At 45.8% G+C, this 56,374-nt stretch overlaps 1 protein-coding gene across 2 annotated transcripts; it reads right to left on the reverse strand.

Moving 5' to 3' along the window:
* Nucleotides 1-1,464: 1,464 nt before the first annotated feature.
* On the reverse strand, nucleotides 1,465-33,060 carry LOC123275669 (liver carboxylesterase-like). Of its 2 annotated transcripts, XM_070500739.1 has the most exons (14): nucleotides 32,875-33,060; nucleotides 29,509-29,713; nucleotides 26,677-26,821; nucleotides 20,981-21,114; nucleotides 18,171-18,324; nucleotides 16,426-16,530; nucleotides 14,273-14,377; nucleotides 11,889-11,927; nucleotides 7,992-8,132; nucleotides 6,278-6,358; nucleotides 5,879-6,026; nucleotides 3,163-3,294; nucleotides 2,116-2,188; nucleotides 1,465-1,841 (listed from the first exon to the last, which is right to left on the reverse strand). In XM_070500739.1, the coding sequence occupies exons 1-14, from the start codon at nucleotides 32,927-32,929 to the stop codon at nucleotides 1,661-1,663; spliced, it is 1,698 nt and encodes a 565-aa protein (XP_070356840.1). In that variant the 5' UTR covers nucleotides 32,930-33,060; the 3' UTR covers nucleotides 1,465-1,660. The 2 variants fall into 2 exon arrangements, with proteins under 2 accessions (XP_070356840.1, XP_070356841.1); XM_070500740.1 differs by lacking the exon at nucleotides 29,509-29,713 and having other exon boundaries at nucleotides 32,875-33,052.
* Nucleotides 33,061-56,374: the final 23,314 nt, after the last annotated feature.

Consider the following 56,374-nt stretch of genomic DNA (forward strand, 5'->3'; position numbering starts at 1 on the left):
AGCCATCAGGGAAACGTGACTAAAACCACAGTGAATACCATTACACACCCACCAAAAGGGCTAAAAATAAAAAATAAAGCAACTAAGTACATCACTTATTGGCAAAGAGGCAGAGCGTTCATTGCTGGGAGGAGTTAAACTGGTAAAATCATTTTGTAAACCTGGGCGCAGGCATCCAGGAGTGGTTTCTCTTGTGCTGGCTGAGCCTCAGCCTTAGGCAGACCCTGTGTCCCTGGGTCATGGAGAGGGGGCTTTCTCAGTGGTTCTGCCCCTCCCCAGCAGTAAAAGATCTCTAAGGACCAGGACCCAGGATGGTGTCCTGTTCTTCTCCCAGGGACAGAGTGTTTCTAAATTTTCCTCTTTCCATACCTTCAAGAGGTCATCCCCATGGCTCCAAGGGAGGCAGATTTGCTGCCCTTTTCCTAAAGGTTTAGGGATTTCGTTCCTTAAGGGAGAAGCATCTGAGCAGGGCTTCCTGCCTGCACCCCTGAAGCAGGCTTTCTCTGGTCTTACTACGTGATCCCCATCTTTCTCAGGAGCCCCTGATGGAGGTCCATGGAGAAGAGTCTATGTAAACTGCCCCTGTGGGTCTGTGACTCCAAGGACTTTATACTCTCATACAAGCCCACACTTGCCCTTTAGCACTTGATTAAGAATTTTAGGGTAATTCTACTCACACCAATGGTGACCCCATCTTCCACCTGTAGCAGATGGTGAGTCAGCATCCACACCCCATCTGTGCTCCAAAGTGACTGTCTTCCTGAGACCTCAGGGTAATTGTTCACCTGCAACCTCAGCTCTTTGAATGGTTCAGGAAAAGTCATGATTTTGAGGATATTCCAGTGTTTCCTTGCTGTTAGGGTGGGAGCGTCACTCCCTAGAGCTTTCTACAGGCAGCAGAAGCCAGAAGTCACCCGAGGGATTCTGAAAGAGGCAGTTTTAGGGTAACACTTCAGGGACTCACGCTAAGGCGGTCACTACTTGGACCTTGAGTGGTCCAGGCTACAGAAGGGGCTCAGACAAGTTGTTGGAAGAGACGGCCTCAGCGAGTGGCCTGCGAGGATACTGTGTACGTTGACGAAAGAATTGTAGACCTGTGTAAAGGTCATTAATGGCCACACAAGGTGCCACAGGGTCACCACAGCACCTCCTCCTCTCCCTCACTCAAGGCACATTATCAGCCTATGCCACTTCGGTCTCTACGTTTGGCTCCACATGGAAGAGAGGGACACTGCACTCTGGTAACACACAGCCTGTTGTTGCAAGTTGTTGTGGGAACAGAGACATGGAGCAGATTCAGAGTGTGTGTCAGCAACTCCCAGGGCCCAGCCTGCTGGACTCAGCTTGTCCAGAGGCCAAGCCAGACCCAGCAGAAGCAACTTCCTGTCAATGGAGCCCTCTGTCTTCATCTTTCCCTCTCTAAGGATGACGGTTTAATCTCCTGTCCAAGACACAGACTCTGACTTAGTGTCCAAAAGAATATTTATTCCCAAAATTGAGGCCACAGATACAGAAGTTCCCCCTCTTTGGCTTCTGCCCACTCCCACCAGAGAATTCCCCAGCCTCCACAATAAGAACCTACTTGGATCCAGAAACATCTTCTATAGACTACGGCTGTCCTGGTTCCTCCAGGGCCCCTGAGGCTGGCTGGTCCATCCATTCACAATTCAATGTGTTCTGTCTGGAGTGGCTTCTCCACTGCCTCGGCCAGGAGCTTGGTCCAGAAAGCCACCTCCTTGTCTTTCAGCTTCTGGGCTGCCTGGGTGGGGACGCCAATCTGCAGGTACCCTTCCTTCTGGTCGTACACTGGCCAATGGGGCAGCCCCTCCCCATTGGGGTTCCTGGGAACAGAAGCAAATACAAAGTCCCCAAAGTTACCGTGTGATTCCAACAACCTTCTGAGATTTTCAGGGACCTCTGGTGTCATCTCTGCCAAGAGGCTTGTAAGAGACAGGGAGCTGACCATCCCCTAGGCAGCCTGTCCATTTTTAGAAAGCTCCTATGTCGGAGGTCACAGGGCCAGGACTTTGACCGTCAAATATTAGAAGCTACGCCTTTCTACTAGACATGCCCTACCCCTTCCCAACCCTGCTCCCACTTTGCCGCCAAGCTCACCCATTCCGAGCAAAGTTGGCCCAGAATTTCATCACCATCTTGCTGAGTTTGATCTCTTCTTCTGAGGCACCCTCTGTGGCAAGGAGACAAAAAGCCTTTGCTACTCAAAGTGTGGTTCATGGGGCCCCAGCAGCAGCATCGCTTGAAAGCTTGTTAGAAATTCAGAATCTGAGCCCTTACTCCAGACCCACTCAGTCAGAAGATGCATTTTAAGAAGTTTCTGGGTAATTTACGTGCAAATCAAGGTTGAGAATCACTGATGTAGAACTCAGCAAAGGGCTGTCGTCAATCCATGAGCAGGTTGCCTTCAGGGACACAACGCCCCCCCCCCCCGGCCCCCCCCGTCAGGGTTTGGCAGACTAGAGCAACCCAGCCTTCCAGGCTTGCGCTCCATTGGGTCTTTTCAAATCCCCTTCACCCACTCACATATGCACAGAATCTGAAAAATGATGGAGCTGTAATGGCCCTAGGGAGTCACCCAACCAGGAAATGCCCAGAGGCTCTGGTGTGTTACAAACTGGTCCGAGGGAGGTACAAGTTATCTGTAACTCTTGATAGTTAAGGTATTGAAGACATTGGTGAAAAGTTTTCTTTAAAATATTGCATTCCTAAATATTTGAAATTTAATAAGGCATGAGTTTTAGATAGATAGATAGGTAGATAGTTGGATAGATAGACAGACAGACACGTTAGCCCTGATTCAAGGTCAACACAAATTCTAACTTTACTCTCACTCATTCTGACATGTTTTTCTGAGTCGTGGCATTCTAGCCCTTGAGCAGACGCCAGCAGGTAATCCACCACCTGCCATATTGATGCCCAGGTGTGTATTCTTTAGTGGACATGGAGGAGAGCACATGCATGTACATTCTCCATCATGCATCATAGAGCAAGAGAAAGGTTGAGAACATTTCTAGTTCAACTCTGTTATGGTGAATTCTGGAAACTAAGGCCTGGAGAGAAAGAAGACCTTTCCCAAGTATATCAAACCAAAATTTGAACCCAGATCTTCTAAGTCCAAGTTTGTAGTAACCAAACAGCCATCACCTTTGAAAAGCGGGACCCCGAAGACTGAGTAGACATCATCCCCGTGGTCCCCTATCACGGTCTTGGGTTTCATGTCTGATGAGAAGCTTGGGCGATACTGAAACTCATACATGTAGGTGGGGGCTCCAGCATCTGAGAAGACATGGATTAACGCACAGTTCATTTGACCTGATGCACACCTTGATGGTATCAAGTTCTCCAGGGGTTCTGAACACTCAGGGAATTGGTGGCACCCCTGGATCCTAAGTAGGCAACAACAGCAATATTAATAACAGCTGTCCATTGTGAGTGTCAACTGTGCACTGGACACACGCGACCCTACACAAAACCCCTGGTTATCAGCATAATAGAGACATAATTTTGAAAAGTTCTGTGATTTGCTTAAGAGTGCGTAAATGGTGGCCATGGGGCTGGATGTGATCCATGTATTTGTTGAATGAATGAATAAATGAATGAAGATTGAATGGATGAATGAATGTTGAAACTCTGGGTATATCTGTGCAAAATAACTATTATGGGGGCACCAGGTCAATTCACATTAACCACTTTGCCTACTGATGCATTCCTACTTGAGAACCCTATATACATAGAGTTTACACATAGTCTAAGAGAGACTATGTGTAAAGAGAGACCTAGTAATCAAAAATATGCAAATTGAAAGAGCGTGATGTTCTCTTTTTTTCTTTTTGGTGAGGAGCGGCTTATGAAACTGGCAGCATTATTTGTGTGTTTTAAACTGACTGTCCCAAGTGAGAGAGTTAGGAAACCTGCCTCCTATACACTGCAAACCAGTGTTGCAGTGTATATGGAGAACTTTCAAATGCTCCTACAGTCCAGCCGAGTAATTTCACTTCTAAAATCCAATCCTAAGATAATTCTTAGAGACTTGGATAAAGATTTGTGCACGTAAGGTTGAGCATAATGTTTTTGTAGCACAAAAATATGAGGAGCCACCCTAAATATCCAATAGGACAGGAATACTGAAGTCAATTTTAATCCATGAAATAATGGAGGTTTTCCATGAGTTTTTATGGACAGTTAGGAAATGCCTACAACATAGTGTTCCAGGAACAAAAATATAAATATACAATTAATTTTTAAACTATATATAAGACATGGAAATGTTATTAGAAGAAGATATATCAAAAATTTACAGCTAGAAGGACGACTTATGAGTTATCCCTCATTTCTACTTTATGCGTTCCCATATTTTCAAAACTTTCTACAGCTGTAAGATACTATATTTTATTATATATTAATTTTATATTCAGAAACATTCTTTCTTAACAAAAGGAGTATGAGACAAACACGAAAATGAAAGAATAATATTGATAAAATTTGTGTCCTCCTGGCAAAAGACCCTGAACTCACTGTCATGAGATATCAGATAAAAACACAAGTCCAGTACGGCTGGACCAGCAGACCATGCAGCCAGGGACATCACAAAGCAGACACATAGAAAGATACAAGAACAAGTTTATGAAAGAACAGATTTGACCCTCATGGTCCACTTGCTGAAGAGATTCATCAGGACCCAGGGGAGGAGGAAGCAGTAACTAACACCCGTATGGTACTGTCCTGAGTGCTTGGGTACATAGTAGTTCAGCTATAGCTAATTTTTATCAGGCTTATAACATCCCAAACTTAAAACCCTCCCAGCAAGGTTAGAGGGAGAGGTCTAGACCAGAGAACCATTTCCTGGATAGCAGACTAGGTGAAGAGGGGCTCCTAGAAGAGGAAAGGTCCTGTGAGGACCTCAGAAAGCCACCCAGAAGGGACACCTCCTGTCTAGGTGACCTCATCCACCCTGATCCCACACCCCTTGGGTCAAAGTGAAAGGTCCTCTGGTAGCCCTAGCACACAGTGGGATGGACAAGGGCCAGCTGGAGATGTTGACATTCTCCAGTTCACCTGTCTTCTCACCACCCACTGTTCACTCCTCTTGACTTTCTTGGTCCGGGACAACCCTCTGGATCCTATGCTTAGCTTCAGTGTACCCCAAGCTCCACTGGTTAGCAAACTAGTTGACAGCTAGCTCTGACCTTGGAACCCTTCCAAGACATCTTCCCAAGATTTGAATTGTAGCCACCATTTCAGGTGAGGAGTCCCTGTAGCAGATGCTGTCGGTGCCTCACCACATCCCCTACTTCTGGAGATGCCACCCTGACTTCCATCTCCAGCATTGATAGCTATTTGCCGGAGGCCTTTGGACATCAGAGACCACTCTGCCCACATGTGCAGCAGGTCAAAGCACCAACCTGGGAACCAGTTAACCTCGAGAACAGCCTTCAATCAGTGACTCATGAGAGTTCGAGGATAAATGCCCCAGTTTCTTACTGTTTGCACGAGGTAACCCTGAGAATATCTTCTGCAGGTTTCCCAGAGCTCCCCAGCTCCAGTGTCCACAATTGACATTTGCTTGATAGGGAACCATGAATTGCCTTCCTTCCCCTTCCCGTGTCACTTCTCTACTCCTCTACTGGTGGATTCTGGGATTACCTCCCAAGTAAACTACTTGTGTTCAGATCCTTTTCTCAGAGCTTGCTTCTGATAGAACCAAAATAGCACCGTGTCCCACCCCTGGCCATGTGGAATTGATCACTGAGGGCTGACCCTTGGCAGTTTCCACATATCTGTCGATGCTGAGGGGTGAGCAGGACAAACTGAGAAGCTGGGGGGGTCAGTGGCCCTTTGCTGTGCAACCTCTGGGACTCACCTCTGTGGAGACGGGCCACAGTCACAGATGGGACACCAAACATCACATCTCCAATCAAATCCAAAAAGAGGTCTTTCTTTTTGACAGGGTCATCGGTCCCACCCAAATACTTCTCAGTGGCCACAGGAGTCAGTTCCTCAGGAATGTTCTGAAATGGATCAAGAGTGACAGTGACCACCAACCCCTGGCAAATGACACAGCTTCTCTTCTTGCATTAATGGTGAACCTCTCCAGCCCTGCGCAACCACCCCTTACTTCACGAGGCAGGTGGGAAAGGTAGTAAAATGGGGGTAGAACCCTCTGGCAACAGTCTTCCTTCCGCCATTTAATAGTCTGTGATTTGGGGCAAGCCCCTCTTCTTTGGTCTCAGCCAATTCCTGTGATTCCCTAGACTCTTACAACAATGGGGTAGGACTTCCACAAGAGAGACGTGGCTGTCTTCTGGTCCAGCTTGCCTTCAGAGAGCGGGTAACCCATCAACTGTTAAAACAATGGTAAAGCAGTTGTGAATCATTGAGAATTAGCAAGAGGAACCAAGCTGATCAACCAATCAAACCAATGCAGGCTGACGGTCACCTTGTCATGTCTTGATGGGCATGGGTCTTTCATAAGCCGGGCAAATTCAGTACATCAAAACGACTTATTCGACCCAGAAACTCAAGGAGTGCAAAAAGGAGAAAGTAAATGTTAAAAGAAGCTGTCCCAGTCCTTTGCAGTTTGTATGTGTATATATACGTCAGGCTACAGTCCTCACCACGGTCATTGAGACAGAGTGAGAGTGTAGAAGTGGAGGGCTCTAGGCCGAGGACAGAGAGCTCACAAATACCCTCCCTGGCTCAGCTGACAGGGGAAGCCCAGAATCCTGCCGTTATGGCTTTGGTCCTTCAGTGTAACCCCGAAATTGTTCTGATGTGAGAACTGCAGAACTCTGCACGTAATGACTCCATCCAAACCTCTGCTGTAAGGGACTTGATCAAACTCTATCAAGGCTTCTAGCAGCTCAAGGCCCTGTCTTTAGAATGACCCTGTCCCCTTTAAAACTCCTGCCTGAGGAAGCTCCCTGCATCCAGGACAATTTAACCTTTATTGCAGCCACACCTGCTGATAGGTAGATAGGTCCCTGAACCCCCTGTTAGAGCAGCTACTTTAGAAAGCTTGCGATTGCAAATCCTTCCTCTGCCCTTTGAGATGTAAATCTATCACCCAAACAGTTTCCTTAAGGACCTGAGAGCCATCTCTTTGAAATGCAGATTTCAGGGGATGACTCTTGCTCTCTCTAATTCCCTGTGATAGGAGAAAGACCTAAGTACACTGGACACCTTGTTAGAACTTATACCAATGCCCCTTGTTATAAAGAGAGGAGAGCTTGTTTCTCCCCTGGGTAGGCACCAATTAACTAATCCTGGCAGCCTAGGCAAGTGCAAACTCCCACTCCCACCCCGTAGCCTTTCCCTGAGCACATGGACCCTTTAAATAGACTCCAAACTTGAGTTTCAGGGACTTGAACTCAGTTCACACTGGACTCTTTTCCCTACTGTGGTGGTATAAATGAATAAAACCTGTCCTCATCATGTCAACTAGTATGCGCTTTGTTTATCTTTGGCAGAAGGGAAAGCTCTTCCTAGCTTGTAGAAGTCATTTTAACTCAAGAGGAAGCAAGTCCCTCTGAATCTTTGCAGTTGGATGACCAGGAGCGTGTGTGGGGTTTACGGAGAAACCATGAAGGCGCCAGGCCCAAGGGGAGAGGCTGTAGGGCCCCGGCTTCACACTCCTTCACCCCCGAGCTCCTTTCCTTTCCAGGCCTCACTTTTCTCATCTGCCCAGTGATTGTTGCCCAGTGATTGTTTCTACAGGCCTCCCAGCATGGACATTTCAGGATTCTTGGATTGGAACACAATCAGAGAGTGTCTGGGGAGAGGGAACCTCAGGGCCACACACCCAGGTGAGAATGGGGCCCTCCAGAGGTTGCCAAGGAAATGTCAACTTGTGTGAAGGGGACAGCTGTCCTGGACCCCGGAGGGGCTCCACAGGAGGAGGAGATCCTGTGACCTGAGATGGGAGAGGTGATGTGAAGGATAGAGGAGGTGAGTCTAAGACACCAGCACATTCTCACCGTTGGAAGAATCCAGCCAAACTCCTGCTTGTTGATTCCGACGATGTAGGGAACAGTGTTGAACTTCTTTTCAGCCAGAATCTCCTCAGGCATCCTTGGCAGCAGCACTCCATCAACCACAGTGGGCAGGAAGGGATGGCTCTGGGAAGAGGGAGCACAGTGTCTGTGCTTCGTCTCTCAAGGAAACACCTGCCTCCGCATCTCCACCTGTCTGAGCGCAAGGCCAGCACCACAGAGCTGCGTGCTCACGGCAGACACCAGAGAACTCAAGATCCTAACGAAGGAGGCTAAGTCTGTATGACTCCGGAGGGCAGAACTTCGACCAGGGGCTAGAGATGGTAAGGTGATGGGGGCAAGTCAATCACAAATGGGAACATACATGCATATATATCCATATTTACATGTACTTGTGTGTATAGATTGAAATGTTGAGGTGTATGTACACATGCATATTTACATATATTTCAATTTGAAGTGTATGTCTATCTATGGGTATCTCTCTCTCTACAGTCAGTCTTCATTATTCCTGGTAGTTTAGGTCTGTAAGTCACTGTGAACCCTGAATTAGTGAACACTGAGCCGGGTTCTCAGGTTGGTTCTCCCAGGGGAAGTACAGGGTCAGGTTCCTGCGAGCCTCTGGTCACATTTTCACCCACCCTGGTTTACATGTGCTTAAAGACATCTGATGTAATACACACCTATTACCCACGATTAGTTATCGGTAGCTGCTATTGATAACAAAGCACCAGTATAGAAGGGCTCCACATTTCCCAGGCCCTGGGTAATGTGACTGCAGTTTCCTTGGCCTCCAGCATCATCACAGTGCCACATAAGACCGTTTTTATCCATCGTCATCTCATGAAAGCACAAATGCAGCTGTTTTTACACAGCTTCATCACACGCTATGGATGTTACTCTAGCCATTCCAGAGGGGCCTCACGGCAAATTTCCTCCTCCTTTTTCTGGATGGGCTGCAGGGTTGATCCATTAACACTGAACGCACAGCCGGCAGCACTGTGACCCACGCCTGAACGAAGCTCATCAAACACACGGACTTTCTCCCATGTTGGGTACATCATGGCATTATTGTGCTTAGGAACACTAGACAGCCCCTCAGCACTATCCTTGGGACCATTTTAAACAGAGAAACCACCAACAGAAAGCAAAAAGATCTGAAAAATGTGGCACTAATTAGACTGTGAAAAGGGCACTTCTTAATAGTATGATAGATGAAACAAGAAGACATAGTGTTGCCTTGTTGGATCTCCGATGGGAACGTACGTGTCATCACTTGACTCACACTTTCTGCCCCTCTGTGCATGTCCGTGAATGACCACAAAAGTGCCCCGAGTATTGATTTTGGGTAACAAATACATCTCAGTGAATAGGTGAATTCACAAATACAGAATTCACGATCAATGACAACTGACTGTAGCTATGTACCTGTATTTAAACATGAGCTATTCTTGATAAGTGATTTGCTTGAAGGAGGCAGTGAGCTCCCGAACGCTCAAGGTGCTGAAACTGAGACTTGGCTCCCTATCCGAGAGAAGCAGCAGGAGTAAAAGAATCAGGGATGAGCTCATGTTGTGTTGAAAAATGTATTAATATTAGGTTTCACTTTTGATGAAAAATATTTACACGATCACAGATTCAGCAGAGCCTCACTCACATATCACTGTCTAAGAAGCTGGTTCTGGGTACAGTTATGTTTCATAGTTGGTCACAGAAGTTGTTAAGAGCATGGGTATTGGAGCCAGACTATTGGGATTCGAAAGCTGCCTCTGCCACTAACTAGCTGGTAACTTGGGAAAGTGATTTCACCTGTTTGTGCCTCACTTTCCTCATTTGTAAGATGGGTTGTTGTGGGGCTTAAATGGCTGAACCCATGCAAAATGGTCACCACAGTCTCTGGTATTTGGAAAGGGTTGGATAAACATTAGATATTATTCATGAGCAGCGTTGTTACAGATCCCTTGCGTAGACCCCACCCCCTTGTGCCATATTTCCAGCTCCACATACTATGTGTCATATTCTCCCTTGGATGGCAGGTGAAACTGGATAATCCCCAGGCTTTGAGACCCTGTGACTCCCAGGACCTGTGTCTGCTCCACAAGGGCCAATGAAGACCGGCCAGTTCTGGCTGCAGAGGAGAAGTTGTGTCAAGTGATCTGACTCAGCAGGACAAGGGCCCACATCCTAATGCAATATGGCTGACAACAGGAACAAAGGATCAGGATGCCACCACTGATCTCTTCAAAAGGCTGTGCAGTTCAGAAAGGGCTGCTGTGGGAAGCTGCCTAGAGGAGCAACTCCTTCTGGGAGCAAGACACAGGGCAGCCCACATGAGGGAGGTGCCTCCCATCTGCAGTGGGCCTGGGGAATGAAGACTATTCCAAACAATGCGAATGGCATGAGCACAGTGACCGAGGTGTCAGTGTGTAGCACAAATCCAAGGAACCTCAGACCCCGGGAGCCCTGGGCTTGGAGGAAGGCTGTGGGATGTGGACAGAGAGAGAGTATATGGTGCAGCACACTTTCTGCACCATGTCCGGCACAGAGCAGGGGCTCAGATATGCTTTGAAAGATAACTCCATGGAGGTGAGCTGACTTGTCTGGTAAGGAGGGTCAGCCTTTTAAGAAGGGGTGACATGCCCTGACCTGGGTCCACAAGGGTAAGTCGGGCTGCACTGTGGGGCATGGTAGTAGGACGGAGAGTAGAGGTGGAAGATAGGGAAAGTCCAGGAGACACACCATGAGGGCGTGATCCGGGAGGCATCCTGCGGGGCTGACAGACACGAGCAACAGTGGGACTGGCAGTGATCACCGCTGTCCAGTATGGTTGCAGGTGGCTGCCCTGTGTAGGGCTCCTGCATCACCTGGCTCAAGTAAAAAACCCAGTGGCCTGATTCATCCCTTCTCTTCTTCTTTTGCTCCACATCCTGTCCACTAGCACATCCTGTGAGCTGTTACTTCAAAAATACTGAGGTGCCAAGCCCTTCTCACCACCCCCTCTGCAGTGGGCTTGTCCAAGCCGCCATGACCCCTTGCCTGGATTGCTGCAGCCCAGGGTCCCCCAGCTGCTGTCCCTGCATCTGCTCTGCCCCTTCCCCACCTTCCATTTAGCACAGCCATCAACGAGCCCTTTGTAACATCCAAGGTCACTCACTCCCTCACTCCTCTGTTCAGAACCTTCCTAAGCATTTCTTGTGCATCCAGGAGGACGGAGGTGTCCTGAAGACTGAGATTCTTGGCTCCCTCACGGACAGCCCTGAAGATGGTGCAGCCTTCACAGCTAATCAACCCTGCAGCCTCGAGGAGAAGATCTGGGCTCCTCAATGAAGGCTCCAGAGAAACCCCTTACCCAGTTTTCTCCACCTTCCCATAGTGGAAATTTAAATCCAGGCTTCTCGCTGGGGTCATTGTTGGGATCAGGAAATGTAAACCAGAAGAGGGTTAGCTGGGCCAAGGGGAAACAGATTTGATGACTGGGAGCACTGGGCTGGGAGTCAGGGGAGCATGGTCCAGTCTTAGGTACTCTTGGCTGTGTTATCCAGGCAGTCATGGTCCCTCTCTGGGCCTCAGCAATATGAACACAGGCAGTTACTATGAGTCCACAGGGAGAATTCTTTCATTCATATTTAAGTGGAGCTTAAAGGTATGGGTCCTGGGGCTGACCCTGTGGCCTTGTGCTTAAGTTCAGAACGCTCCACTTCAGCAGCTCGGATGCATTTCCCGGGCACAGACCAACAACACCCATGGCAGCCACGCTGCCGCGGTGATTCACATGCAAAGTGGGGGAAGATAGGCAACAGATGCTAGCTCAGCGTGAATCTTCCTAACCAAAAAAAGAAAGAAAAGAAAAGAAGAGAAAAAAAAGAAAACATACGTCCTTACCTCTCTGGGGTCTCCATGGAAATCAAGGGTGAAAAATTTCTGTGAAGACAAAGGCAGAGGATGTAGGTGAGAAGGCTTCCTGGAGAAAAGCTGGACACCCTGGCTGCCCTGGGCATGAGCACAGGGTGCAGGTGTAGGATGGTGGAGGGGCTCTGGAGAGAACGTCTGTGGTGGCGCATGCCCCGCCCTCCATCCATTTCCCATTCTTGTTCCCCCAGGAGACAACACCTTCTTTTTCCTTTTGGGGACCTCACTCTTCCCCACTCTCAGCCCACGAATGCAGGCATCTACATGTGACCTGGGGTGCCCCATCTCCCTGACCAGAGATTAGTCCAGGGATGGGCACCATGCCATGTCAGTTCAATAGTGTTTACCCCAAATATTTTCTGGAATTGTTGGGAAACAACATTTTGAAGCAGATAGGATGCAAGTCTAGAGGGCTATTGGTGTCTTTAACTTCCCTTGGGGCCAGAGAGATTTTTAACAATATCATATGTGAATCTGCATCTAGCGGCACCTGTAGCCCCCTGCTCCTGAACTGTAGTTTAGTTTTCAGGTAGTTACCTAAGAGTCTGTCACAACACATTCCTTCTTCTGTTCAAGACACTTTGAGATGAGTTTTCCCATCTTGCGTTTGAAAGTCCTGACTCATACAAGCTCTTGGAAATTCACCCCACCCTACACTTCACTTGTGTTGTGTGTTCACCAAGATTGCACAGACTGGAATGTCACACTGTAACTAACAGGTTCTGACCAGTATGCAGCAAGTGATCAGTTTAGTCCCTCCTTTATGGGTTGTAGCCATAACAGCCAGGGGTGTGTGGGGGGTGTGTATGTGTGTGTGTGTTTTGAGAAGAGTGGATAATGAGGGAAGCACTACCATATGATCTCAGAAAATCTCAGAAGGATGACATGGGCTCTTAGGTTCTCCGGGTTTTCTCAAAGTCACCAACTCTCCCTGTAAAAACTGGTTCCTCTTGTGTGACATGCAGGAGGCTGAAATGAATTTTCCCCCTTCCAGGCATCAGAAGACAGTCGTGCTTTTATTCTTTGAACCATTGGTCACCTTAGTTGAGCCTGTGAAACCAGGATCAAAGCCCCAAGGCCACAGTGAACTCAAGCTATGAAAATAGAGCAGCATCAAGTGCTAGAGGCCTGTCCTGGGGCTTCGAGTAGTATCCTCAGGAGCCCAGGGTCCAGACAGAGTGTTCAGGGCTTCAAGATCCTCCTAGGTTCACATTCACACCCTCCCCCCACAAAGAGAAGAGTTCCTGTTTGTTCCAGGTACTGTATTCTCTGGGTGTCTGTCCCTGTGATGACACACTGCCATAGCCATCCATCAATCCTCAAATGTCACCTTCTGTTTGAAGCATCCCTGCTGACTATTATAAGTGTTTCTCCTCTCTATACTCCCATCACACTTAGCCCATGAAGCATATGGTGTGTTTCTCCTCGGACAGTTCTTTTTGAACAGGGACTGCATTCGATTCATGTCTGCATCAGCCTCCCTGTTAACCGCCCATACACCTAGCATGAATGAGTGGATGGTGGAAGGATGGACAGATGGATGGATGGCTGGATGGAGTTGGTCAACACATGTAGTATGGGTGAATTGGGTGGACAAATGGATGTGTAGATGATAGCTAGCATATAGGACATGGATGGATCGTTGTCCTTAGAAGGATGAAGGATGGAGTGAATATACAGTTGCTGGATGATGCATGGATGGTTGTTAGTAGATGAATGAAATTTGTAGAAGAATGGATATTAGATTGATGAAAGGATATCGATGAATTGGATTGATTGGTAGATAAATGGATAATAAGATGATGAAAGGATGGATGAATGGATCATGCTTGGTTGAATGGACAAGTGAGTGCATACATAGTTATCCTAGAACACAACTGAGACAGAGTCTCTGAAAATCTAGAAAACTCAGCCACCACTGGGTAATAATTGAGGTAGTTTCTAAATTAGCCAAGACAAGTTGTGACAACCTTCTTGAAAATCTTTGTTCTTAATAATCTCATCCCTAATATTCAGGATGGTAGTTACCTCTGGGAATATGTCATGTTTCAATTTTTAATTTCTTAAACATATATCTGCAAACTAGAATGGAAACACAGTAAGTTATGATAGAGCAAGGGGATTATTACACAATTGTTCATTATGCTATTTTTTTGACTTTGCTAACGTTTCTGATATATCATGCCAAAAAACTCCAGAAATTCGCCATTCACATCCAGAGGCTGACATTGCTCTTGAGATGTGAGAAAGTGCCCCAACTAGATTTTCCGGGGTGAGGGTACAGTTGAAATGGTCAAGCCTGAGGCCAAGTTTACAGGGTGGGGGGCTTGGGCAGCCATGAGAATAGATACACCTACCATCTTCAGTGACGTCTCCAGGAGCTCGTCTTCTGTCTTCTGGCGCAGGCAGTCAACAATGACAGCCGAGCTCGTGGTTTTACACCCAGCTAAGATGGCAATTTGCTGTAGAGATCATGGGCAATAACAGAATTCAAGAGTGATATACCTTTCCTTGTTCAATAAAGAGCTGTTCCATCCCAACCTCAATTTCTAAAGGAAGCAGGGGTTGCAGAAAATACTCTGGACCAGTGGGTGTGGGTCCTCATCCCAGTTATGCCACTTACTCAGCCTCTGTGTCTGATAACTTATCTCTGTTCTAACAGGCACAACGATCTCAGAGCTGAATATCTAAGGAGAGACAGCAGGAGTGAGGCTAAGAGCATCAAGTCCAGAATCACTCTGTCCTGTTTCACATCTTGGCTCATCCACTTACTAGCCATTTGGATTCAGACAAGTAACTTACAAAGTGACCAGAGGAGAAGATGCAGATGGAGAGGAGGCAGGCTCCATGATGGTGGGGCTGTGGAGAGTGTGCACAGCTCCCCAGAGCCTAGTACAGTGTCCGACACAGAATCAGTGCTCAGGATGTATTTGTTGAATAAATAGAAAGATACAGGGGCTGGCCCAGTGGCGTGATGGTTCAGTTCACATGCTCCACTTCAGTGGCCCAGAGTTTGAAGTTTCAGATCCCAGGCACAGACCTACACGCTACTCATCAAGCCATGCTGTGGTGGTGTCTCACATACAAAATAGAGGAAGGTTGCCACGAACGTTAGCTCAGGGCCAATCTTCCACACCAAGAAATAGTACAGGGAGAAGTAGAGGAGAGAGAGAAAGAGTAAGAAAAAGAGTCTTAGATTCCCTTCATTTTGTCAATTTCTAGTGTCGATTTAATAGCAAAATCCAGCCCCATCTCTGCCAACTCTGTTTCCTTGAAATGACTTCTCCCTTCTCAACTTCAGCCTGGTCAAGTGGGCTTCTGTTGTTTATGTACAGAGAATTCTGAAAAGCATCCTCAAAAGTTTTAAAAATTCTTGGTGTCTTCCTTTCCTTTCCTCCTCCTCACCAGCCCCTTTAAGTCTGACTGCTGCCCCTATTGCTCCATGAAACCAGCTCTCACAGCCCTACATAAACGCCCCACATCACCGACTCCAGCAGGCTCTCCTCAGCTGAGCCTCCTGTGGCTCCCTCTTCCTTAGCTTCCTAACAGTCTCCAGATAAAGACAAAGTCCTCACCAGGGTCCTGTGCAGCACGGCCCCCGCAATGTCCCCATCCTCAGCTCACTCCAGGTTCCCTCTGCTCCTTCTGCCCTGGCCACATCAGCCTTTCTCGTTCTCTCTCCCTTTTGATACTTCCTCTTACTGCAGAACGTTTGCACATGCTATTACCTCTTTCTAGAATATGCTTTTCTCACCAAGTAAATTACTGTACCTTCTTCTTATCCCAACTCATTAGCCATTTTTTCAGAAACACTTTCTTGATGACCTCCCCTACTCAAGGGACTAAGTGCGATTTTAGATTCTGTTGTGACATCACATACCTCTGCTTTATTGCTCTTGTCAATGCGGACATTTTATAAGTTTATAATTTGTGTGATTATGTAATCATTAACCTGTCTCCTCCATGAGAACGGAAGTTTCATGAGGTTTCTAGACAGCTGGCTAGATCAAAATTATTTGTTGAGTAAGTGAGTGAATCAATGAATGAATTCTCCAGGAAGCACCCCCAGGCACAGGTCCTCAGGGAGGAGCCACATCAGGCCCACATGCTGCAGGTGGGTTCACCAGAACTCAGACCCTGAGAGGCAAAACACACAGTGACAGTCCACTGCCAGTGGCATGGTGGGACTGGCCCAACACCCCACCTTGGCTCACTTTGGGAAGCGTGGTCTGTGGACAGTGCTCTGAGCTGACAGTCCAGTATCATGAGCTTGAGTCCCAGCTCTGTCCCATCACTCTCTGACCTTAACCAGCTGCTTCCACTCTCTGCCCCAGGTTGCTCAGCTGGATAACTGGGAGGTTGGGTGACGTGTCTCCTTGCCTTTCCCACTCAGCCATTCTCACTTCTGTGATGCTTTGAGGGTGTCAGCTGGATTCCATAGCAGAAAGGCCCCTGAAGACTCCATGAGAGCGGAGCAAAGGGTGCAAGGAAGATCTAGTGTGAGACTCACCTGAGCTTCAGCCTTCGAGTCCTTCTTGACCAGGCAAGTAGTGAGGGCCACGCCACTCTCAGAGATGGCCCGGTGGAAGAGGTTCTTGGCCAGTGGAGATAACACCTGGGAGGGAAGCGGAGAGGAACAACGTTCATGCTTGGGGAGGGGTCTGTAAGAACTGTGTCTATCGACAGCTCTCCCCTGACCCCTTCCCCTCGAACCCTGGCATGCAGTGGACATTACAGCTTCTTACTTGCCCTGGCCTGTTCCCCAGACTGACCCTGGGACCTGGCTTCTCCAGGAAAACCTCCCTCAGCTGGAGGCAGCCAGGAGCACAGAGTGAGGGACAGAACAGGAAATGTGTGGCATGTGTTGATTATAACAATCAAAGTATCCGAATGATGCTTAGCAATTCCTTGCAATACTTTAAGACACAGTACTGATTGTGTATTTGCATTGCTCAGAACATATACTAGGAAAGATAATCATGGAGGCACACAACGACTACTAAGAATTCTCTTTTGTTTAAAAGGGTGAAAATTGGAAATAATCCAAGGATCCAATATTATGACTTGGGTAAATAAGCTATTTTTCATTGTTACCATGGAATACTACGTGACTTTAAAAAATAAAATTTTATAAGTGTACTTCATGGTTAGGGAAATGTTGATGGTGCATTAGAACGTTAAGAAGATCTTTTTGTTTAAGCAAATCCTGGATAGGTAGATAGATAGATAGACAGATAGAAAGATAGACAGAGAGACAGATGGATGGTAGATGTTAGATAGATAGATAGGGTGAGTCATGTGAAAAGTCGTGTCATGTATCTCAAAATGTCCACCCTGAGTTTCCCTGTATAATGGGATTACGGAGGACTCTTCTATAGGGTTATCTGTACTTTTCTTTTTTCACCTCTTTAGATGATATAAAACCATTGCCAACTGAGTATCAACTATGAAACGAAAACATGTTTTAAAAATATACTAATAGAGCTGACCCTCTGCTGCACTCTGAGGCAGCTGAAGGATTCCTCACCCCTCCTAGCATCTTCCAATCTGGTTTTCCATCCTTAATTCCCTCATGTCTCCCTAAGCCCCACCCTATCAGTAAGATATCCCAAGCTCCCAGGTCATGTCCATGTTGCACATTCCCTGTCCCATTCCTCCCCATCCCACCTTCTGACCCCTCCTCATTCTTACGTACTTCCCTCAGCACAGGTGCATCTATCAGTCCAGAGACTGCTGCCCACCCTCTTGGGCATGGACAAGACATAAGACAACCTCAGAAGATGCCGCGGACCTGTTCTTAGTGCTCATGCCCCCCTGATATGTAGATCAACCTTCAAAAGTGGAGGTTGTTACAATAATCTAGGTCGGCTTGGTTCAAGCCAAACCACAACACTCTGCCCATCTCTCAGGGTTGATTTCCCTTGTTCATAAATGATGCCTACCCCTACTTCCAAGAGAAGTGAAGGGAGTCCTAATGGCAAAATGATCGGGAAGAAGAGGGAGGGCTCAACCAAGTGAGAGAGGGGAATGTCATTTCTGCACCTGCAGCTGCAGATTCTTATGGGCCCAGCATACTAAGCTGAGTCTGAGCTTCCTGGGGGCAAAGGACAGTGTTGTCTTAGCTCTCCACCATCTGATACTCTGCAGAGTGGAGTCAGTCTTGAATCCATATCTTGTAAATAAAGGGGCCCATGGCTAGATTGGCTGGTCTCTGACAGGTCCCATCAGGAGCCACATCAGACCAGGAACACTTACAAGAACAGAGACACTTTCACCTCCTGCTGACTCTCCAAAGACGGTCACGGAGCTTGGGTCTCCTCCAAAGTTGGCAATGTTTTCCTGGACCCAGCGCAGTGCGGCCACCTGGTCCAAGTGACCCCAGTTTCCTGGGCTGTGTTCGTCCCCTGTGCTGTGAGTAAGAGAACAGGCTGGAGGAGAAGCAGAAACATTATGGCAAGTCTCTCAGGACCACAGATGGGGCTGGGGACTCTAGGTGAGCCTTCTGGAATAAGATGAGGCTTCCACTGCCCTGATGCAGGGGTCTCCACGTGCCTTCCACTTCTGTAGCATTGTTCTGTTGTGGGCTCTACATTCCTTCATGTGGCTTCTATTTATACAGCATCAGCTATGTGCAAAGACTGTTCTAAGAGCCAGGAGCACATCTGAGAGCAAAATAGGCAAACCTCTGACTACACAGAGCTCACATTATGGATCATAAACAAATAAAGAGATAGATATAGAATATGATGTCAGGTACTGAAAGTGCTTTCAGGAGAAATAAAATCTGGTAAGAGAAAGGCAGGGGTGGGGCAGTGGGCTCCTATCTCAGATCACACGACACATCTCTTTGGTGCTGTGGCATTTGAGTAGAAACCTGAATGAGTCTGCACAGAGCCTTGCAAGTATCCAAAGAAGGGAATTCCAGGTGGAAAAAGACCGGCAAGTGCCAAGGGCCCAGAGTCCAGTGAACAAAGTGCGAATGTAAGACATGCAGCTATAGAGGGCCCTGCGGGCCTTGGTGAGGACATCAATGTCATTGTCAGGAGGGAAGTCACTGCAGGGGAAGGACATCATTCCATTTATGTCTTACATGGTCAGTCTGGATACTGTGCAGATCAGACAGGGTATAAAGTATCAGGATCATAGAAGTGGCCGTTGTTACAGTGCTCCAGGTAAGAGGCACAGAAGGCTTTGATTGGGGTTGGCGGAATGATGGCAGTGAGAAATGCTCGGATATTGAGTGAATCTTAAAGGTGGAACCAAGACGATTTGCTGAATCGACTGGATGTGGGAAGTGAGGAAAAGATCAGAGTCGAGGCTGACCACAAGGTTTTGTGTGTGTGTGTGAGGAAGACAGGCCTTAACTTAACATCTATTGCCAATGTTCCTCCTGTTTATTCTCCCCAAAGCACCCCAGTATATATGTGTTTATCCTAGTTGTAGGTTCTTCCAGCTCCTCCATGTGGGGCACCAGCTCATCATGGCTTGATACGCGGTGCTAGGTCCACACCCAGGATCCAAACCAGCAAACCCCGGGCTGCCAAAGAAGAGCACATGAACTCAGTCACTCGGCCATAGGGCAGGCCCAAACCACAAGGCATTTATCCTCAGCATCCAGAAGAATGGAGCTGCCAGCAGCTGAGCAGGGGATGCTGTGGGGAAAGTAAGAGTGTTTTGGGGGTAGGGGCGCGAGAGTGAAGGGTTTAGTTTGTCCCTTTAAGTGGGAGGTGCCCTTAGACGTCTAGTGGAGACAGCAGGAGGTAGAAGGAGATAGTTAGTGATGTGCATCTGGGTTTCAAAGAAGACTTTGGGGCTAAAAACAGGGAGCTGTGGAAGTGCCCCCTGAGGTCACTCGGGACAGCAGTGGACATGGAGAGGGAGACACGCGCAGAGGCCCGAGGACAGGGAGGAGGAGGTCCGGTGAAGAGGCAGAGGAGGAGCAGTCCATGAGGTCGGAGGCGGCCCGGAGCCGACAGAGGCAGCATTCCAAAAGGGTGTGAACCATCATGTGTGGATGCTGCCAAGACTATGTGTGGATATTTGCCAAGGTAGGGTCAAGAGCTGGTGGGTCATTGGTGACCTCGACCAGAACAGTCTGGTGGTGTAGTCGGGGTGAATAGCTGACGGGTTTGGCTATAGGGGAGACTGGGAGGAGAGGAAGCGGGAAGGGCTAATGTAGCAGTTTAACTGTAATGAGGAGCAGACCCCTCACGTGCACCCCTCACCCACCTCAGCATACTCTGCATGTCATGGGTGAAAGGGATGGGGAGTCTTAGTGAAGGCAATACTTCCTGGGACATGACTCACCTGGGATAACCCACCCCACCTCCCTAGGCCTTTCTAGGAAGACGTCCATCCCTCCCCCAGCCTGCCCATCAGCCATCTCAGGGTCAGAGATGCTGCAGCCTGTGATTTCAGAAAAGACTCACAGTGACTGTGTCCTGAGGGAAACCTGGTTCTGTTTCCATGGAGACTTGATGGAGAAGACTCTAGCCTTGACTCATGCATGAGCCAAATGCAGAAGAACATGGGGTGAGAGGGCCTGAAATACCTCCTAGGAGGGTTCTCTATCCAAGTCGGAAGCTCCATCAACCTCCCCGTTCTGGGCACCCATTCCTTCACCCTGAGCATTTACCGAGCTCCTGCCATGATTCTGCTGTTCATTACTTTGTCGTGAGAGGTAAGATGTAACAACTACTGCTCTAACGACGGTGGGGCAGGCTAAGTGTCATTTTAACGGTGTGCAATGTTCCGGGGCAGAAAAGCTAAAAAGGAGGCGATGATTATTTCAGAGGAGATAACATTTGACTTGGACCTTGCAGAATGAATAGCACCTTGTCAGGTAGAAGAGGCATCCCAGGCAGAGGGAACAGCACATGCAAAACAAGCAGGTGGACCAGTGTGCCTGGGAATGAGAAGGGACGTGGAGCCAAATTATGAAGGGACTTGGGTGCCTCACCAGGGAATTTAGTAAAGATCCCCTTGAGGGCTGACGTGGCCAGAGCAGGGTCCTAGCACCCTCAATCTGAGGGCCAATGTGCAGTCAGGGTAGTCCAATATCTTACCTGAAGAATCCCCAGATGCCCAGGCGGTACTGAATGGTCACCACCACCACGTTTTCATAGGCAGAGAGGGCCAGCCCATCATAGTCTGATGCCCTACCTACCATCAGACCACCTCCGTGGATCCACACCATCACCTGCACAGGGAGGACAAAACCATACTGGATATAGGAAGCAGAGCTGGGAAAGACCTCAAGAGGTTGTCTGGTTTGGTCACCTACCTCTTGGCCATGACTCAAGGAGGCCTGAAATCCACTAGTCCCCACCAAAGTTGGAACAGGTAGTCACTCTCCTCCTCCACTCTCCCAGCTGAGGCCCAGGCCACCAGCCCACTCAATGCACCCTAGCTGCCCCTGCCTGACTCCCCAGCCCCACTGCCACCTCCTCCAAGGGCTATTTGAGAGGGTTATGCTGAGAACACCATCGTGGGAACAGCCAAGCCTAAGAGTGTCATCTTCTCCCCAACACTCCCATCGTCCTCACGCCTGGACCCCTCACCCACCTCATCATACTCTGCATGTGGCAGCCCCTGTATATCAGCTTTATCCTTGTTACCTCATTTGTGGTGAATTAAACTTCTCACATGTTAATCATTATCTCAAGAAGTACACATGCGCCCAGTGGTAGCTCTTTCTTACATTCTTTCCCTCTGCCTCCTCTGCTTCCCCAAATCCAACTGGTCTTCCAAAGCCCAGCCTAGAAGCTTCCTCCTCGAAGAAGTCTTCAATCATTTGATTAACATATCTGAGAACCAAGTCAAGGGACTGTGATATGAATTGAGGATGAAAGTGCACAAAAAATTCATGAGTCATGGTTCTTGCATTTAAAGAGGTCATATAGCAAGGAAATGAGAGTGGTTAAGATCATCATATTGCAATAATTTTGTTAATTAAAAAAAGAACTCATGACATGAACTATGTGCCAAGTATCTCTCTAAGCACTTTACCATAAAACACCCATGAAGTAGGGACTACCATTGTTCCATTCAACAGATAGGGAAACTGAAGCCCTCAACCTGCCCGAGGTCACACGGCTAATAAGTGGTATAAGCAGGATATGAACCCAGGCAGTGTGGCTCCAGAGTCCACATGGTGAGTCACTAGTACACTGCATCCAGTGGCCATGAGCAGTAGATCAGCTGTTAGGATAGGAGTAATATCTTAACTTTATGAAAATTAATAAACAGAACCCTGATTTAAAGTGAAGTTGGAAGGCCAGAAGAGAGAACTCTCATGCAGGTGCCACTCAGTGCACACTACAGACCCCAACAGGAAGAGACATACTTTGCATCCCCAATAGTAAGCAATACTACTTACTAGCCCAGGAGAAGGAAGAGGAAATTCCTCCTTGCTCAGCAACAGCTCAGCCAATAGGAGATCGCCATAGCACAGTCAATGAAAAGCCACTATACTTTGAACTCCCAGTCTCCACCAGTGGACTCAGTTTACAACAGCCCCTCTCAACTTCATAGAAGAGCATTTCTCTTCTTTCTTTCTTTGGACTTGCACACAGTTCTCCATAGACCACATGTCCCAAATCACAATTCTTTGCACTTCTTGAATAAACCTATTCTCCTAGTAAAATAACTGGCTGTTTATTTGTTTTAGACCAACATTATTTGGTGACCCATATGGGGATTCAGAGAAGAGCCCCGACAACTCCAACGTTGGTGGGCAAACAGGTGAAGTGCCCACAGAGCCCATTGAGGTTGCTGCTTTCTCATCTATCCTGCAGTTGAAGGGTAAGTTTTCTCCTGAATCTTGAGCTGTACTCTCTTTGCATTTTGACCCTCTCCAGACCTTATTTGGGACCTCTCCTTTCTGTATGGAAGTCCAAGAATCAGCCCCAGAAAAGGAAAAACAAGCTTGGAATTTCAACAATTGTTCATTTGATAAAAAGAGAAAGCTCTGCTGTGGGCCAAATAACACCCCAGTCCTACGACAGACTCTCATTCCTCCCCACTGTACATGCATTGAGTCATTGGTCCACCAACAAAATAATAGCACTCACGAATCAAAATTGGTGGGAAAATTTTAATAAGTCTGCAAAAATCGTCTACTTCTCTTATCCCATTTTTCCACAGCACAATCCACTGAAGTCTGTGTGCACTGCTCTCGGACATGTAAAGTGCCTAACAGGCCATTTGAGGCTTGGTAAATGGATTTCATACAGTTTCCCCCGTCTCATGGATAAACATGTTTTCCTCATGGTCTTTAAGTTTTCTCACTGGAGTCGAGCCTTCCCCTGTAGACAGGTTACTGCCACTTCCATGGCTGAAGTCCTTTTGAAAAAAGTTATTCCTGCCTGGGGTACCCCTCTTGAACTTTACTGCGGTTGAGAATCCATTTTACCGGTCAAGGGTTCCAAGAAGGCTGTGCTTTTTGGCAGGTTTTACAACACGTTCACTGTGCTTACTACCCTCAATCGTCTACTTTAATTGAATGCATTAACGGCATTATGAAGATTCCATTGGCAAATTTTGTAGAGATTCTCCAAATGCCTTGGTCCAAAGCATTGCTTTTTGTCCTTCTAAATCTCAGGTCCACCCCTTTGGGAACTCATAAACTCTCACCCTTTGAGACAGTCCCAGGATGGCCAATGCACCTGGTCCCTGACTCTTTGATCTGGAGCTGATAGAAGGAGATATAATTCAATGTTGTAATGGCCCAACTGATTTTATCAAAAATAACCTTCTCTGGTAGAGCAATCTTTTCACACTGCGCTCCAAGGGGGTGAAGACCTTAAGCATCACACCTGGCAATCTGGAGATTTCCTCTGTTGGAAAAGACCCCTCCAGAGATACTCTCTTCAACCTGGCTGGAAACGTCTCTATCAGGCACTGCTAACTAACTCTCGTGCTGCCAAACTCCAGGGAATAGGCTCCTGTGTTCATGTGACTCCTCTAAAGAAAGCACCAAGTCCTGAGTGGACCTGCACTCTACCTGGTAACCTGAAGGTACAGATTTCCCAGAATGGAAGGAGAAGACATCTGATGAGACAGTTTCTCAAGATGTCAAGACCAGGCCTATCAGAAGGACACACACAGACTTAGGTGGGAAATGCCTGAGAAATCTCCCTCCTACACCTCCTCGTTACTCGAGTGAGACCACAGAAGGTTTCCAGTCTGTTCACTTTCCCTCTGATGTGGGACACAACATCCAGAAAGGTCCTTCCTGGCATCGAGGGACAAAATGCCACTGAATTCAGAAAAACCTGACACTTCATCACCAATGATTTCAGAGAAAAATCTTGATCAAAAGGGAAAATGTCAAAATTAATAAGCAGTAACCTCATTTGAAATGGAGTCAGGGGGCCAGAATGGAGAATTCTCATGCGCGTGCCACTCAACGAACACTACAGACCCCAACAGGAAGAGGCATACCCTGCAACTCCAACAGCAAGTGGCATTGCTTACTACCCCAGCAGAAGAAATAAGAAATTCCTGCTTTCCCAACAAGACCTCAGCCGAAGAAAGACGGCCATAACTCAGCCAATGAAAAGACACTGCACTTCGAAAGCCCAGTCTCCTCCAATGGACTCTGTTTACAACAGGCCCTCCCAAATTCTAAAAGAATGTTTCTCTCCTCTGTTTCTCTGCATTCGCACAAGGTCAGCCATAGACTGACTGCAAGTCCTGAATGACATTCGCTTGCTGTTCCTGAATAAACCTGTTCAGCTTGTGAAGCAGCTGGCTGCTTGTTTTAGTTGAACACCTTCAGCTCTAACTAATGTGTCAGGAGTGCCTGACATGCATACGTCGCCAGGCACAGACACGCAGCTGGATGTTCATCACTGAACACTCCTATGTGAATATCCCGGATTTGAGGAAACAGAGCCAGGTGTCTCAGCTAGTAAAAGGCAGAATCAGGATTTCAGCGGAGACTGTAGTTCCAGGAGCTGTGTCCATAACTAGAGGTCTCCTGCCTGCAGGTTCCAGAGCCCCTGTTCCTCCCACACCTCCGATCCCTCCCTGGCTCCAAGTGGAGGGGCTGAGTCTGAGTTATCTCTGAGTGAAGGCTGAGCCAAGGTTCGGGCAGTAGAGATTTGCTGACGTTAGTCTCTCTCTGTGCAGCTGAAATGGGAGGACCCTCGAAGGCAGAGGCTGCTTAGTAACAGTATCGTGTTCCTGCCTCCTCTTACCCCCCAAGTCCAGCTAAGTGTAGGCAATGAGTACATAGCAGAAGAAGAAATGAATGAATAAGTGAATGAAAGAATGAGTGAACCTTTGTCCCCACCACATGCAGTACAACTTTTGGTCACAAGTTCACAGATGCCCTCCTCCACTCCTGGGCATCCTGCCAGGTGTGTGCTGGGAGATTCCAGGGTGCTCACGCACCTCCCTTCTTCACCTCAGGGATCCCCTCCTTTCCAGAAGACCCTTCCCACACTCCAGCCTGAGTCTGGAAGCTGACCCCATCTCTTGGCCTCCCTTTATTCTGGAAATGCTGACTCACTGGGTCATCAGCTCATGCCAAAGACAATTAGGGAGGGCAATTAGCCACAAGAAAATCCCTGATAGTTGGCCAAGGAAAGTGCTAAGCAAGAGATAAGCAAAGAAATTGCTTCTTGGATTGACCCGGGCTCTGCCTCTATGCTTCCCTAACAGGATATCGTCAGAGACTGATTTTTGTGTGCTGAGTGAGGACAGGCTACACACAGGCTCGGTTTCCTAGTCTGTGTCAAAGAGCACTAGTGTGAAAATCAGAAGACTGATGCTCTTGTTGTGCCAACCCTACTGTGTGACCTTGTCCCTTGCCTTCCCCTCTCTGGGCCTCAGTGTCTCTCTCTGTAAAGGAAGTGTTAGGTTGTTGGCCCATGTCTAAGATTCCTTTCAGTTCTAACATTACTGGAAATTATGTCTTAGCTGCTCTGGGCATCAGATTCCTAATCTAGCACCAACAATAATCATGCTTCTTCTTCTAGTAGCATAGGAAAACTTGGAAAAATGGAAAGGTAGATTACAGATGCACAGCAAACTCCCCAAAAGATCCTATGCCTGTCACTAGTGGAAACTGAGGTTGAAAGGGAGCAGAATCTGCCACCCCAAAATATGCCATTTTGCTATACTGATTATTTTGACATAAACATACTTAAGAAAATTACTTAGGACACAGCAAGTGCAAGAAGGACACTCTAACCCTCTTTTGTCTCCTGAGAGCAGGAAGTAAATCTCCCATGTGAAGTGCACCTCCCTGCACCCGAGGGTGAATGGCATCCTTATCACCAGAGATGAGGAAGTCAAGGCTGAGAAGGCTGTAGAAACAACCTTTGTCACTTTCTCTTTAATTTGATAGCCCAACTGAAGTCCCTTTGCTTTATCAAATCTGCACGAATGTTTCTCTGTCTAGAAGGTATAAAGTCTGCTTGCTCTGGCCACGTTTTTGAGTCTCATATTTTGATGAGCTCCTGAAGGTACAAAATTAAGTTTCTATTTCCCCTGTTAATCTGTCTTGTGTCAATTTAATTAACAGGCCAGCCAAAGAATCTAGAAGGGAAGAAGGGAAAAGTTTTCATCTTCTGCAGCTTCCTGTGGTCACGGAGGTCCGGCTGTGGTGGGTTAGGAAAGCCCTGGGGCCCCTGAAACAGCCATGGCTGGTGGTGGCCCCACCCCAAACTGCCTTCATCCTCTTCCAGTCTCCACCAGAAGATACTGGAGGGCTGGAACTCACCAGCCTTGATCAGTGGTATCCACTGCTTACCGGCAGCCTGCTTTTCTTTGTCAAGTCAGCGGGGGTGTAAATATTTAGGTAAAGACAGTCTTCAGAAATCTGGAAAGCAATCTTCTCCTTTCCGAAGGTAACAACATCTGAGGTCATTTCCACTAGCGCTGGGTCCTGGGAGCACCTGGGAGGGGGAGGAAAAGAAGAAGTCCTGAGGCTCGATCAGAGCTAAGCAAGGAGATGTCTCCTATGGTCAGGCTGGGCCTTGGACTAGGAGGGTTAGATCTGTAGCAGTTTTGTTCACATTCAAGATACTGGAAGGGTTAGGACGTTGCTTGGGGATTTGGGAGGGGGTCCTGGGACTCACTAAGGCCTTGCAGAACTGTGTATAGTGAGGAGGCCAGGCACCTGTCCCCTTCCCAGAGCCTTCGGGATGCCCTGGGTCAAGGAGAGGAGGCTGCCTCTACACCTGGGAGAGGACCATTTCCTGCATGCCCTGGACACAGTCTGGCTCCCCACTGGCCTCCATACATTGGGATGCAGTGTGACCATGTTTCTCCACCAGGTAAACCAGGTGTTCTAGTCCCAGGAGACCTCCATAAACCATGAGAAGTCACTCAAATGGCAGACATTGAGGGCGGACAACAGGTGCGGGAGGAAACATTTAGGAGGCAACATTAAAAGAACTGTGTTCTAGTCCTGCCTCAGCCACTAATATGCTGGGTGACCTTGAGTGAATTCCTTCCCAGCTCTGGGCCTCAATCTTCCAGTTCTTGATGAGAGGAGTTATTTCTATAAGGCTCTTGCATCCCTGAAATGCCAAGATTCCATCATCTACCTCTCCCAGGCAAGTGCTGTTGGTAGCCCTAATAACAGATCTTAAAGATCCAACATAGATTATAATTGGTAACATTTACTGAGTCCTCCCAGCATGCCAGGTGTTGTTTTCAGTGCTCCATATGTGCTGTTTCATTTAATCGTCAAGTCAGCCCCATGACATAGGTGCTCTTACTAACCAGATGTTATAGTCAAGAAAATAGAGGCAAAGAGAAGTTAGAAATCCTCCCTTCACACAACCAGAAAGATCCATACTATGGAGTGCTTATATTTCCAAGGACATTATAAGCAACAGTTCCTGATCTCAGTGCACCCAGAAGGCAGGCATCACTGCCCTGGTGTGTAGATGAGGTGGCTGAGGCGCTAAGGTGCTTGGACGTCCCAGCTGTCAAGTGGCAGAGTCAGAGGCTGCAAAGATGACTTCCTGATCTCTCCCCTGGGAGAAATTTCGCTGGATCCCTGAGAGCAAGGGGCCTAATATTCATAAAAGAAGAAATTCAAATGTCAAAGAAGGGATCAACGCTAGTATTCATACAATGCTGAATAAATAGCAAAATTATGTATATGTAATTGTGGTGATGATAATAATAATTATTTTGCCAACACATTAGCCAAGAAACAATTTTTAATGACCCCTGGCATTGCCAAAGGTCCAGTGAATGGAGGGTTTTGTATATTAATAAAAGGAGTGTGGTTGGAACATTTCTGAAGGGAAATTTAGCGAAAGGTGCATATTCTTTCACCCAGAAATGTCATTTTTTAAATCTTATGCAAAAATATACATGAGTGTGCAGAAAGCTTTAGCTTCTGGACGTCCATCAACAACAAGAAGGACCCACAACTAAAATATATAACTATATACTGGGGGGATTTGGGGAGAAAAAGCAGAAAAAAAAAGGATATTCAACAGAGTGCTATTTTTATGATCAAAAACATCAAGAATGACTCAGGGACCACAAAAAGAGGTTGGGTAAATAGATTGTGATTCCACATCTAAGTTAAAGTAGCTTTTAAAAGTTAGGCTGTGACGTTTAATGACAAGGATGATGCTCATGATACACTGATAAATGAGCAAAGCAGCATCCAAAATTTCCGTGTAGTGTGACATGATGCTGTAACTGATAATAAGAAATATAGATTTGGTCTTGCTCCAGTTTCTGCCACAGAGCTCCTAAAACCCTTGGAACTTTATAAGTGATGACAGCTATAAAGGTGTCTTTTGGTATATTAATGAAGTGACTTTCAGACCTCACCTAAGGATATGGGCTGGTGGCCAGGAGAACCAACCAGTGATGAGAGGTTTGGAACTTTCAGTCCACTGCCCTGACCTCTGGGGAAGGGAGAGGGGCTGGAGGTGAAATCAAGGGTCACTGGCAATCAATCATGCCTCTGCAATGAAACCTCCATAAAAAACCTAAAGGACGGGGGTTCAGAAAGTTTGCAGGTTGGTGAACCGGAACCCTTCCCCATGCCACTGTGCCAGGCCCCAAACTGCACAAGGAGAGAAGCTCCTTGCTTCAGGACCTCACTCTGTGTATCTCTTCCTCTGCCTGCAGATTCGTATCCTTTAATATTCTGCATAATAAACCAGTCATCTGGCAAGTAAACTAATTCCCTGAGTTCTGCAAGCTGCTCTAGCAAAGCAATGGAACCGGAGCTGGGGGTCATGGGAACCTCCAATTTACAGCCAGTCCATCAGAAGCACAGGTAGCAACTGGGACTTGCGAATGACGTTTGGACCTGAGGATAACCTTGTGGGACTGAGCCCCTAACCTGTGACATCTGATGCCATCCTCTGGTAAACACTGTCAGAATGGAGTTGAACTGTAGGCCACCCAGCTGGTGTCTGCTCAATAACCATGTGTTGAACAGAGGGCTCTAGAATGCTCTGAGAGTTCTGGAGTATCTCTAAGGATCTACAGTGTCTTCAGGATTCCAGAACAAAATATGAGCCACTCGGAGGATGGCCTTGTCTCCTTCCTGCGTCACTTTGAGGCACACACCCACTGAAAGATGCCAAAGCACCCGGCTTACATGGGAGGGTAGGAGGTGGTGTTCTTCACGAAGGGCCATGGGTCTGCAGGCTGTGGCGGAGCAAACCTCAGGGATCCCAGGGGGGGTTTGGCAAAAGGGACCCCCAGGAAAACAGCCATGGGCTGTGGAAATGCTTCCAGGCTGACGTGCTTGCCCAGGATCTTGCCCTGTGCGGTGTCCACCACAGGCGGCGAGGATGGGTGCCCTGCGGGACAGCGAGAGGAAGTGAGACACGTCAGCGGTGAAAGGTTTGACCCGGATTCTGGGGGTGTTGCCACTCTCATCATGTGACCTTGAAAGAGTCACCTCAACTCTCTAGGCCTCAGTTTCTTCTTATGTAAAAGGGAGGGGAGGTTAACTGTCCTTCCTAACTCCCAGGGCTGTCTTAAGGAGCAAATTAGAAATGGAGGTAAAACAGCATCAAGTGAGAAGGAAATGCAAGAAGGAGAGCTGCTGGGAGTGAAGCAGACATTGGGGTTGCACTCTCACGAGCCCTGAAGACAGTTATCCACGAGGATCCTGGCGCTGAGCTGCGTGCTGGATGGGAGGATGGACAAGAGGCGGCCCCTCTTCTCAGAAGCTCTGAGCCTTGTGGGGAGAATGAGCCACATACACGCTCGACCCTACTGCTGGGGAGAAAGCGGTCAGTGTCCTGAGAGAGGGACCAGTAAGGTCCTGCAGGAGTTAGCAAAGGAAGCAAGGGCTTATGATTGGTGGCATCCTGGAGGAGAGGACCTTAGAATCGAGACTTGCAGTAGAGGAGGACTGAGCAGGGGAAGATAAATGAGGGGGAATAAAGGTGTAGAGCAGAGAAGAGAATGTGCCGAGGTGAGGCTCTGAGACAACAAAAGGCAAGGCCTGCCGGAGGAAGAGTGACGGCCCATGTGAGTCAGAGGGAGTCTATGAGGAGTGGAAAATAACCTGGGGTGAGAATGGTTCATGTCTGGGAGGGCCTTGAATGCCAGGCTAAGGATTTGGGCTTTATTGTGGGTAAATGAGCAGCAATGAACTGTTAGAGTATGGGAGAGTGACACCATCAGCTTGAGGAGGATTCTTCTGGCGGCTCTGAGCAGGGTCGTCCAGAGGGGCTGAGACTGGGGTCAGATCCCCATCTGTTCCATTCTTGTGGAGCAGACAGCCCTTCCTCACTGAGCTGAAGTTCCTCCCCTGAAGCTTCCACATCAGCCCTGCTTCTACCTGCTGTGGCCCGTCCTGAGCTCCCATGTGGCAGCGGCCTTGCAGACCCCTGAGCCTGCCCATCCCTCAGGCCTTCTCTTGTCCGTCCTCAGATGGTTCAAGCATTCCTTGTAGGAAATGATGTCTAGCCTCTCATCCTCCCAACTGCTCTCCTTTAGATGTAGATGAAAGGGCTGCATCTCCCTCAAAGTGTTTGACCAGAGCAGAAAGTATAACCCAGATTTGTTCTGAAAGAAGAATATCTAATGCTAACCTTCAGGAGAGATGAAGTGGACAGGAGCCAGATGCCAAGGGTGACAAAGTGGGCGATGGGGTGAGAGGCATCAGCCATAGTGGTAAGAGCAGCAGTTACCATGTGTGTTATAGGTAATGTTAATATACTGAGCACTTCCTCTGTGCTGATGTGCATTCCAGATCAGCTAAATTAATCTTCACAAAAGCCTTTCCAGGTAGGTGTTCTTATGCCCTCTTTACAGATGAGGAAGCTGACAAAATGGAGGCACCCGGTATGCACTTTCTGAAGATGGAAATGGGATGGCCTTGCCAAGTGGTGACTATTGGTAAAGGAATGATCTCCCCTAATTTCATTCTTCCTCTGCCCTGACACTCAGTTTCAGGACTCCCATGATGTCACACCACCAAAGAAAATATAAAACGTGAATGGAGCCTGGGTTGTCAATACAGTAATGGCCAGAGTACTGGCTGTGGATTCAGGAGTCGCAGATAGATTCTTGACCATGATATTCCTTTCTTCTAAAGAGTGGTCCTGAACTAACATCTGTTGCCAATCTTTTCCTTTCTTTCTTTTTCTCCCCAAAGGTCCCCAGTACATACTTGTATGTTCTAGTTGTAGGTCCTTCTGGCTGTGCTATGTGGGACACCGCCTCAGCATGGCTTGATGAGCCGTGCTAGGTTGGTGTCCAGGTTACAAAGTGGTGAAACCCTGGTCCGGCAAAGCTGAGTGTGCAAACTTAACCACTTGGCCATGGGTTCAGCCCCAGATCATGACTTTCCAGCTGTTCTTGGACAACAACGTTTCCCTTCTGAGTGTCAGTATGTCAATCTATTCAATGGGATAGACGCATCCTAAGGTCCCTTGCTGCTGTCTTGTATTAATCACAGCTTTTATTTTCTCCATTGCGATGCTTTGACATCGGGGGCCGTGCTGACCCTGGAGGGACCGCCCCTCCCAGACTCAGCGATTCCTAGTGGCAGGAATCAGCTTGCCTTTCCAGTGAGCCAGAGCCCACACCCCGACCACGTTCTTTATCAGGTTCCTACCTTAGGCACACCAGGGCCAGGCACCTGACAACTGCGGAAAACCCCCAGGCCCTAGAGCCTGTTGAAATTGTTGAGTTTGCCAACCCTAATCCTGCTTATCCTGCCTCACCCCTTTCTTCCCACAGCACCCAGGAAGAAGTCTCTTGTCCTCAATTCCTCCTACTCCCTCTGCCTCCCACCCACCCGCTCCTTCACATTGTGGCCACCATGGTGGTGACGTGCCCCCTCCCCCTGGGAACTGTGAGTAACAAACTGTCTTTGCAATGGCAATCGGCTTCTGGTCTAATGGTCTTACTATATCTCAAATTTCCATTAATACACTATATTTTAAAACAACTTCTTTATTTACGAATCCTTTTTTTGCTCTCTCTCCATATCAGGCACTGTGTTCTTTAGAAACAATCACCCACTTCCTCCTCACAACAGCTCAGTGAGGCAGGTACTATCATCATCCCCATTTTAGAGAGGGGCAACCAAGGCTCACAGTAGTGAAGTAAAATGCCCAAGGACACACAGCTACTAAGTGCTGAGCTGGGACTAGAATCCACACACTTCTGCCCCAGAGTCGATACTAAGCTTCTGCTAAACCACTTTCCCTGATTTGGCCATATTCAGACTAATATCATTGGGAAAATAAAACGAGCTCTCCAAAGTCCTCATCCGGGGTCATGAGGTTAGCTGGTGCCCTCCTGCACGTGGCACTGGTACCTGAGTTTGGGTGTTTATCCTCCCCTGGACAGGACAGTGTGGGCTCGGCGATCCAAGTCTGGAGGGCAGCTGCTGTGGAATTGGACCTGTCACAGCTTTGTCCTGTATGTGTGTCCCTCACCTCGTCCCTGGACCGTGATTTCCAATGTGCCCCCCTTTTTCTATTTCAGAAGGACTCACCCCAAACCGTGGAAGTGGCCAAGGAGACCAGGACCAGAGCGAAGAGCCACATCATGAGGACAGCAGCTCCTGGGTCAGCAGCTCTCGGCTCTGCTGGGAGGGGCTGTGCAGTCAGCCCCAGAGCCCCTGCTCCTGCCCTGGCCCTCAGCTTCCAGCCTCCCAACCAATGGCCTAATCAGGTGGAAAAACTCTTTCCCTTCCAAAGATTAATCTGGGCTTTTTCTGGCCTCTAAGCCATGCCTCTCAGACTTTACCCTCTCTTATCTGAGCAGCATGGACTAAACTCTCCAATGAAGATAGCCACAGACTGGAGAAACAACTTGTTACATGAGGGTTTCTCCCTTCCTGGACTCTAACTTCAGTGCACTGTGAGCTTCCCAAAGGCAGGCACAAGCAGACAGAAGCCTTTAGACAAGGGGACACTTGGGTCTGGGGTCCTCAGAACAAGCCTGAAAACTTTTAGACCAGATCCCAGCCCCACCGCTATTCAGCTGGGGAACTGAGGACAAATCTCTTCTTTTCCCTGGGCTTCTATTTCATAGGGCTCTATGCTGTCAGGTTTGGAAGCATCTTAAATTGCATCCAGGCTCCATTCTGATGCCTAAATTAACTTTACAATATTCCTGCCATGTCACTGAGCTTCCTGTTGCACACCTCGCAGATCAAGGAACTCACTACCTCTAGACGCAAGGATCTTTGGGCAGATTGTTCTTACAGTAAGAAACTCCATCCCTCCATAGTGCCTGGCTCTATTCATGCATTTGTTCATCTGTCCAACCATCCTTCCATTTATTCATTATTCCATTTATTGATTCATTTTCCAAACATTTAGCGAATGTCTGGTGCTGTGCTAGGTGTTCTAAACACAAAGGTGAATTTGAGACTGGTTCTATCTACTCAAGGAACTCACTATGTTGTGGATAAGACATATGGGATGGAAGTGGGGGTTGGTTTGCAATGCAATGTGAAAGCACTGAAATACAGAGATGCAAAGTGCTCTCGGTGCACATTGGAATGTCATTTACCTGCTGGGGACATGAGCAAGATGCTCGAAGCCTGTTTCATAGAATCATTGAATGTCTAACAATAGTGAATCCGTTAAAGACACTGGTACAGCTGGCTAAGGACATACTATGCGTTCACTCAAACTAGTGAGGCACACGGCTATTTACTGGCAAGGAAAGACAGTCAGGATCTATTGTGAAGGGAAGAAACAGGTTATAAAATCGTTATGGCTGTTGGGGGCCAGCCCAATGGTGCAGCAATTAAGTTAGCACGTCCCGCTATGGTGGCCCAAGGTTCTCAGGTTCGGATACCGAGTGCGGACCTACACACAACTTGTTAAGCCATGCTGTGGCAGGCATCCCACATAGAAAGTGGAGGAAGATGGGAACGAATGCTAGATCGGGGCCAATCTACCTCAGCAAAAACAGGACGATTGGCAGCAGATGTTAGCTCAGGGCTAATCTTCCTCAAAAAGAAAAAAAAAATCATTATCCCTGCTTCGGGAAACAGTTTGGCAGTTCCTCAAAGATTAAACGCAGAGTTACCATATTTCCCAGAAATTCCCTTCCTAGGTCTGTACTCAAGTTAGTTGAGAACGCGTCCAGACAAGAACTTGTGCATCAACAGCAGCAGTATTCGTAACAGCCAGAAGGAGACACAACCCAACGTCCATCAACTGATGAACGCACAAAGAAAAGGTGGTCTAGCCAGACAATGCAATATTGTCCAGCCATAAAAAGGAATGAAGTATGGATACTTCCTACAACATGGATGTTTTCACTCACTCCAAGGAAGAATCTTGAAAACATTACGCTAACGAAAGAATCCAGACACCAAAGACCACATATAGTGTGATTCTATTTATAAGAAATGTCCAGAATAAGCCCCTCCACAGAGACAGAAAGTGCATTAGCATTTCTCGGGGCTGGGCAGGAGAGGAGGAGGAACGACTGCTAATGGCTGTGAGGTTTCCTTGTGGAGGGAGGGCAAGGTTCTGGGAGTAGATAGTGGTGATGGTTACACACCTCTGTGAATACAACAATACCACAGACTTGCACACTTGAGGAAGGTGAATTTCAGGGTTTTTGAATTATATTTCAATAAAATAAATATTTTCTTGAAAATCCAGTCATTTATAATATCCCACTTTAGTAAAAATATATATCTTTATTTACACAGAAAAAAATCTGGAAGGTTATTCATCTAATTAGTGTTATAACAGCCATTTCCTCGCTGTAGGACTGTGAGTGTTTGTCCTCATTTGTATTTTCCACCTTTATTCATTCAGACATTTGCTGGACTGTGAGGCCAACACTGTGCTGTACGTCACTTGCAGGATCTCACTTAGTCCTCAAAATAACCCTTCGAGTTGAGCGTATTATCTCCAGGGGATCACATGGTCAGGAACTGGCCCACAGTCACACATCAAGTATGAGGTAGAGCTGAGAATTGCACAAAAGCTGCAAAACATTACAGCCCGTACTCTCAACCACGCTACTGTGGTATCAAAAACTTCTGACAAACCGACTTTCTGGTGCCCTAAGCACATGCTTGGTCCCCCTCTGGATGAACTCATACAGCCTCTCTCTTCTGGGATCTCCTCCACATCTGCCCCTTCAAAGTGCTGTACCATCCTGTTGACCCCTCCTGGGTCCTCAGGCTGCCTGGAAGGTTGGTTGCAAACAGAAATACTGGGGTTCCTGGGAGAGGTAGTGACCAGGTGGTTGAGGCGCTTGCTGATGGCTCACACTTCATGGATCCCTCTCCCAGTGTGGACTTATGACTGAGAAAATGCTGCCCAGCCAGGAACCCATGCCCCACTCCCCCGACATTAACTGGAGTCATGAGGTTCGTTATTACCATTGGAGAGGGGGCAGATGTGAAGCAGGGCTGTCTCCAGGCCAGTGCAGAAAAGAGACAGCTGTGCCTTGCAAACACTCACACTGTTTTCTCAGTGTCATTGGCAAGCCCGTCTTTGCCCAGGGCAGACCACTATTGACATCAGAGAGAACTGGGCCATCAGCAGCCATAAAATATCTGAAAATATTAAAAAGCTCCCTGGTTCTTGGCCATGGCCATAGTTATAGGATATAGCTGAAATGAAGCTTCTGGAGACACAAATACAAAAAGGGATGCTCATTTGCACTAATTCTAGACACTGTGGCAGGCTGGTGAGGAGGGGTCTGTGGTGGGGTGAGGACTTCATGACAGCATTAGAGTCAATCCTCAGACATCTTTGCTTCTGCAAAGACTGACCTGGCCTGTGTTCCTCCCTTTCATCTAGGAATGAAACATGAGTCGTAAAGAGCACCCTAATGAAGAGCACCCCATCTCTATCCACATCAGACAAACTAGGTGGTCCTCACAAGTAGACAAGGCTGCTTCTAGTCACTTAGCACACAATACACACACACACAAAAGCACACTCACTCACACAGGCATACCCTTGTTAAGGCATAACCATCCTGCCCTTTGCTCCAGTCAGTTGGCCATTGCAACCTGGACACACAGCCCTGGCTCAAAGTCTGTGAAGATTGTAAAGTGCTGACTTAGCACAATATAAAAGGCAGGGATGAATTATTATCCCAACCCCAACTGTTCAACTTCATGTGCCCTTGTGACACCAACCAATTCTACAAACAGGGGCAGCCACTCCCAGAGCCTGCTGTGTTTGATTGCAGTCTGGAAGTTCATTCCTGGTTCATGATGACTCTGTAGAAGTGATGGGAGAGGCTGGAGTCTATGAAACCTAAAGCCAGGCCTCAGTTTTGATTAATGTGTATAATCTCCCTGCATCACATTACCTGTAAGCGATAGAGATACAGCTCTTCTTGTATCAGTGGCAGTTGATTGGGATTATCGCTTTCTCTTGGGGAACTCCCTGAGGTTTCTCATGTGGAACTAGATGATCTGAAGAGTAAAATCCTAGGAACTGGCCTTAACTCCTAAGTAGTTGGGCAGGTCTTAGGAGAGCAGACACTTCTGGGGCCTCCAAATTAGCATTCACAGCTCCCGTCCTCATCAATTTATGCAGTAGCTATACGGAGAGGACATACTGGAACAAACATTGAACTGCTATGAGCTGCTGTCCTACTGGGCCCTTCACTTGACTTCGTCTGTTAACCATGAAATTAACCAGGCAGAGCCTTCGTGGTGGAGAACAGGGCACTGGGAGCCCAGAGGTCTGGAAACCCCACTGGGTGACATTCGGGGATCCTTTCTTGCAATGGGGTGGTAAGCAGCAGGGTTGGCTATGGGTTGGTGATCTCTCAGGCAAAATCCACCTTTGATCAATATTCTGCGAATGTGGAATTCCATGACACTTTCTACTGCATTCTAGACACATGAAGAGTTTCCGGAGCCTCTGTTGTTCTCTTCATGACATCATGGGTTTGCCATGTAAGCACACCGTCTGTACTATTATTAGCAGTTGTCCTTAAGTGGAGTTGTTCTTTTTACTATAATCTAATCATTCAAAAAGGAAATTTTACATCATTTCCAAAACTGGAAGACCTGCATAAGCTGCTATGACTTAAAGGTAGGCATGGAAAATGTGTCACTGTATATTTAAAAACTAAAATGATATTAAAGTAAAAAGTGCATAAGTAAATACAAGGGGTGAGCCCGGTGCCCTAGTGGTTAAGTTCAGCACACTCTGCTCAGTGCCCTGGGTTCTGATCCCAGGTGCGGACCTACACCACTTGTCAGAGGCCACCCTGTGGTGGTGACCCACATACAAAATAGGGGAAGATTGACACACATTAGCCCCAAGTGAATCTTCCTCAGAAAAAAAAGAAGTGAATAAGGAAATATAAGTAAAACATCTTGAACTGACTTACAAAAGTTTATACTCAAAAATAAGTTACTCAATGGGAAAACTAGACCATTGACAGTCAGTAATATAAGCGCTGGGACAACCTAATCCACCATCATGACCACTAGACAGGTGACCAAGGCATTGGCTCCATCAAGGGTCAATTTTACTAGCGCCATCTTCTTGAGCTTTATGGAATTTCTTCTTTTTGACACTCAGATCATTTCAGAGAAATGGCATGATGTTCCTCCCTCTCAGGGCTCTTGCTGCTCAGCTGTAATTAGATGGTCAGACTCCCTAGGGTAGATCTGGTCCTAGTACTGAGTGAGGGAGAGCACCTGTGGGAAATTTGAGCTGGGGGTGAGTCGTGGAGGGGAGCACCGCCCCAGGGGCGTAAGTGGTCATCCTGCATGGCACTAACCACTGGCGGTCAGGTCATCTACATCAGACAATCACATGCGACTGCCTAGTTTAGCTCCTGCTGAGTAAGAATGTACTGTGAGAGCAGGGTAAACTATGGGAGCAAACGGGCCCAGAATTTCAGGGGCCTATTTCCTGCTTATGTAAAGAACTGGGGGGCTGTTCAGGTCAACAAAGTGGCTGTCCTGCACATGGTCATTCAGGGATCTAACCAGGGGTCAGCAAACTTCTCTGTAAAGGGCCACGTGGTAAATATTTTAGGCCTTACGGGTCATATATGATTTCTGGCAACTTCTCAACTCTACTGTTGTAGTAAAAGTAGTATAGACAATACCTAGGGAAATGAGCATGGCTGTTTTTCAATAAAATTTTAATTTAAAAAGAGATGACAGGCCAGATTTGGCCAAAGGGCCATAGTTTGCTGAACACAGATCTAGACCATGGCACCTTTGCCATCATTAACTCATGGTTTCTAATGTTGTTATGGGTGTTGCTTCCAGTCAGCTAAAGAAGGGAGGAGCATGGAGAGGTGAACATGGTAGGGGCAGGCATTTGGGGTCAGAGCCGGATGTGGCACTCCTCAATTCTGCTCAGATTACGCTGGAAAGATCTTTGCCACATGGCCAATCTAATGGCAAGGAAGGCTGGGAAATGCGGTCTGGTTGTGCACCAAAGAAAGTAGGACAGACTTGAATAGACAGCTAGCAACTCCTGCCACAAATAATATCCAGTGAATTATGGATTTGATACTAAGGACTTTTTTCTAATACCTACGAAAGCAATTACATAACTGTTATATACATGCTTTTAAGTTTGTTTGCACGCCATGTGAAATGATGTTGCACAACCCTGGGAAGAAGTACCACACTTTGGTAAGCACTGAGCATTTGTATTTCTTTGATTTAAATTCTAAAAGCCTGATTGTAAACCCAGCCCCTGCTTGCTAGGGCTACTCTCTAAAGGTTTCCTTTAGGCTTTTATAAGTAAAGAATGTAAATGGGTGAATTTAAGAGATAAGTAAAAATTTAGAATGAATTATATTCTGGAAAGAGCCCGGCAACTCAAATTGCTATTATAGACTTTGTTATAGACATATGGTAAATACAAGCACGTCAAGTAGAGTTTATGTGTTTTCTTACCCTGAGAGTTTATATATTTTAATGCTCCAAATTCTCCGTGACTTCTCCCACTTATACGGGGCATTAACAGAGGAGCAGGATTTGGAGGAGCAGAGAACAGAGAACATTAGCAGTGGTGCAAGGTGGGTTTGGGGGCTTCTTGGGGAGGTCGCTGGAGCTGGAAGTGTGAATAAGGAGCAAAGGCTTGAATGCCAAGCTAAAGAAAGCTGACTTTTACCCTGGACAATGGGGGGTGGGGGGGTCATTGAAAGGCTTTAATCCATCAAATGACAAGATAAAAAGGACATTTCCAAAAGTGGAATCTGGCAGAAGCAGGCAAGCCATTGGAGAGGCCAAGAGGGTCACTCTGAAAAGGAACCTCCCAGATCCTCACTGGAAGGGTGGAAGGTGAGCTCTCTTTTCCCAAGATGGCTAAACTCTCTGTGTGCGAAAGCTTTTGGCCTCTTGGGTTCCCACTGGCCTCAGCAAGAATAATGACACACGCATCTCCAAAGTACTAGACTGCACTGAGTTTGCCAGATCACAGGATCTATCGATGCTGTTCTCAGTTCTCACTTTAGAACATCACAGAAGCCACGGGGAAGTTGTAACCCTCTGAGATCCCCCAAATCATTGTCTGTTCCGTCCTGCTTGTCTTTCTATGGAAGCAGGTGGGGAGCCCATGAGGGGAGGGCACAAAAGTGTGTGTGGGAGGATGAGTCAGTCCACAGTCCCTCATCCCATCACCAGGTTCCAAGGGCTCTTCAAGCTCACGCATGTACAACGTCATTTCAACATCCCAATAAGAATGAACATTAAGACATGCAAATTAAAACCAGATACTCCAACTGCACCTCTCAAATTGTCAACGATTTGGACCATTATTATTTTAGTGGTCGTGCCAAGTATTGAAAAGATATGGAAAAACAGGAACTTTCAGCACTAATGAGAGATAAACTAGTACAGGCTTTCTTGGGGGCCAATTTGGCAAAATCCACCCAAATACAGTCATCCCTGGGTATTTGTGAGGGGATTGGTTCCAGGATCCCATGTGCATCAAACTCCGTGGACGCTCATGTCACCAACCACAGATCATAAACACAGCACACCATCGGCATTTGATGGAGTCCATGGATGTGGAACCCGCAGATACGGAGGGCCGACTATAGGTAAAAGGGAAGAGTGAAAAGTACTCTCCACTGCCCTAGCTATTGTCTCTCTAGGAATAATTCTGAATGACCCTAGAGAGGCACATGTATCAGATGGTTCACCTCAGTGCTGTTGACAGTAGTGAGAACTATGAAATAACCTAGTGACCAACAACCGTAAACGGTTGAGTGATTTATTAAGTATTCCTAGTGTGGGATGTTATGTAGCTGTCAAATAGATACATATATAATATTCTTTCTAAATGTTCAGTTACAAAGCAGTTTGCCACCTCCTATTAAAGAAGAAAGATCAGAACTTGCATTAGTTTTCACTCTCTCCTCAAATTCATCTGGAAGGACAGTAAAATAGAGTCTTCAAAGGCACAAACCCACAGGGACAAACAGAATGGAAGCATTTTGGAAGCTGGAAGCTGGACAGAGCAATGACGACTGCTTTCTGAGCAGGGAAAGTAATAGTCAAGGCACAGGGAGGAGGGAGCTCCCAGGCACACGGATTCAAGGTGGAGGCAGCAGAAAACTCCCTGGATTGAGAGCTGCCGGGTACCTGTGGAAGTGGATGCAGGCATCCCTCACCTATGCACACGGCGAGGGCAGCTCTCCCCTCTGAGACCCACCCCCAGGCCACAGTCCCCACAGGTGCTCTGCCTCTGCCAGTCCTGGAACGGGATTGAATCTGGGGAATCTGATCACCTGATCACAGCAGAGCATCGGAAGGGCCTTGGCATGATCAACATACTTGATTTCTGTCCAGAGTTCTGAGTCAAAAAGAAGTTCCCTGAAGTCTCAGGACATTGCTGCAGTGACAGTGACCCTTGAAGAAGCCAGTGCCTGGTCACGTACCTAGCAGTCATGATGCTGGACTAGGTTGTTTCTGCCCTTATGTTACTAACTGACCATCAATGGTCCACGTTTCCCATTCAGTAGCTTATTTTCAGGAATGCGATTTTGTAAATCAGTTGTTGCATACATTAAAACAAAGCCAAGAAATATACAGTAATTAATAAGACTCAAAGTGTAGAATTCCTTCAGAGAAAAACAAGTGTTGACAATAATACTGAATAGCTGGAAATTCCTTACTCTTCTGAGAAGAGTACAACCACCTTGGAAATCTTTTTGGAGTGTCTGCTATAAAGTTGATATATGTAACCCTTGGGACCAGCAAAGCCACTTGTAAGTACACAGCCAAGAGAAATGCATGCACGTTGTCACTAAAAGACATGTTTTAGAACATTCAAGGGACCTCGATAAATAAAAACCAGAAACTGGAAACCACCCAAGTGCCCAACGACACTAGAATGGATATTCACACTAGTAGTGACTATTCAGCAAGGAGAAAGAACAAACTACGCCCACATACTGTATGGAGGAGCGTCATAACATGATGTTGAGAGAAAGAAGGTGGATGAAAGAGTACGTGATTCTATTTCTGTGAAGTACAGCACCCAGAAAACTAAAATGTGGCTACAGGTCAGGATCGCGGTTACCTTTGTGGGTGATGGGGCAGGAAGAGGGATGGTGAACAGGGCCTGAAGCAGAACTCAGGATGGCTTCTGGGTCTTGATCTGTGTACTGGTACACAGCCAGGATCACTTAGTGAAAATTCATCTGGACAATGTAGCTAGATGTAAATATATGTAATTTACATACACATACATGCTTTTGTGTGTGTATTATTTTAAAAACTCAAAGATTTGTACCATGTCTTAAGAAGTTATCTAACAGAGGAGACTAGATTATTATAGATAAAATTATCAAGGACTATGTAAATTATGGAAATAGAATAGAAAGCAGATAGTCAAATGTGCAATTATTTTAATCAGGACTTTATAGCACAGGATACATAAATCCTACTTAAATTTACCTAAAGCATATATTGAGTACGTTGCTTCTTGTATATGAAAAGTCTAGGAGGTCAATAGAGCTTCAAATGTAATTACATAAGAGGGCCAATATAGATAGATGATGCATAGATGGATACATACATACATAGTGCCTAGATGATGGATACATTGATGGATCGATGGACAGATAAGACAGATGATGGATGGAGGGATGGAGGGATGGACAGACAGACAGCTAGACTGGTAGATAAATTCATCTTTTATCAATCATTCCCCTATAAACAAAGAATTCTGTTTCTTTCACGTCAAGGTTTAAAAGCTGTTCCTCTTCGCCTCCAGGGTAAGTCCATATCCTTGCCAAACTGGCCACACTGTCAGCTGGGCTTGCCCCTCAGCACTGTTGCACACTCACGGTCATGCTGCCACCACACCTCTCCTGGCCTTATTAGTCTGCTATCCAGTATTTCAGTCTCAACTTCAGCCCCAATCCATCCGCAGAGAACAACAGTGTCTTTGCTAAGGAATTCTCTTGTATTGTGACACAATCAAGTGACCAGCTAGGTTTTTCTCTCCGCATCCCCCATGCCCTGGGACTAACATGAGGCACACCCTTAACAGAAACTTTCAGCAGAGCACAAGAGCCATGACCCAGTGGGTCTGTCTGAGCTGGGGGAAGGGAGGCTCACACTGTAGATGTGTTACCTGGGGCTGCGCCAGGCAGGGCAGCTTCCCAGGTGCAGGGCCTCAGCCCACCTCCGTCCCTCCCCACCTCTGCCCAGGGGAAGCCCTGACTTGCAGCCAGGGCTACAGGCTCAGAGGGAGGCAAATTGGACCTCGGGGTGGGGCAGGCAAATTAGGAAAGAAACAGACTGCTGGCCCAACCTCTGTTCTGCCTGTGAGTCTAGTCATTTCAGTCAGAATTTTCAGGTGATGGATTGTACGTTTCCCCTTTCCAGATGTTACAGGGAAAAGGGACAATGATGAATGGTACCATTAGTTTGTAATTTAACTCTTTTGTATGTTTTCTTTTCCTTCCAAGTTCTGCAGTTCACATCGTCACCCCAGGAGCCTCAGATGGAGGTGAGTTTTTGTTCCCGTTTTGTAATGCTGCCCTCTGCTTGACCTCAGGAAAATCACAGGCAAACACTGATTTGGGTCATCTCCAAAGTTTTGTTTTGGTTTGATTTAGTGATTCAGGCCAAGATTGTTTGGAAAAAAGAAAGAAAGAAAGAATTTTGTATAAAAAAGTAAACTATTTAATTTATTATATAAAAGTAATGAAATATTTATGTTTTACAATGATGGAAATGCAGAGTTGACTGTGAAATACATGTACCTGAGTTGCTGAGGAGGATGAAATGATGTGACCATAAAGGGAGGGGAATGTATAGACACAAGGAGACAATTTTAAAAGGTCATGGAGTACGACCTGGTCCATCTTATGCAATTTCAATGCCAGAAATAATTTTTAAAAGTAAAATTACAAATTCCGAATGTTGCTCATCAAATTATGCTCATAACTGTCCTGGAGCAGCTGGTGGCTAAAGAGATTATGATGGATCCACAGAAGGCAGATATGAAAGCTGATTTTTGGAAAATCCTCTAGCATTGTGGAAAATGCTTATGCCACAGTGTTGATACTCAACAGTTCTTAATCAGGGTGTGCATTGAAAGCCTGAAAACTGAAAATACGGATTTCCAGGTCCCATCCCAGAAGATTCTGCTTCGGTTGCACTGGGGAGGGGCCTGGGCATTGGAATTTAGGAAATTCCTCCAAGTGAGTCTCCTCTTACAGCCCACAGAAAACCCTGAATTCAATGAGAAAAAGCAGGATGCCAAGTGGCATTGATATTTCAACTTCAACCCAATAAAACATCTGACTGCATGTGGACGGGAACAAGGATGGAAGAGGGCCCTGTATCTAGAGGACTTAGAAACATGCTCCCTCTTGTAAGACACCTATTCAATTTAGACCCTTATTTGAAGATGCTGGGACTATGAAAAGGACGTAAATAATACGTGTCGTGTCATTTAATATGATGGCAATTTCTTAAGTGAGTTGAGTGGTGTTTTCTAGCTGTTAGTTTTTCCAAATACCAACGTAGACCTTAGCCTTCTGCAGCTGCAGAGGAAGCTGAAGTCCCAGCTTGCCTGCACTTGGTCTGCTCTCTCTTCCTAGAGCCTTACAGTGCCCCCAGCATCCCTGATCCACCCTTCCCACAGCCACCTACACCAGAGACAATCAACAGCTTTGGACCATCTGCTGAGGGAGGCAGGCTGCTCGGCAGGAAGAGTCCTGCTCTGCAGAAACAAGAGTCTCAAGGTAGGGTTTGGACTTGCTGCTAACTCACTGAGTGGTGCTGGGTGACTCCCTTCACCATTCCACAGATTACTGTAAAATGAGAGGTCAGGGGTCCAAGCTTAAATACCTTGAGGGATCAGGTAATATCAGTGAGTGAAACAGTCCAGGAGAAAGACAAAAGGGAATAGTAAGGACTGTCGAAAATTGAGAGCTCATTCCTTTGTAAACGGGCAGCCAATACTCAGTTCCTGTAGATCAGTTATCACTGAGAACAGTCGTGCAGGATGTGCACTGCATGAGGGCAATACTTCATAGGAGGTGTGGTTCACATCATAGATGTTGACATTTATCAATGGCAGTTTCCTGGAAGATGTCTGCAGAGGATTTGGAGGGAAGGGTACCCTCTAACTGCACAAAGGAGCTGTATGGGCTGTCAGAAACCCTGGTTAACATCCATGAATGCAACGCCAATGTTGCCAGATTTTTTATTCTTGAGAAGCTGGAAATATGGCTGTTAACGTGAAATTTCCCTAATTTAAATTTAGCTGGAAATTAATTCCAAAGCATTTTTGACACTATGTGGGATAAACAGAACACTCCTGGGGGGGAGATTCAACCTATGATTGGCGATCTCTGACCCAGATGACTCTAAATTACTGACATCCCGGAAACCCTCCTCCTCTGTGCTCCTCATGTTAATCTTGTGAGAATCACAAAAGAAAAATAATTACCCTCGTAAATTCTATCGACGTAACATGAATGGTATGGAGGTAACAGGGATGATATGGATATAATAGGGATGTTGTAGATATAAGATGGATCAAATCGATATAATAGGGATTATATGGATACAATGGGGATTATATATTAAAATGGGAATTATATGGATATAATACGGATTATTTGATAATATGGATTGTATGGATATAATATGGATCAAATGGATATAATATGGCTGATATGGATATAATGGGGATGATTTTGAGATAATAGGGATTATATGTATAGAAAAGTAAAGGTGCATCATCTGGATGAGGGTACATACAATAAATGCATTTCCTCAATCAGATCACCCTCCTCCACACCTTGCCCCAGGCCGTGAACTAGGGCCAGGTCTCAGCACGGCCCGAACAAAGAAATATAGTCCCTCCTTTGGGACGAAATGGTTTTCTCACTGAATCAACAGCGTGATGTGGATAATGTGTCCTGGTAGGAGCTGAGAAAAACACATGTGGGAGTGGATCCTCATGGAGGTGGACGTGAGGCATGAGGAAGAAGATAAGACTGTCTAGGAGAGAACTGATAAATACAGTAGCACATTCTCATGACTCAGAGTTTGCTGTCCTGAAAGAATGCCTTGGCTGGTCTAATAATCCTGTAGGAAAGGCTCCTTGAAACTTAGATACGATAACAGCTTACAGTGAGGTGGACATGCCAGAATTGTCATGGAAGAGTACTGATGAAGAGAGCAGAAGGTTCGGGGATGTGGGTCTGTCAGCATAAACTTATTTCCTAGAAGGAGGGAGCCCATCCCCTGATAATGTTTATCAGGAGTGCCCAGGAGCTCTCTTCACTAGGGCAGAAAGGAATGCACTGGCGCAGAGGGCACCAGCATCTTTGAGAAGCCCGAGGGCGACAGTTCTTCTTAGGTCAGGGCTGACGGTAGGCATTGCTACCACGAAAACAGGCCTCATTCAGGTTCAGAAAATGTGAATGACTCTGGAATGGCAGAGACCAGGTAGTGCTAGTTAAGCCTGAGTGATCAGGTAGAAATAATTACCTTAATGGGCAGCAAAGACAGAGCGGCAACCAGGGTGTCTTGCCCACAGAGATCTATAACAGTGGTTAATGGACCATGGTATTCATAGAACTAAGCTAGGGTAGACGGACAATTTGAATGTTATTTAACTTTTAAAAAAAGAAAATGTCAAGAACTGGTGAGCAGAAGTTTTATGTCAGCCATAACTATGAAAAACCAGAATCTCTTCCCATATATTTCTAAACCATTTCTCAAAACTAAGGAGATCATCAATTAAAGGATGCTGGGTCCCCTGAAGGATGAACTACGCAATGCCACTACCAATATATACAACAAACACTCTCTGATTCCTTCCCTAAAGGGATTTGTAGCCACGACCCATATCATACTGTGAAGTTCCAGATGCGTGGTCACTTGGTGCCCATGGTCTGACATTTCTGTTTTACCAGGACCCAGGAACATACCAGGAGATGCTTCTGACAGGGCATGTAATGCTCTGCTGCAGTTGGCATGGCCTTCCTCCATAACTTCAGGGACTTCTACCATGATTCTCCCACTGGATCTTGCCATAAGCTCCACACTGTATCTTACCTTGCCCCTGACATCTCGACCATCATAGGGCCTGGCAGATCCTATCACTCAGACAGCGGGACTGATTGCTCCACAGTGCCATTCCTCTTCAGACCACATTCAACTCTGGCAGCCTTTCACGTCACTTGTTATTTGGGCCTTGATTGTCACTTGGGTTCCTATAGGACCCAAGAAGGCCTTGCTTCCTGCTTTTGGACAAGAATTGCAAGATGCATAAATTTGTCTGTTCCTTTAGATGGGAGGTCGTGGTATACGCCTAATTACAGGATTCCTAAAACCTTCCCTTGAAGTATCTACTCCCTGAATTTCTACAGGATATTTCTCCTACCCTCTGGAGCACAAGACATCCAGAATGCTAGCCGCCTCTTCCTCATCGTGTCCACTCAGCATGAAGTTATATATGTAATGGGTGAATGTGATGTCCTGTGGGACACCTGGAAATCTAGATGTCTTTAGACTATATGATGACAGAGAGTGGGAATCTTAAGCCTGTAAATGGATATTATTCACCCCATGTGAATGTGAATAGTTTCTGATGTTCTATTTTAATTGGAATGGAAAGACCATGCGTGCCAAATCAATGGCTGAAGATCTTGTACCTGAGGGCTTATTAGTTGACTCAAGCAAGGATACCCCACCCAGCACAATAACCATGATCAGGGATACTACTTGATTGAGTCTGTGGCAGTCTATAGTCATTCTCTAGGATCCATTAAGTTTCAGCATGTACCGGATTGGGGAATTAAATGATGACGTGAAAGAACCACCATCCTTGCATCTTTTAGGTGCTCAGTGGGGGCACTAAGCTCTGCCACACCCCTCCCCTACAATACAATATTGTTTTCTTGCCTACTATCTTGGCCATTGGGTGGGCGTGATGTGGGCTCAGCGAGCAGAGGAGTCCAAAGAAAGATTTCTTGGACTCTCAAGGTCTGACAGTAGTGTTCTTTGATTTAGATAATAGTGTGGAATAGCATGGGGACAGGACCTATGGGCAGGAAGAGCTGCTGCCGGCATGCAGACAGGACCCATGGGCAGGAAGAGCTGCTGCCAGCATGGGGACAGGACCCATGGGCAGGAGGAGCTACTGCCAGCATGGGGACAGCACCCATAGGCAGGAAGAGCTACTGCCAGCATGGGGACAGGACCCATGGGCAGGACGAGCTGCTGCCGGCATGGGGACAGGACCCATGGGCAGGAAGAGCTGCTGCCGGCATGGGGACAGGACACTTGGGGAGGAAGAGCTGCTGCAAACATGGATTGTGAGTAGGGATAAATTTAAGGCACAGATATGTGAGTTATCTCTTTACAAGACAAAGGAAAGAATATGTAAGAAAAGTTGTTAAAATGGTATCAGTCCAGGTGGGGCCTGACTATGGGGTGGTCCTATAACTCTTAGATAAGAATCCAACCGGATTAAGTAAATGGCTAAAGCCACCACCTTAAATATTATTTTTAGCTAAAGACAAAGGAGGATGTTGGGGGAGGAGGGAAAGTGGATCCCGGGAGATTACCATGCAAGTACAGTAAACAAGATACAGATTGAAGTCCTTGCCTTAGGCATTGATTAAGAGTTTCTAGAGATCAGGTCATCCCCCGTTCTTCCTGGTACAGAAAGAGAGAAATTAAGACATTCCCAGAAAAACAAAAACTAAGACAGGTTTTCACTAGTATATGTGCACTACAAGAAATGCTAAAAGGAGTCCTTCTGGCTGGAATGAAATAGACAGTAACCTAAACCCAAAGGAAGAAATAAAAAACACTAGTAAATGTAACCACATAGATAAATTTAAGAGTCAGTACTAATGTACTTATGGTTTGCAAAGCCTCTTTTCATATGACTTAAAATAAAGTAATAATTATAACTGATATTAATGGACACAAAATGTAAAATGATGCAATTTTTCACAAAAATGAAATAAAGGGAGGTAGAGCGATAGAGGAGCAAAGATTTCAGACGCTATTGCAACTGGGTTGATATGAAAACAAACTAGAATGCTGTAAATTGAGATATTAAGTTAATCCCCAAAGGAGTCAGTAAAAACTAATTGGAAAATATGCAGGCATAACTCATTTTATTGTGCTGCATTGTCTTGCACTTTGTAGATGTTGCCTTTTTTGCAAATTGAAAGTTTGTGCAACCCTGCATCGAGCAAGTCTATTGGCACCATTTTTCCAACTGCATTTGTTTACTTTATGCCTCACTGTCACATTTTGGTACTTCTTGCAATATTTCACAATTTTCCTTACTATTCTATTTGTTATTGTGATCTGTGACTAGTGATATTTGATGTCACTACTATAATTGTTTGGGGGTGCCTTGAATAGCTCCCAGATAAGATGGTGAGTTTAACCATTAAATGAGTGTTCTGATTGCTCCACGGACCAGCTGTTCCCATATCTGTCTGCTTCTCCTTGGCTTCCCACTTCCCTGAGACACAACAATATGGAAATAAGGCCAATTGATAACCCTGCAATGACCTCTAAGTGTCCAAGTGAAAAAAAAAGAGTCTCCCATCTCTCACTTTAACTCAAAAGCTACAAATGATTAAGCTTAGTGAGGAAGGCATGTCAAAAACTGAGATAGGCTGAAAGCTAGGCCTCTTGCACCAAATAGTTAGCCAAGCAGAGAATGCAAAGGAAAAGTTCTTGGAGGAAATGAAAAGTGCTACTCAAGTGAACCCATGAACGACAAGAAAGTGAAGCACCCTTACTGCTAATATGGAGAAAGTTTTAGTGGTCTGGATAGAAGGTCAATCCACCCACAACATTCCCTTAAGCCAAAGCCTAATCCAGAACAAGACCCTAGCTTTCTTCAATCCTATGAAGGCTGAGAGAGGTGAGGAAGCTGCAAAAGAAAAACTTGAAGCTAGCAGAGGTTGGTTCATCAGGTGTAAGGAAAGAAGCCATCACTATAACAGAAAAGTGCAAGGGGAAGCAGCAAACACTGATGTAGAAGCTGCAGCAAGCTGTCCAGAAGACGTAACTAAAATAATTAATGAAAGTGCAAGGGGAAGCAGCAAACACTGATGTAGAAGCTGCAGCAAGCTGTCCAGAAGACGTAACTAAAATAATTAATGAAAGTGGCTACACTAAACAACAGATTTTCAATGTAGATGAAACAACTTTATATTGGAAGAAGGTGCCACCTAGGACTTTCATAGTTAGAGAGGAGAAGTCAGTGTCTGGCTTCAAAGCGTCAAAAGACAGGCTGACCCTCTAGTTAGGGGCTCATGACACTGCTGACTTTACAATCAAGCCAGTGTTCATTTACCATTCCAAAAAGCCCAGGGCCCTTAAGAATTATGCTAAATCTCCTTTGTCTGTGCTCTCTAAATATAATAACAAAGACTGGATGAAAGCACATCTGTTTTCAATGTGGGTTACTGAATATTTTAAGCTACTGCTTAGAAAAAAAGATTGCTTTCAAAATATTGCTTTCTGTGGACAATGCACCTGGTCACCCGAGAGCTGTCATGGACATGTACAATGAGATTGAGGTTGTTTTCTGGACTGATAACACAACACCCATTCTGCGGCCAATGAATCAAGGAGTAATTTTGCCTTTCAAGTCTTATTAGTTAATAAATACATTTCGTAAGGCTATTGCTGCCATACACAGTGATTCCTCGGATGGATCTCAGCAAAGTAAATTGAAAATCTTCTGGAAAGGATTCACCATTCTAGATGTCATTTAAAAACACTCATGATTCATGGGAAGAGATCAAAATGCCATGGAAAGAGTTTGGGAGAATTTGATTCCAAACCTCATGGATTACTTTAAGGGGTTCAAGACAGTGGAGGAAGTAACTGCAGAAGAGGTGGAAACAGCAAGGGAACTAGAATTAGAAGGGGAGCCTGAAGAAGTGGCTCAACTGCCGCAATCTCATAAGAAAACTTTGATGGATCGGGAGAAGCTTCTTATGAACAAGCAGAGAAAGTGGTTTCTTGAGCTGGAATCTGCTCTTGGTGAAGATGCTATGAATATTGTTTAAATGACAACCAGAGATTTAGAGTATTACATCAATTTAGTTAATATAGCAGCACAGAGTTTGACAGGATTGCCTCCAATTTTGAAAGGAGTCCTATTGTGAGTAAAATGCGATCATTGCATGCTGCAGAGAAATAGTGCGAAAGGAAGAGTCAATTGATGAGGCAAACTTCACTGTTGCTTTATTTTAAGAAACGGCCACAGTCACCCCAACCTTCAGCAACCCCACCCTGATCAACATTGAAGCAAGACCCACCACCAGCAAAAAAAGATGACTCCCTCAAGGCTCAGATGATGGGAAGCATCTTTTAGCAATAAAGAATTTTTTAATTAAGGTATGTACAATGTTTTTCTAGACTTCATGTTGTTGCGTACTTACTAGAGAAGAGTATAATATAAGCATAACTTTTATATGCACTGGGAAAAGAAAAAATTTGTGTGACTGGCTTTATTGTGATATTCGCTTTATTATACTTATCTGGACCGAAACCCACAATATCTCTGAGGTATGCCTGTATAGTAAAAGAAATAAGAAGGGGAATAAAATGGTATCCTAAACATATTTCACATGAGAGGATGTATAATGGAATAATTGAGCATCAAAAAGATTCAAGACATGTAGAAGATAAGTAGCAAAATGGCAGAAGTCTATCCATCCTTATAAGATATTATACTAAATATAAATATAAAATACATTACATTAAATATATATAAACAAATATTACATCATATAAAATGTTAAACTCTGCAATTAAAATACAAAGATGAGTAGAGTAGACAAAAATACGCGATGCCACTGCACACTATCTATAAGAGACTCACTTTATAACCAGAGATGCAAATAGATTGAAAGTGAAAGCACAGAACAAGATGTTCTGTGCAAACAGTTACCAAAAGGGATCTGGAATTGCTATACAAATATCAGACAAAATACAGCTTAAGACAGAAAGTGTTACAATAGACTGAGAAGGAGATTATCTAATGATAAAAGGGTCAACTCACCAGGAACATAAAACAATTATAAACATTCATACACCTATCAACAGAGTCTCACAATATATGAAGCAGAAACTCACAGGACTAAGGGCAGAAATAGACAGTTCCAAAATAATAGTGGGAGACTTCAATATACCACTTTCAATGCAGCAGGGAACGCCTAGACAGAAGATTGGCAAGGAAATAAAAGACTTGAAAAACACTATAAGCCAACTAGACCAAGCGGACATATATAGCACACTCTATACAACAAAAACAGAAGACACATTCTTCTCAAGTGTACATGGGACATTCTCCAAGGTATCCCATATGCTGGGATACAGAACAAGTCTTAAAAAAATCCAAAAAGTGTGAAAGCATACAAAGTATCTTCTCCTACTATAATAAATGAAAGTAGAAATCAATAACAAAAGGAAATTCAGAAAGTTGAGAAATAGGTGAAATCTAAACATGAAGCTCTTAAACAACCAGTAGGTCAAAGAAGAAATCACAAGAGAAGTGAGAAATACTTTGAGATGATGAAACCAAACACAACATGCCACAACTTATTAGATGCACTGAAAGCCAGGCTCAGAGGGAGATTTATGCCTGTAAATGCACACATAGAAAAGAAGAAGGATCTCAAATAAATAACCAGATCTTCCACTTTAAGGAACTGTAAAAAGAAGAAAACACTAAATCCAAAACAAGCAGAAGAATGGAAGCAACAACTATAAGAGTGGAGATACACAAAATAAAGAACAGAAAAACAATGAAGAGATTCAGTGAAAACAAAAGCTGGTTGTTTCAAAAGATTAACAAAATTGAAAAAGTCTTTTTCTAGATTGACCAAGGCAAAAAAAAAAACCACTCAAAATATTAAAATCAGTCATGAAAGTGGGAACGTTACTACCGAAATTACAAGATATTCCTCAGGCTGAAAGAAAATAACAAATCAAGTATAATGCAAATGTATTATGGGGTTCCGACGCACAGAAGTAAAAGATGTGCAAAATAGCAATAAGCAGGGTAAAGGGATTGATGTTGTGTTAAGTTTCTTGTGTTACGTGGCTAAAAACCTCAACAGCAGAGACAAAAAGCAAAAGAGAATCACGTAAAATATTTAATATCTAAAAAAAAATAGGAAAAGGGAGTCGACAAAAGAACTGATGGGAAAAGGTACAAAACCAATAGCCGGAGGGTAGACTCAAGCTGACCACATAGGTATTTGCACATTTGTGAAAATGGAACGAGCACTGCCATTTAAGACAGAGATGCACATTCAGCACAAGAGACTTCAAGGTAAGAAATATTACCAGAGATAAGGAGGATCATTTTTGAGCGATGTAAAGAAAATGCCATGATCAGGAAGATATAACAATAAAAGTAGTGTTTGCACCTAACAACGGGGCCTCACAGGACATGCAGTAAAAATTGAACAAAAGACATGGAAAATGCTACAATGGGGGGCCGGCCCGTGGTGCAGCGGTTAAATGCGCATGTTCCGCCTCTGGCGGCCCGGGGTTCCCCCGTTTGGATCCGGGTGCGGACATGGCACCGCTTGGCACGCCATGCTGTGGTAGGCGTCCCACATACAAACTAGAGGAAGATGGGCACGGATGTTAGCTCAGGGCCAGCCTTCCTCAGCAAAAAGAGGAGGATTGGCAGCAGTTAGCTCAGGGCTAATCTTCCTCACAAAGAAAAAAAAAAGAAAAAGAAAATGTTACAATGGTAGTTGGAAGTTCTAGCATAGCTCTGTTGATAATTAATAGAATAAGCTGAAAAATCAGTAAAGATATATATTTGAACAGCAGAACTAATCAATTTGACCTAGCTGACATATATAGGACACCACACTAACAGCTGCAGATTATACAATCTTTACAAGAAGACATGGAACATTTACCAGCATAGACCATACACTGGGCCCTAAAACAAGTTTTAATAAATTGCCAAGTATTAAAATAATAGAGAGAATATTCTCTGATCGCAATGTAGAAATGAGTGACAAATAGATCATTACAAATTTCAAAACACTTTGAAACTAAACAACAAACTTCCAAAGTACCCATGAGGCAAAGGAAAAACTCACAAGGGCAGTTGGACAGTGAGTTCAGGGATGGGTGGACTGTAGATAACATAAGAGGATTGATGTCACCTGCAGAAGCATGGTTACTCAGGGGAGATGCTTGTTGTTGGGCTGGCACTCAGAAGTGGGTTTATTCAAGTTATTTGGGGCCTGATGAGCTGATTTTCAGAAGCAAGGAGCTAGGAAAGATTTGGTGATTTGCAAACGTTTGTTCACTGAAGCAAGTGTCATTGATCAATTGAGCAAGTTTAGAACCAGTTCTGGTGGCTACCTGTTACCATGGGTACAGAACAATAAGCCTGCTGCTAAGTTTGTGGGAACATATTCATACTCAATATGCAAAACTCAATTTCTATCGACTAACCAAAGAATCAGAAAATAAGACTTTTAAATGCTAATTACAATAGCATCAAAAAACATCAAATACTAAGGGACACATTTAATGGAAGATTTGAGGACCTCTGACTTAAAAACTATGAAACGTTGCTAGGAAAAATTAAAGAAGATCTAAATAAGTGGAAAGATAAACCATGTTTATGAATTCAAGGATTCAATATTATTAAGATGCCAATTCTCCCCAAACTGACTTATCGAGTCAATTCAATCCACGTGAAAATTTCAGCAGGGTTTTTCTGTATAAATTTAAAAGCTGAGTCTAAAACTTATGTGGAAATCCAAAGGACATTGAAAACTATTGGAGGAATTACACTACCAGATATTGTCACTTCCCATAACAGTATCTTGACTCTTACCTTATTATTCACAAAAATTAATTTAGGACTATCATAAACCTAAATGTGAAATCTAAACTATACAGTTTCCAGAAGAAAACGTAGGAGACTATTTTCATGATATCAGGATAGGCAGAGGTTTCTGAGAGAGGATACGAAAGGCACCAATCAGAAAAGGAAAAAAACTGATAAACTGGACTTCATCCAAATTAAAAACTTCTGTTCCTCAAGAGACACCATTACAAAGGCCAGAAGACAAGCCACAGACTGGGAGAAAACATTCGCAATATGTATGCCTGACAAAGGAATTGTGTCAGGAATACATAAGAATTCACACACCTCAATGATAAAAAGACAAAAACCTCATTAAAAATGGACAAAAGACTTGATCAAGCACTTTACAAATGAAGCTGTCCAAATAGCCAATAAGCACATGAAGGGATGCTCAGTATCGTCAGCCATCAGGGAAACGTGACTAAAACCACAGTGAATACCATTACACACCCACCAAAAGGGCTAAAAATAAAAAATAAAGCAACTAAGTACATCACTTATTGGCAAAGAGGCAGAGCGTTCATTGCTGGGAGGAGTTAAACTGGTAAAATCATTTTGTAAACCTGGGCGCAGGCATCCAGGAGTGGTTTCTCTTGTGCTGGCTGAGCCTCAGCCTTAGGCAGACCCTGTGTCCCTGGGTCATGGAGAGGGGGCTTTCTCAGTGGTTCTGCCCCTCCCCAGCAGTAAAAGATCTCTAAGGACCAGGACCCAGGATGGTCTCCTGTTCTTCTCCCAGGGACAGAGTGTTTCTAAATTTTCCTCTTTCCATACCTTCAAGAGGTCATCCCCATGGCTCCAAGGGAGGCAGATTTGCTGCCCTTTTCCTAAAGGTTTAGGGATTTCGTTCCTTAAGGGAGAAGCATCTGAGCAGGGCTTCCTGCCTGCACCCCTGAAGCAGGCTTTCTCTGGTCTTACTACGTGATCCCCATCTTTCTCAGGAGCCCCTGATGGAGGTCCATGGAGAAGAGTCTATGTAAACTGCCCCTGTGGGTCTGTGACTCCAAGGACTTTATACTCTCATACAAGCCCACACTTGCCCTTTAGCACTTGATTAAGAATTTTAGGGTAATTCTACTCACACCAATGGTGACCCCATCTTCCACCTGTAGCAGATGGTGAGTCAGCATCCACACCCCATCTGTGCTCCAAAGTGACTGTCTTCCTGAGACCTCAGGGTAATTGTTCACCTGCAACCTCAGCTCTTTGAATGGTTCAGGAAAAGTCATGATTTTGAGGATATTCCAGTGTTTCCTTGCTGTTAGGGTGGGAGCGTCACTCCCTAGAGCTTTCTACAGGCAGCAGAAGCCAGAAGTCACCCGAGGGATTCTGAAAGAGGCAGTTTTAGGGTAACACTTCAGGGACTCACGCTAAGGCGGTCACTACTTGGACCTTGAGTGGTCCAGGCTACAGAAGGGGCTCAGACAAGTTGTTGGAAGAGACGGCCTCAGCGAGTGGCCTGCGAGGATACTGTGTACGTTGACGAAAGAATTGTAGACCTGTGTAAAGGTCATTAATGGCCACACAAGGTGCCACAGGGTCACCACAGCACCTCCTCCTCTCCCTCACTCAAGGCACATTATCAGCCTATGCCACTTCGGTCTCTACGTTTGGCTCCACATGGAAGAGAGGGACACTGCACTC

The sequence above is a fragment of the Equus asinus genome, chromosome 28 (genome assembly GCF_041296235.1).
Source record: "Equus asinus isolate D_3611 breed Donkey chromosome 28, EquAss-T2T_v2, whole genome shotgun sequence".
In the NCBI taxonomy this organism is placed as follows: domain Eukaryota; kingdom Metazoa; phylum Chordata; class Mammalia; order Perissodactyla; family Equidae; genus Equus; species Equus asinus.

Excerpts from the sequence above, each read along its gene's own strand:
- LOC123275669 (XM_070500739.1), bottom strand. The coding sequence starts at position 32,929 with ATGATGTGGCTCTTCGCTCTGGTCCTGGTCTCCTTGGCCACTTCCACG. Across the intron at positions 6,359-7,991 it reads TTGGCTGGATTCTTCCAACG|TTGATGGGTTACCCGCTCTC; the intron begins GTGAGAATGTGC and ends TTGTTTTAACAG. Across the intron at positions 1,842-2,115 it reads GCCAACTTTGCTCGGAATGG|GAACCCCAATGGGGAGGGGC; the intron begins GTGAGCTTGGCG and ends TTCTGTTCCCAG.